The following is a 72,089-nucleotide window of genomic DNA, read 5'->3' as shown; positions in this document are numbered from 1 at the left end:
TAGAGTTGACAAAGTACAAGTGTACAACCACTACCTCCACTACTCTGTTTTCTGTCTACGCTACAAGACAAAACAACAGCCATGCCTGCAGAATTTGTACACTCAAGATGGGAATGAATTTGAAGTTTATTCTTCAAAGGACTACACCCAAATCAGGCAAAGGATCACTGGTGGATAATCAAAGGATTTCAAACGACTCTTTAGACGTGCTGATTATCTCAACGTCTCTTTCACACCTCTATATAAAGGAGTGAAGACTTGAAGATTCAATACAGAGATACATAAGTTTAAAAGCGCCAAAACTCTGTCAATTTGATTCTACAAAGCACACTGAATTTCTGCACTGATTTGATACATCTTAGAAATTCAAAGTCTAGAGTCTTTTCTGTATTGTATTGTGAACACCACTGATTGTATATCAAGTGTTCAATTCAAACTCAATTCTCTGTATTTTTGTTTGATTAGAAGTCTCTTGCCTGCGTGCTTGAGCATTAGAAGTCTCTTGCTTAGTGCTTGAGCATTGGAAGACTCTTGCGTGTGTGCTTGAGCATAGTTTTGTGAAGTCTCATACTTAGAAAGTATTGAGCAGTTGTAATCTTTGTGATTATAGTGAAATCTCCTTGGAAGTGCAAGGGGGACTGGACTACTTCCGTGTTGTGGAAGGAACCAGGATAACTGCTTGTGTCTTTGTCTTTCTTTTCTCTGCTCTGTTCTTTTCCGCTGCAATCTGACTCTGATCATTTCATCAGAAGCAATCAAACTGCTTCTGAAGTTTTATCAGAAGAAGTATTTTTTAAGAGAAAAAGAAAACACAATTCAACCCCCCCCCCTTCTTGTGTTTTTCACCTTCAATTGGTATCAGAGCTTGCTCTGTTATCACAGCACTTAACCGTGTTACAGTTCAAGATCTATTAGAAAAACATGTCTGGAGATGAGGAATCAGTTACTCCAAAATACACAAGTGTCAAGCATGACTATGATACTGCTGACAAGAAAACTGACTCTGGAAAAGCTCCAAAGTTTAATGGAGATCCAGAAGAGTTTTCATGGTGGAAAACTAATATGTACAGCTTTATCATGGGATTGGATGAAGAGCTATGGGATATACTGGAAGATGGAGTTGATGATCTGGATTTGGATGAAGAAGGAGCTGCTATAGACAGAAGAATACATACTCCTGCTCAGAAGAAGCTTTATAAGAAACACCACAAGATAAGAGGAATCATTGTGGCTTCTATACCTCGCACCGAATACATGAAAATGAGTGACAAATCTACTGCGAAAGCTATGTTTGCTTCTCTTTGTGCAAACTTTGAAGGCAGCAAGAAAGTAAAAGAGGCTAAAGCTTTGATGCTAGTTCATCAGTATGAACTTTTCAGAATGAAGGATGATGAGAGTATAGAAGAAATGTACTCAAGATTTCAAACTTTAGTTTCTGGATTGCAAATACTGAAGAAAAGCTATGTTTCTTCTGATCATGTTAGTAAGATTTTGAGAAGCCTACCTTCAAGATGGAGACCCAAAGTAACTGCTATTGAGGAAGCTAAGGATCTAAATACTTTAAGTGTTGAAGATCTTGTTAGCTCACTCAAAGTGCATGAAATGAGTTTAAATGAGCATGAAACCTCTAAGAAGAGTAAATCTATTGCTTTACCATCTAAAGGAAAGACCTCAAAATCTTCCAAAGCTTACAAAGCCAGTGAATCTGAAGAAGAATCACCTGATGGAGATTCTGATGAAGATCAATCTGTAAAGATGGCTATGCTGTCCAACAAGCTTGAGTATCTGGCAAGGAAGCAGAAGAAATTTTTGAGCAAGAGAGGTAGCTACAAGAACTTCAAGAAAGAAGAACAGAAGGGATGCTTCAACTGTAAGAAGCCTGGTCATTTCATTGCTGATTGCCCTGATCTTCAGAAGGAGAAGTTTAAAGGCAAATCCAAGAAATCAAGCTTCAACTCCAGTAAATTCAGAAAGCAAATCAAAAAGAGCTTGATGGCGACCTGGGAAGATTTGGATAGTGAATCTGGTTCTGATAAAGAAGAAGCTGATGATGATGCTAAGGCAGCCGTTGGGTTAGTGGCAACAGTATCATCAGAAGCAGTATCAGAAGCTGAATCAGATTCAGAAGATGAAAATGAGGTATATTCCAAAATTCCTAGACAAGAACTTGTTGATTCTCTAAAAGAACTTTTATCACTGTTTGAACACAGAACCAATGAGTTGACAGATTTAAAAGAAAAATATGTTGATTTGATGAAACAACAAAAATCAACTCTATTGGAACTGAAAGCTTCTGAAGAAGAACTCAAAGGGTTTAACCTCATATCAACAACATATGAAGATAGACTCAAGAGTCTTTGTCAGAAGCTACAAGAAAAATGTGATAAAGGTTCAGGCAATAAACATGAGATTGCCTTGGATGATTTTATTATGGCTGGAATAGACAGAAGCAAAGTTGCTTCTATGATCTACAGCACATACAAGAACAAAGGCAAAGGGATTGGATATTCTGAGGAGAAATCCAAAGAATACAGTCTCAAGAGCTACTGTGATTGTATCAAGGATGGATTGAAATCCACCTTTGTGCCTGAAGGTACAAATGCTAAAACTGCTGTTCAGTCAAAACCTGAAGCTTCTGGTTCACAGGCTAAGATCACATCAAAGCCAGAAAACCTTAAGATCAAGGTAATGACAAAATCTGTTCCTAAGAGTCAAAAGATTACAATTCTGAAAAGATCAGAAACTGTTCATCAGAATCTGATTAAACCAGAATCTAAAATCCCAAAACAAAAGGATCAGAAGAACAAAGCAGCTACTGCTTCTGAGAAAACAATACCAAAAGGTGTCAAACCTAAAGTATTGAATGATCAGAAGCCACTCAGCATTCACCCTAAGGTACAAGGGAGGAAAAGTAAAACCTCCAAAACTAACCCAAAAGGACCCATGAAGATATGGGTACCTAAATCTGAATTGTCCAAAAATGCAGGTGTGCTTAAGGGCAAGAGAGAAACAAAGGTCATGGTACCTAGACAGCGGATGTTCAAGGCACATGACTGGAGAGAAAGCTTTGTTCCTTACCCTTACAATGAAAGATGGAGGAGAAGTGAAGTTTGGTGGCAACCAAACTGGAAAGATCATTGGTACAGGTACTATTGGTAATTCCTCCATCTCAATTAATAATGTGTGGCTAGTAGATGGTCTGAAGCATAACCTATTGAGCATAAGTCAATTTTGTGACAATGGGTATGATGTAACGTTCAGTAAGACCAACTGCACACTAGTCAACAAGGATGACAAATCCATTACATTCAAGGGAAAGAGAGTTGAGAATGTCTATAAAATAAATTTCTCTGATCTGGCTGATCAGAAGGTAGTTTGCCTTCTGTCAATGAATGATAAAAAATGGGTATGGCATAAAAGGTTGGGACATGCTAATTGGAGATTAATTTCTAAAATTAGCAAGTTACAACTGGTCAAAGGATTGCCTAACATTGATTATCATTCAGATGCACTTTGTGGTGCATGTCAGAAAGGGAAAATTGTGAAAAGTTCGTTCAAATCTAAAGACATTGTATCAACCTCCAGACCCTTAGAATTACTCCATATTGATCTTTTTGGTCCAGTTAACACTGCATCCTTATATGGAAGTAAATATGGATTAGTCATTGTTGATGATTACAGCAGATGGACTTGGGTAAAATTCATTAAAAGTAAAGACTATGCATGTGAAGTGTTTAGCAGCTTCTGCACTCAAATACAATCTGAAAAAGAATTGAAAATTTTGAAAGTCAGAAGTGATCATGGTGGAGAATTTGAAAATGAGCCATTTGAACTTTTTTGTGAAAAACATAGGATTCTCCATGAGTTTTCTTCTCCTAGAACTCCACAACAAAATGGGGTTGTAGAAAGAAAGAACAGAACCTTACAAGAAATGGCCAGAACCATGATCCATGAAAACAACTTAGCTAAACATTTTTGGGCAGAAGCAGTCAATACTTCATGTTATATTCAAAATAGGATCTATATCAGACCTATGTTGGAGAAAACAGCATATGAACTCTTTAAAGGAAGAAGACCCAATATCTCTTACTTTCATCAGTTTGGATGTACTTGTTACATCTTAAACACTAAAGACTATCTGAAGAAATTTGATGCCAAGGCTCAAAGAGGAATCTTTTTAGGTTACTCTGAAAGGTCAAAGGCATACAGAGTGTATAATTCAGAAACACAATGTGTTGAAGAATCTATGCATGTAAAATTTGATGATAGAGAGCCTGGAAGTAAAACTTCAGAGCAAAGTGAAAGTAATGCAGGTACAACTGATTCTGAAGATGCATCAGAATCTGATCAACCTTCTGATTCTGAAAAGTATACAGAAGTTGAATCTTGTCCAGAAGCTGAAATCACTCCAGAAGCTGAGTCTAATTCAGAAGCAGAATCTAGCCCAAAAGTACAGAATGAAAGTGCTTCTGAGGACTTTCAAGATAACACTCAGCAGGTTATTCAACCTAAATTCAAGCACAAATCTTCACATCCTGAGGAGTTAATCATTGGAAGCAAAGATAGTCCTAGAAGAACAAGATCACATTTTAGACAAGAAGAGTCATTAATAGGACTGCTTTCAATAATTGAGCCTAAAACTGTTGAAGAAGCTCTCTCAGATGATGGATGGATATTAGCTATGCAAGAAGAGCTAAATCAATTCCAAAGGAATGATGTGTGGGATCTGGTACCCAAACCTTCTCAGAAGAACATTATTGGAACAAAATGGGTATTCAGAAACAAGCTGAATGAACAAGGAGAAGTAACCAGAAACAAAGCCAGACTTGTTGCTCAAGGCTACAGTCAACAAGAAGGCATTGATTACACTGAAACATTTGCTCCAGTTGCAAGATTGGAAGCAATCAGGTTACTTCTATCCTACGCAATTAATCATGGCATAATATTATATCAAATGGATGTCAAAAGTGCCTTTCTTAATGGAGTCATTGAAGAAGAAGTGTATGTTAAACAACCTCCTGGGTTTGAGGATCTTAAGCATCCTGACCATGTTTATAAACTTAAGAAATCACTATATGGCTTGAAACAAGCTCCCAGAGCTTGGTATGATAGACTAAGTAATTTCTTAATTAAAAATGATTTTGAAAGAGGACAAGTTGACACAACACTCTTCAGAAAGACTCTTAAGAAAGATATTTTGATTGTGCAAATATATGTTGATGATATAATATTTGGTTCTACTAATGCATCTCTTTGCAAAGAATTTTCTAAGTTAATGCAGGATGAATTTGAAATGAGTATGATGGGAGAATTGAAATTCTTTCTGGGAATTCAAATCAACCAAAGTAAAGAAGGAGTATATGTTCATCAAACAAAATATACAAAGGAGCTTCTGAAGAAGTTCAAGCTAGAAGATTGTAAAGTGATGAACACTCCAATGCATCCAACCTGCACCTTAAGCAAAGAAGATACTGGAACAGTAGTAGACCAGAAGCTATACAGAGGTATGATTGGTTCTCTGTTATACCTCACTGCATCTAGACCTGATATTTTATTCAGTGTATGCTTGTGTGCAAGATTTCAATCAGATCCTAGAGAATCTCATTTAACTGCAGTTAAGAGAATCTTCAGGTATCTGAAAGGAACAACTAATCTTGGACTCCTGTATAGGAAATCCCTAGATTATAAGTTGATTGGATTCTGTGATGCTGATTATGCTGGTGATAGGATTGAAAGAAAATCAACCAGTGGAAATTGTCAATTCCTGGGAGAGAATCTGATATCCTGGGCAAGCAAAAGACAAGCAACTATTGCTATGTCTACAGCAGAAGCAGAGTACATTTCAGCTGCAAGTTGTTGCACACAACTACTTTGGATGAAACATCAGTTGGAAGACTATCAGATCAATGCTAACAGTATTCCCATTTATTGTGATAATACTGCTGCTATTTGTTTGTCAAAGAATCCAATTCTACATTCAAGAGCCAAGCATATTGAAATCAAACACCATTTTATCAGAGACTATGTTCAAAAAGGAATTTTAGATATACAATTCATTGATACTGAACATCAATGGGCTGATATATTTACAAAACCTTTGTCTGTTGAAAGATTTGATTTTATTAAGAAAAATTTGAACATGCATTTTGTGTCTGATTGAAAAATTGCTTGCCTCTGAATAAGAAGTTTGGTTCTGAAGTTTATTCAGAAGCATTTTGGTTCATCAGAAGCTCTTAACTGAGGTTCTGAGGAAAATGTGCTTCTGAAGATGACGTCAGCACCAAAACTTCAGAAGTGTTATTCTTTGCTTCTGAATAGCTTGGCTAGTGGGAACGTTGGCAGTTACTTTATGTAACAGCTGTCCCATTACCCAAAAGGTAGTTTTCTGAAGAGTCTCTGACGTGGTCTATTTGTATTGGAGTATAACAAAAAGGGCAATGATGTTTTATTCGCTTTTTAACATACTTACACGCGCCCCCAATTTGTCATTAATGCTGTGTTTGTTTGTCCCTTCTGAATTACAAACGTTTTAATAAAAAACCACTAAGTCATTTCACACACTTCTCACTTCACAACAAACACTTTCTATTTTCTTCTCAACCCTCTGCGAACGTAAGCGCATTCTCTCATCCTCTCAAAACACCTTAGAACCCTAATTCTACTTCAAATCAATGGCATCTTCAAGTTCTGCCGGTGGTTCTTCATCGAATATGGATATAGATACTCCTGCTTATGAAATCAAAGGAAGAACTATGTCAATTGAGGAATGGGATCTAATCATTCAAGCGGAAAATCCAGTGGATTTCACTTCTCTAACTCATCATGGATGCGACTTGGTAAGATTCTACAAGAAGCAGAAGCTGATGAGTTACTTCAGTCTTCTCAACGGTCCTACTTATGAAGTGCTTGTCAGACAATTCTGGGTAAGAGCTTCAGTGTTTGACAAAGTTGCTGCTAAACAGGAAGAAGCTCAGATGATTCTGGTTAATCCTACTTTGGAAGGAAAAACCAGAGAAGAAATGGGTCTACTCGCCTTCACTGGGACTGAGATTAGATCAAACGTCATGGGGATTCCTGTAACAATCAATGAGCATGTGATTGCTCAAGCCATGAGAAGGGATGCTTCTGGGACATACGATGGAGAAGAGATTCCTAACCCCAGAACAAGCCCATGGAAGGAGATAGTAAACAACACTATCTACGGATCAAAGGATGCTAAGCCTTACAGCACCTTAAGCATGGAAAAGAAAATGCTGCTGAAGATCCAGAATGAAAACATTTTTCCCAAAGGTGGAGGAAATGATCAACCTTCACTTGGTCACAAAGTCTTTCTGCATCACACCATCTCTCAGGAAACAACAATGAACGTTCCCAAGTATATGTTTAAATACATGATCAAGGAACTCAAGAAGAGCCAGATGGAGAACAGGAAGTTTGTTCACTATGGAAGGCTGCTCTCCATAATCTTTCAAGAAGGAGGACTCCTAAGTGCCCTGAAAGACGTGGGTATTTATGATAATCAGAAGCTGGGAGCAGTCACAGGAAAAATAATCAATGGGGCAACCTTAGTCAAGATGAGGCTGATTTCAACATGCAGCAAACTAGATACAGATATGCATGAATCTGATGTCATATCTGATCTAGTCACTCATCACATCCCCATCTGCAAGAAAGATCCCCTGGATGTGCAGAGGGCCTACATCTTGGACTACTACAAGAGCTACAAAAAATCTCAATAATGAACTAGCCAACAAAAAAGCATATGCTTTGAATGAAGCATAATTATCAAAGACAAGAAATATGATGAAATTTGTATAAATAATCTGTTACTATAAATGAAGAAAACACAACTTAGTTATTCTATTTGTCAAGTTGTAGTTGAGAGATAACTCAATCTTGTGTGAAAAAATTGAATGTTTCATGATAGACACAAATTAGCCCTAGTGTGCCTAAAGTGCCTACATGGTTTACGATTTACGACTCTAATCACGATTATTAAAGGAGCCAATTCAATGGGTTAGCATAAAAATGTAGGAAACACATGTCAATGAGATGAAAGAAACTAATAGTAGAGACACATAACAATATTGATAGTTTTTTATTTTTATTTTTTTATTTTTAATAAAGCAATATTGATAACTCTATTCACTCACCCTATTGACAACTAATTAAGATGTGACATGGTTATTCACATACACTATTGATAACTCTCCATCATAGGGATGATTTTATGTTTTTTTTAACCTCTATTAATCTTATTTATCGTATATTATTTGTTAACTTTAGTAGTGATTTAATTAGATGTTGCTTTGTAGTTCTTGAATTAAGTGTTTATGCTCATAAATAGTTGTCGCTTTGCAATATTGCTTTATTTCAATAGTTCAGTTATAAAAAGGTTGGTCATTTGAGTATTTGTACTAAAGTTTTGAAGTTGTTGATGTAACTCCTAGTGATGAAAGAATCACACATATATATATATATATATATATATATATATATATATATATATATATATATATATATATATGAGTATGGGTGGGGATATTTTGACTCCAAGAGTAAGTGTAATATCTTACTCCAAATCTTGACCTTTAATTCTAATATTGGTTAATGGCTTAGATTAATTGATATGATAGGCTTTAATTTCATTTTCTATTGTAGTCAACACTTATCACCACAAAATAACAAAACAATAAATGTCTTTTAATTGCATGATATTTTTTCACACAAAAATATTTTTTGAGGGTTAAATTAAAATCCTTTCCTTGAAATAAAAATTTTAAGATTCACTCATTCTATTCTATTCCTTCAAAAAAATTGCATAAGAAAAAAAAATTTGCATATATTTTTTTACGTTAAAAGAATTTTTTTTCTTCTCCCTTTACTTTTTTTACGCTAAAAAAATTGCATATATTTTTTTTTAAAGAAAACAATTGTAAAATTCAAAGAATTGCATATTTATTCTTTCTCCCGTTACTATTTTTTATACGACATATTTTTTTTTATTTCTTCATTATAATCATGATCTTTTCTTATGTTTTTTTTTTTTGTAAACACACATTTTTGTACTAATCTGTCACGAAAAAAAAGATGATAGAGGAAGTAACCCTAGTCTTTTCTTATATCTAATTCATTTACAATAATTGCATAAAAAAAAATTGGGTATTTTCTTATATAAATATCGAAAAATTAAAATAATCATCTCCATCGTAATTAGTTTTTGTTGTCACTAACATACATAGATGTTGATGTTATTTGAGAAAGAGCTCAAGAATTCAACATAACATAAAAAAAAAAAAAAAAAAAACTAAAAACACGTGAATTCAACGTAACATAAGTAAAATTAGTTATTTTAATCATTAATTTAAATTAAATAATAAAGACAACATATACAAATGTAAGAACACTTACCTACACATGTATTAATCATGTTTAATTTTTATTTCAAGGAAAAGATTTTAATTTAACCCTCAAAAAATATTTTTGCGTGAAATAAAAAAAAACAATAGAAGAAGAAAAAAAATCATGTAATTAAAAGACATTTATTGTTTTATTATTTTGTAGTGATAAGTGTTAACTACAATAGAAAATGGAATTAAAGTCTATCATATCAATTAATCTAAGCCATTAACCAATATTAGAATTAAAAGTCAAGATTTGGAGTAAGATATTACTCTTACTCTTGGAGTCAAAATATCCCCACCCTATGAGTATATATATATATATATGAGTCATGCTCAAAAACAGTTTCCTTTTAAGGATACCAAAAAAGGAATTTATTACCATAAAAGGAAACTGTTTTTGAGATTTTATAAATTAATAGGTTAATATGTTTTTACCCCCTGTAAAAAAAAAAGTTTAGATTTCAACCCTATAATATAAAGATTCTCCACAAAACACCCATGTAATATGAAGATTTTCCACAAAACACCCCTGACCCCATCCAGACGCTGATGTGGTACGCCACTGTGTAATTATATTAATTTTTTTTTCAAATATGACACGTGTGTAATGGACACTGAAGTGGCACGTCACTGTGTAATTATTTTAATTTTAATTTTTTTTAAATCTGACATGTGTGTAATGGTTTAATATATTATTTTAAAAAAGATAAAAAAAACTGAAAATTAAATTTCAAAAATTTAAAATCAAGAAAAAAAATCAATTTTTTTAAAAAACGAAAAAAAAATTGGATTTTTTTTTCAAAAAATAAAAAATTTAACAAAAAAAATATTAATTTGGATTTTTTTCGAATATTTTTAAATTTTTTATTTAATTTTAATTTTTTTTAAATTTTTTGAAAGTTTCAAAATATAGTTAGTGTACGAATTCTTTTATATAATATTTTTGGAAATATATATATAAAGAAAACAACCCCTTTCAACTTTTGGGCTGGCTGTTTCTTTTAAAAAATGCCCACAATTTTTAATACAAAGAAACAGATTTTTTTATCCTCCATTTTTAAATATTAAAAAATATTCTCAAATCTGTAACACATCGTAATAAAAAGGCTTAATTGCACTTTTGGACCTCTATCTTTCAAAAAGTTGCGGTTATGGACCCCTAACTAATTTAAATACAAAACAGACCCCTATGTTTTGATTCTTTAGCAGTTTTGGACTCTCAGTCCATTGTTGACTCGATCAACGCTGACGTGACACCCTAAGTGAGGTACCACGTGTCAATTTTTTTTTTCCCTTTGGGGTCCAAAACTGCCAAAGAATCAAAACATAGGGGACTGTTTTGTATTTAAATTAGTTAGGGGTCCATAACCGCAACTTTTAGAAAGGTAGGGGTCCAAAAGTGCAATTAAGCCTAATAAAAATTTCTAAAGAAAATCTAAATTTTCCTAAATTTTTAAATAAATTTGTATCCAGATTTTTTTTTGTTGAGAAAATTTTAAAAACTTCTTTTTCGAAAAAAAATCTGTTTTAAACTTCAAAAAATATATATTCCAAATTTTCGAAAATAATTTGAATTTTTTTTTTTGAAATATATATTTCAACATTTTCGAAAATAATTTTAAAAAATTTTGAAATATATATTTTTCTTAAATTATAAATTTTGGAATTTTCGAAAAATATATATTTCAAAAAATATTTTTTGTAATAAAAAAATCATGATTTTTTTTTAAATTTATATATATATTTTTTAAAAAATTAATTATACAGTCAGCACGCCACATAATCAGATATGCACAGTCAGCATGCCACTCATCTCGCCACGTCAGCAATTATGCACAGTCACATGGGTCAGAGGCTAAAACCAAAGAATCTTATTTTACAGGGTTGGTATCTAAACTTTTTTTTTTTACAGGGGGAAACCAGAACTCGCCCAAATTACAGGTGGATAAAAACATATTAACCCTAAATTAATTACAGAATTTTAATACGTTAATTACTATATAGTTTCTATTTTAATATCATTAACCGGTGTCCCGGGGCACCGATTAGCATTTCCATATATATATATATATATATATATATATATATATATATATTGTGTTTGATCAATATTGTTATGGAATGCGTAAAAATGGATAAGCTCTCATTTCACATAGATGAATTAACAAGTACATGGAGTATTTATAATGGTATACAAAGCTCCTAATACATGCTAATCTCAATTATTAACTAAGTTAAACATAGTAAATTGTACATCAAGTAAACTCACTAGTCAACTCTTCTTTCTTTCCTTCATTCTCTAATAGTCCCCCACAAGTTGGGACATGGTAGATATCAAACATTATCATCTTGGATAAGAGTAGATTAAAAGGTTGAGGAAGAAGAGGCTTAGTAAAGAAATCTGCCAGTTGATCTTTAGATGAAATTGGAAGTAGGTTCATGATCCCTGCTTGCAATTTTTCCCTAATCAAATGACAATTAATCTCAAAATGCTTAGTCGTTTCATGGAAAACAGGATTAGCAGCTATGTGTAAGGCCCTCCGATTGTCACAATAAAGGACAAGAAGTTTGATAGGTGAAACATGGAGGTCTCTAAGTAGAAATAAAAGCCATTGGAGTTCACAAGTAGCAGCACCCAATGCTCTATATGTAGATTCTTATGAAGATCTAGAAACAGTCAATTGTTTCTTAGTTCTCCAAGAGATAAGTGATTTCCCAAGAAAGAAAAATTGACCAGAAATAGATCTTTTAGAATCTATACACCCTGCCCAGTCAGCAACTGAAAAGCCTGAAATATACAAAGGGGAAGCTATGGGGAAGAAGAGACCTTGACCAGGACATTTCTTCAAGTATCTTAAGATTCTAGTGGCTGCAGTGAAGTGTTTCTTAGTAGGGGAAGATAAAAACTGAATGAGTTACAAAAGTGATATCTGGCCTAGTGTTGGTGAAATAAATTAGCCTACCAATCAATCTTCTGTATGAAGGGACATCAGTATAAGGTGCACTAGAATCTTGGTGAAGTTTACATGATGGATCAGAAGGTGTAGATACTGGTTTAGAGGCTAAGTGTCCTGAATCAATAAGAAGAATGCAGTATTTCCTTTGACATAAGGAAATACCTTGAGAAGAATGTGCCACCTCTAATCCAAGAAAATATTTCAACTGACCAAGATCTTTAATCTTGAAGGAAGAATGCAGGATGGTTTTGATGTGTTGAAATTTAAGCAGAGAATTGCCATCAATTATCACATCATCAACATACACTAAGAGCACAATGAAAGAAGTAGTAGTGTGCTTGATAAATAGAGAATGATCTAATGTGGATTGTGTATATTGATGGTGAAGAAGAAGGGAAGTGATTTTTTCATACCACTTTCTGCTAGCTTGCTTTGGTCCATAAAGAGATTTCATGAGTTTGCAAACTTGATTAGGTTTGGAAGTAATGACACCTTGAGGTAAAATCATATACACGTATTCTTGTAAATCACCATGAAGGAATGCATTTTCACATCTAGTTGATGAATATACCAGTTGTTTATGGAATCTAAAGCAATGACAGTTCTCACAGTGGTAAGTTTAGCAACTGGTGAGTAAGTATCAAAATAATCCAATCCCTCAATTTGAGTGTAATCCTTAGCGACCAGTCTTGCTTTGTATCTCTCTATGGTTCCATATGCATAATGTTTGATTTTGTATATCCACCTACAACCTATATGTTTGATGTTAGGTGGTAAATCCACCAGTTTCCAAGTTCCAGTATTTTCAAGAGTTGTAAGCTCAGCTTGCATTGCCTGTTGCCAATAAGTGTGCTTGCTTGCTTCATCATTGGTTGTTGGCTCAACATTTATCTATGGATAGAGAATAAGCACAATGAGATGGGGACAAATTAGTATAGGATAGGGAATCTGAAATGGGATATTCAACATTGACAGATAAAGCAGGAAATGGTGAGGATACATGATTACATATATAGTATTGTAAATGTGATGGGGGATTTATTGTTCTGGGTGATTTTCTGATAATAGGTGCAGAAATAGGTTGTGTAGGTGATGCAGGTTCAATATATGGTGGGTCAGGATCTATAATAGGTGTAGAGGGAGTAGGTGAACTACCAAGTAAAGGATTACTTGTAGAGCAAGAATCAGAAGAAAAGTAGTTCCAAGTAGTGGTTATGGATGAAGGATTAGTTGGATAAGGTATAACGTGTTCCAGAAAGTTGACATGTCTGGATATATGAATCTCTCTAAAGTGAATATCTAAGAGAACTGAACCTTTAAAACCGACAGAGTAACCTAAAAACACAGATTTTCTAGCTCTAGTGGAAAGTTTGGATCTTTGTGCTTGAAGAGTAGTTGAATAGCATAAAGAACCAAAAACTTTAAAAGAATCAATATCAGGAAATTTGTTATGATGCAACTGATAATGTGATTTGTTGTGAAGATTAGGGGAAGTGCCTCTATTGATGATGAAAGTAGCATGCGAGAGAGCACATGACCAGTAAGAAGCAAGAAGTTTGGATTGATATACGAGAGCTCTACCTACATTGAGAATGCGTTTGTGTTTTCTTTCTACTCCACCATTCTGTTGGGGGGCCTCAACAACATGATCTATGATGCAAAATACCTTTGGAGGCATAAAATGAATGAAGTAAAAATTCAGGACCATTATCAGATCTAATAGCACTGGGAGTGATATGGAACTGAGTTTCAATATGAGAAATGAAGATTTTGACATGTAGAGAAACTTCAAACTTATATTTTAAGAGAACAATCCAAACAAATCTACTATAATTATCAAGTATGATAAGGAAATATCTATGATTATGTACAGAAGTAGTGGACAAAGGACCCCAAATATCAAACTGTAAAAGTTCAAATTTTCTATAAGCAACAGACATATGAGATAATAGAAGCAAAAGTAATACTAGGATAAATTTGAGACATATGAGATAATCTCTTATGAGATACATGACCTAACCTGAAGTGTCATAATGCAGAAGAAAGAATGGTTAAATTTGTATTGGTGGAAACATGATTGACAGGGAAATTATTGCATAAAGGAAGATTAAAGGAATCTAAAGCTAATCTATAAAGACCTTTAATCTGATCTCCCAAACCAATCATCTTCTGGGAGTGAAGATCTTGTAAGAAACATTTATTATCATGAAAAGTGGCATGACAATGTAAAGAATGACAAAGCTTGGAAATAGAAATCAAGTTCAAATTGAATAATGGAGAATACATAACATTGTCAAGGTGAATTTGAGGTGAAAATTGAATGGTACCAACATATTGAACAATAACAGAAGTACCATTAGGTAAATTCACAAGCTTAGGGTTGATTTTATGATAAGAAGTTAACCAGTGTGTGGAGGAAACAATGTGTTCATTAGCTCTTGAATCTAAAATCAAAATATCAGATCTAGATCGAATGGAACAAGAGAAAATGGATGATATACCTGATATAGAAGGTGAATTGATGTGATTGGCACTAACAGGAGGTGTTGATGATGAATGAAGCATATTCACTTGTTGAAGCAAACTAACAAGTTGATCATACTTCTCTTGTGAAATACTAGAACTTGGTGAAGATGCATCATTGCAACTTCCTGGTGTAGCTTCATTTGTTTCATTACTACTTGAAGCATTGATAGAGGGAGCTTGCTTCTGAAAATTAGGGTGACCATGCTTAACATAACAATAATCAACTGTGTGATTATATCTTCCACAAAAACTGCAATGCCTTGGAGGTTTAGGTCCAGTAGAATATCCTCTTCCTCTCCCTTGAGCCTTATTGAGTGAATAAGAAGCATTGATCAATGGAAGAAGCTACATAGTGATTATTGCTTTCTTACTGAATCACTAAGGTATTATCTTTGTTGATTGATGGACGAGGATCCACCATCAGAACTTGAGTTTTTATAACTGCAAATTGATCATTCAATCCACTGAGAAGACACGATCCTCAAATCTAAAATTACGAGCTTCTCTCATGGCGGCGCAACGACAAGGATAGGGACAAGTACAGTAAGACATATGTCGATGAGAATTCAATTCCTCCCACAGAGTACACATCTCAGTGAAGTAATCTAAAACATATTTTGAACCTTGTTTCAAGTTGTTGATTGTGGATCGAAGTGTAGCAATACATATTCTATCAACTTTAGAAAAACACTATTTGAGATCTAACCAAGCATCAATGGCGGATTCATGAAAAACCGATGTTTAAGAAATTTGCGATGAAACTGAATTGATAATGCATGACTAAATGAGATGATTGCATCGTTCCCAGGCACTACGGTTCAAATCATCTTCATCAGGAATCTCCATAGAACCATCAACAAATTTCAATTTGTTTTTCGCGCCAAAAGCACGAATCATTGAACGACTCCATGCGAGATAGTTTGGTCCAACCAAGAGAGGAGTAAGAAGAACTGAGTTTGGACCTTCACTTGGATGAATGTAGAACACTGATTCAATACTAGGTTGTGATTGACGAGGCATGGCGAAAATGGAAGCAAGAAGATGAAGCAAGAAGGTGAACAAGACGAGAAAATGCAACTCAGTGCAAGAAAAACAACGAAGATTCGAGGATAAACCATGAAATCTGCAAAAAAATCAATGAAGAAGCAAGAAGATTCACGAAGAATCAATGGCGAAAATATGAAGAAGATGAAGAAAGTTGTTGTAACTAACTTTTGTAACAAACTTTCTTCTTGAAGATGAGAGAGAGAGAGAGAGAGAGAGAGAGAGAGAGAGAGAGAGAGAGAGAGAGAGAGAGAGAGAGAGAGAGAGAGAGGCTCTAGATACCATATTATGAAATGTGTAAAATGGATAAGCTCTCATGTCTCACAGATGAATTAACAAGTACATGGAGTATTTATTAGTGTACAAAGCTCCTAATTACATGCTAATCTCAATTATTAACTAAGCTAAACATAGTAACTTGTACATCAAGTAATCTTACTAGTTAACTCTTCTTTCTTTCCTTCATTCTCTAAATGTCTATGAACTCGATTGGGTTTCGATCTCAAAATACCTTTTTTATTAAAAAAAAAAAATATCATTGTGAGGGTGCGGACAAAGCAAGGATACTCGAACCCTTCGAGGATGTGAATGAGGCACAATTTCTCATCCCCGTCAGTGATGGATAGGGTATGAGATTTGGGGATGAGGAAATGGAAGGTGAAATTGATCCCCACCCTGTCCCATCGCCATGTGTATATATATATATATATATATATATATACACACATGGCCTTTTTTTTTAATGACAAAATTTATCAATAATCAAGTCCATGCACAAGATGAACAGAGATCAGCCAACAAAAACTACAAGTCAAAGGCGCCGTGTATAGGAGAAACACCCAAAAGAAAATCATAACGACACCAAGACAAAGACTTAAGATGAGAAAAACACAAGAAAATGAAGAATTTGAATTGATTTTTACGCTTTTGCAACTTTTTCAAAACAACAAATAACAACAAAAATAATTAAAGAGCTAAGGGAAAGAGACAACACAAATAATTTTTCTTGATTCATCCTATAATTCGGAATTACATCCATCCCCTTACACTTTCAAAGGATTTTTTTTAATCAAATCATGATTACACCAACTGTACTAAGATAACCTTGCCCTAGATTTCATTGCCTCAATCTAGAGGACTTCCTAATCTCAATCCAGAAATATAAAACAACAAATTGTTTTTACAAAAAGGTAATGTTTACACAAACTCTATAAGTAGTAAAGAAATATGAAGCTCAATACACTTAAGAGTGTAACTTTACACATGTTTTATTTTTCTTTTGCTAGACAAGGTATATACTATAAACAAGTAGGTATAGAATTACAAGTATATATGAACAGGTTATTCAAAATTAATTCTGTTTATCTGAAGTAAATAATTATAAAAATATAATATTTTGAAAATATTTATCAAGATAAATTGAGCAACATCTTACATGATAAATTTTGTATGTATATTTTAATTAAAAAGTATGGTTATATAAATCATGTGAATAATGCACATTAAAAAAAATACAAGATGTATTTTAAAACGAAGTGATTAATTATTAAATTAATTAAAATGTTTGATAAAATCAACTGTTGAACTACATGAAAAATGTAAAATTAATAACCAACCTTATAGAAACGATCAATCATACTTATTACTTACCGGAGTACTATATATAATTTAGTACACTTTAAAGATTGTTATCAACTATTACCAAATTGAACCATCTACAAAACGAAAATATCAATTCACTGTATAATCAAGTAACCAAAAATTTCAACAACTCATTAAAAATACACTTAGTTGTTGATGTACAATTTGCCAGCTCTCCAATTTTCTCTATAATTTTCTGATGAAAGCAATCAAATAAATAGTACTGTAGCATTTACATAGTTGTTGGAGAAAGATTATCATCATCATTAAAACTATACAGGTTCATAAAATTTATTTAATCCATAAGTATACCTATCTAAATATGAGTATATAAATAACCGATGCTGAAACATAACTGCACATCTGCATGTCCTTGCCTCTTCATTTACAACCATTATCATCAATGGACTTGCTTTAAAAGCGATATTAATGTTTTATAACTTATAAGTCATTTTCAATACAGCAGAATAAATAATCTTATTCACTCATATATATAGGGATGACAATGGGAACATATGAGAAACTACTTCAATACTTGAATTCTTAGGTAACTAGTATTTGTACTTACTTTAACTAAATAAATTGATGAATAACAAATCAACATTTCTTGTAAAAAAAAATGTAATGCTTGTGACTCTATTTTTCAATTATTCAAATATTTGTACTAAATTGATATTAAGTACATTTCTTTGTAACATCCTCTATTCCCTTTGTTGAAGGAAAATATGTGGACTCACTATTAAAAAAAAGAGATATTAGGGGAGAAATTAGAGACAAAAAATGTGAGTTCTCTCTATAATTTGATCATTAAATGATGAGTAACCCTTTTCAATGACTGCGCTCTACCAACAAATAGGCACTTAATTTAGATTTGATTTTATCTGCAATAGGAATGAGATGAATAACCTTAGACTTGCCCTTAGAAATAAGAGAGAAAGTGATATATATAATTAAGGACCATCTTTCTTTATCAATTGAAAACAATTTAGAGACTAGACTTCAAAGATTAAGTTGTGTAGTATAAAACTTACATCGGTTAGAAAAGTGAAGGTTGATCACAAGTATAAGGGTCCATAAATCTTTTGTCTTAAAGTTTTAGATAAAAATATTGTGTCGCAATTACTTTTATGGTTGCTCTTGCCTAATGTGAGAAGTGGAAGTACCACATTTTTTTTGTGTTAACCCTCTCGTTCTCAAAAGGAGGGGACCTAATAGTTCGGAGTTCGGATGTGAGGTAAGTATAGTTTCACCGAAAATTGTTCTACATAGGAATTTAAACTCGGATTCTCCAAACTATTTGTAATTTAGTGGAGTTCATTAACCACTTGGGCTCAATTACTTGATTATTTGGTACAATTTTATGGCCACACTCAACTTAACTCCATTGGTTGGCTCAATTAGTTGTTGGCCCGACAAAATCTCTCCAAAGCAATATATTAATTAAAAATAAAAATGATTGTCGGTTCAATTGGTTGAACGTACACCCTCTGGTCACTATTATAAGCAAAAATCTACATTTTAGATTCATTTATTTAATGATGCACATGGTCTTTATTATAGACCATATACATCATTAAATGAATGAACCTAAAATGTAAATTTTTACTTATATTAGTGACTGGAGGATGTAGTTGGTTAATTTGTCAATTGGGGTTTTATAGAGTTTGGTTGAACCGATTAAACCATAATAAGGTAATCATATCTTTACTTTTTTACGGATTTTTTTATTTTATTTCATGTACTTCCTATGTTCTCAAATACAAACAAATATTTCATCCGTTTTAAAATGAGTGTCGCTTTAGCAAAAATAATTTGTTTCAAAATGAATGTCATTTTAAAAGCTCGTTGAATAATTGGTGTTTCCGATCTATGTTATAGACTAGATACATTAATTATTTAATGAGTACTCCTTTTGTCCTAAAACAATTGACCTTGTTTGATCTTGTGCACTATTCATATAAGATATTTTCACCAAATGATACCATATAAAATGTTGTTTGATTTGTCTAAAAGAATATTTTTAAAATGTCAACTTTATAATATTTAATAATACTTAACTAAAAAAATTTAAATATGCATTGACATGTGTGAAACAATCAACTAGATTAATTATTTTGGGACAGATGAAATATGAAAAATGAATCTTTACTTATTTTTAAAACCAGAGAAATTATGTTACTGTTGTTGTTGAAAAGAGATTAGTTGGCTGGTTGAAGATTTGCAGCTATTTTATGTGGTTCGGTTTCAAAAACCTAAAATGGTATATAATTGTTAACCTGAAAGGGTCTATTTGATTACAAACGTAATTACACTCATTCCATAATCTGAGTTCTAACGCATCTGATTGAAATTATTGTGGTTGGTGAGCTGACCTCTTCGCTTCTATGATGCTGCAAAGTTGTTGAGATCCGCATGATTGAAGGTGTCATGTTTGCCTTCACTTTGGTCCGGCTATTCATTTGTCTTAGTCTTTGTGACTGTTCGGAATGTTAATGATCGAAAGAGCTCTTATGCTTGTTGCTTTTTCAGGGAATTGTTGGCAAATGGATTTTGTTACCGTGTTGACAGTCGAACCATACAAATCCTTAACAGTTCTTTGCAGTTGTTCACTCTTCATCTTTTTTGTAATATGGTTTCGCGTCCATACGCAGGTTTGCTGAATTACACTCGTGATGAGTGATTATTTATTATGATTGATTATGGTTGATCTATTTGGTCTGATTTACCACAATATATTTCGGTTTGGGTTATACCTGATCTAATGTTCCGTAGTCTTTGTATCTCGTTTTTAAAAAATAAAATAAAAACAGATAAAAAATCTGATTTGATTTAGCCAAACCATAACCCAGAAGTTTCCCTATTAATTTCTGATCCGATTTTAAAAGATGGGTTTTCCTAAACCCTTAAATGATTACTTCAAAGAAAGTAACATCAAAGAGATTTAAGTGCATTCACGAAGCATTTGAATCATCGCACATGAAATGTTCTAGTCTATTTCTTAACTACTTGTGTCAACCTCATTGGCAATTACTCTAAGTACTAGTTAATTCATTGATTGAAACTAATTAAATTAGAATTTGTGTTTATATAATTGATTGCTCTATCTTTTTCTTTTTTTTTTGGTGATATGGTCTGTCTTTAAACATGATACTGTGCGATCAAACGATTTAATGGTAGAATATCATAAAACATAGAGTTTGATTAATATAATTGATCACAAATAACTTTTAATGAATAGACTATGATTGTCTTATTTCTATTTTTTTTTGTCAGGATTGTCTTAATTTTTATTTTGAGAGAGAATTGATTATGATTGTTATCATGATAAAAGTAAACTGATTTATGATAGAATATACTATCATAATATAGTATAATCTACATAATTGATCACAATTAATTAAGGAAAAGATATGATTTGTGTAAAAAAAAAACTCAAATGTCAAAAAATATTAATCCAGTTGAGAAGAAGTTGACTCATATCTCACAAAGATGTGAACTCAACTCTTGTAATCGACGTAAATAAATCAGTGGTGATAATATGTAAATACTTCTTTTAAAAATCCGACCGACTGAACTTAATATTATAAAAAAGAAGTTAAGATTCAAAGTATAAAATATTTCACATATCAACAACTATCAAAAAAGACTTTAATCCCCACAAAGGGTCATTTTCTTCTTTAAGAGAGAAAGAAGATTGGAGAGCAAACTCTGACTAGGAAGGTGAGAAGGCAGGTCGTGATCACCGTGTGCCTTAAACCACACTTCTTTAATTCCTGACCAAGTTAGATGGTCCTGCCAAGAAACTCTGCATTACATTTTTTTCATATTTGGTTTGAAATTATACATGAATTTTACTGTAGTTGAAAACAAAATAAAGGGGAAATAAGGATATATTTTCTCTTTATGAGTTGACTTTTATCAAATTTGCTTTAAACATACATAGAAACTTACTTAAGGGTAACTTTGTAACTTACTGATTTCACTGTATTGAATTTTATTGTTCTCTATATACCCTTCAAGGAAAAAAAATTCTCGTATAAAAATTAAGGATCTTTTTAACGAGTGTCTTAATGAGGACTTTTAAATCTATTAATCATAATAGATTTTAAGAAGTCATATTTTAAGTCGACTTCAAAATTGAGTTAACACAACTCAATATTTCTTAAGTAGCGTAGTGTTAAGCGGATGTGAGAACGACTTATGAAGTTATTTTTTAATTAAAGTAATTATGCACTAATTCTGCACTAATTCTGCACTATTGTTGGTTCAACAAGGTAATACATTTTATGATATGCGTACTATTTATTCTTGAAGTGATGCACTGACACAGAAAAGACGATAGTCGAAAGTATTCAAATGTTAATATTTATGATGATATTATACATCTCAATGTTGCTCATGACTGGGAAATATTAATATCGAAGAATTTGAAAGATAAAACCGACAGTGAAGAACCTTTTATAGAGGAGGCCTCTAAGGCTTGTTTGCGAGTTTGGAGGGGAAGGAATGAGATGGCTTGGAAAAAAAAAGGAATGAGCAAGTGGAAGAAATAGAAGAAAATGGGAGGGGATGGCTTTGAGGGGTTAGCTTTTCTTCATAATACAAAACTCTCCTCATTTGGAGAAACTATAAATTTGTATTGAGGAGGGTTTTTGGGAGGTTTATATGAATTCTTCAAATTTAATTTATGTTGTTATAATATTTTTAAAATTAACAATATAGTAATCATATGCATTAATTCATCATTGTACTCTTTTAAATTTTTTGAAAGATTTCTCTATTCCCTCATATTTTCCACCTTTCAAAGTTTTCCCTTCCCCTCCCCTCCAAACTCCCAAACAAAGCCTAAGGGAAAAAGAAAGATATTTCGCACGGAGGAAGTACAATTACATGGTACCCGTTCAAGAGTAGATTGTAATATGAGGAACTTTTTATTTTTATTTTACCGAGTTAGGTTTATGTCCCCCATTTTTTTTGTTTTATGTTTTAATTTTTATAATTTTACTGATCGAGTTAGGTCTATGTCCCCATCTTTTTTGTTTTATTTTGATTTTTATAATAAATTTTTGGCTATATATTAAAGAGGTAATCCTGCACTATTACTTACGTTGAATTTTAATCGTGAGTGGTTAGTATCACATCATATATGAATGAGTAAAATGTTTGATATATAAACTAAAGAGTTTATCCATATACCTGATGTCTTAGGGGAATTTGAATGGAAATGTGACATTTTTCTTGTGGTTGTGAAACATTGATCCATTGTTGCTTCCGGTGTTCCTTCGGTCTCTCCAACAAATGGTATCTTTGTATTGGCTTGGTGGGGGAGCATGAGTGAAATCTTGGCATATGGATCAAGTATATGAGGTGGAAGCTCTCACTTGAGAAGAAACTTGTTTCGTTTTCATTGTTTATGAATAGTAAAATGTTGAATTTATATGTCTAATTTTGAATTCATTTATCTAATGTCTAATTTTGAGAAAAGTCCTCTCTTTTGGTTCTTAAACACTGGCCCGTTTTCTTCAGACATCATTGTTTAAGGACATCACCAATGTTTTTCCTTCCAGTTTCAATGATGAATCAACAATAAATCCTAATTATATTATCTTCTGGTCCAATATATACCGAATGATTGAGTCATTAATTAGCCCCATGTTAATTTTATTCTTTCCTTCTTCTTTGTTTACAAATGATTAGATTCATGTTCATAATTTTTAGACATGGCCACTCAATATCATTTGGAATTCAAGAACATATATAAAGATATTAGATAATTGGAATATTCCGTAATAAATATATGAGCCAATGTGTCTTGTAAATAATAAATACTTCAACTAAAATAAAGGAACAAAAAAAACCAGTTCTCGTGAGCATCCTATTTGTCTCTTTTCTTTTACTACACTTTTTGTGTGTATACAAGTTCTCATCATTTTTTGGTACTATTAATGTACTATGAACTCTTTAAAGTCCAAACTCTTTTGCTTGTAGGTGCCCATCATCATTATTTCTTTTATTATCATAATCATGATGCATGGGAAGAAACATGTGTAGAGGAAGATGTTAATATAATATGATCAATTTTATGATGCATAAATGAGATAAGTCTTGCATCATATATATGTTTATTTTCATTATTGAATCAATAAGTCTTACCGTTGGATCAAAGCATGATATGATTTAGTGGTTTAATGGTGAAAAATAAATTTATATATTGTAAAAGAATAATTTATTTATACACATCAGACAAAAAATACATTTAATATTAACATTCATATTCCAAGGAAATTAAATTGATAATACTAATGATGAATTAGTGCGCTTTCTCCTCAAAAAACAAATAATGAATGTATTTAGACTGGTATGGAAGACCATACCACATGTATTCTCGAATATATGGACTATTCAACATGAACAACTCAACTTGATCATCCGGGTCACTTGAGCTCCACCTGCTTAGTCCATCTTGATCATTCAGGTCACGCGAGCTCCATTGTCAACATCACTAGCTCTCTCTTAAGTCGTTGTGAAAACAACGCTGTGGTCCTCCTCTTGAAAGTATCTCATAACATACCACAAGTCCTGCACAGACAAGTGACGTGAGCTGTGTACCCTTGACTCCACGCGTCTTGTATGAGCGAGTAGTGCAAAGAAACATGATAAACTCCAGGCGTCTGGTACAAATGAGCCATATGGACGTCAAAGGGTTAATGTACCTGGACATCCAAAGAGAGACCCATTAGGTCAAAAAACTGAGACCTATAAAAGGAGACACCTAGAGAGCAGCGAGGGGAGGGAATTCATTTATCTTAAACAATGTATTTTCATCTAAATCTTATTTATAGTGCACTTAAAGTTCCACCTAGGATATTTCACTCACCTGTTTTAATTAACTTATATGTTTAAATACATGAACAATATTTTAAAATTAATAATAAATGTATCTAAAAATGTACGAAGTGTGTATTATATTAACAGAATAAACAAAATTTTGAGTTTTATAATTAGAGACCCATAGAGTAAGACATAATTGAATCCATGCTAGTAGATCAACCGACAATATAGCTAATATGTAGTATATTAAATGGCTATGTTCATTGTGAACAAATTAGAAATGTTAGCTAGGTTGTGTTGTATTCCCCAACTGCATGCATGTTTCTGGTTATATATATATATATAATGTAATAATATATGCATGAAAAATGTTTCGAACGTACAAATTAAAGCACAATTTGTTGTCAAGAGCTATAACAGCTACTCCACAACTACCTTTTTATGTTGCACTGTAAACTGCAAGGTTGTAATACATCTGTGAGAATCAGAGTGAAGTCGACCAATTAATTGGTTGGATCACCAAAGCTAGGTTTTTGTAAAAGAACATTTTATGATAAATTGTAAAATGTTATTTTTTACCTTTAGTTCATTATTTTATTGAGATAAATTCCTGAACTTTAGTTTATATACTTGCTAAAAAGTTCTCATATTTATTGGATGAAAAATGATATTTGTACAACTGCTTTGTGACAACTTTCTCTATCATACTCATACTATCATCTTATTCTCTCTCTTCTTTTTTCTCTCTCCATTGTTTTTAACCAATGAAAAGAGAAAAAAAAAAAGTTGTCACCAAAAGTTGTATAAAATGGTTGTTCAAATAACATTACTCTTATTGGATACTAGCCAAAATATTGAAAATTATGAACGGTGTTTTTTTTATGAAATTTTAATTTTGATTAAAACTAAAAATATAAATATTAAACTAACCACGATTATCTATTTCAATGACACCAACAATATAACAAAAAAAATATAATATAACTTTTTTTAACAACACCAACAACAATCTTTATTATAGAAAAAAATTGTTTAAGGGTATAATTGGAACAATAAAAAAGTAAGTATAAACATACTCATTTAGTTTGTTACACTTTTTAAATGATAAAGGAAAAAACTCGACATATATGTATTCTTATCGTGTTTGTTACATTTGTTTTAATATTTAAGTTTATTCTTATCTATTTATTACATGTGTTATTTGTATTGAAAATTGTGAGTATTTTTGAAAGGAAAAGGCAGGGGAGGGGGAAGGAGAAAGAGATGTTTTTTTTTTTAGTCCATCTTTACTCCATTTACTTTTGCTCAATTTATCTCATTTATCATTATGGATGTGTGACATGTGGCCAAAATAAAACCAAGGGTCAGGATTAAAAGTTTTACAAAAAGCTGAAAAACATAGCACACAAACACACGTTTCTTCCTTCTCTACCATAAACTCACGCGCATCCCCTTCTTCTTCCTCTGTTCTTCCCCCTTTCACCACCTCCTGCTGCAATAACAACCTCATCTCTCCACTGCCGCAACTTCTGGTAAAAATGGTTATGGCAACAGTCACCGAAAGCTTCTTGATTCAATTTTACTTTTTCTATTGTCATTTTCATGTTTTTTTTTTTTTTAAATTGATTCGAGTTTGATCTTCTGTTATGGGCGATTTTAATCCAAATCCCTAACTCGATTGGGGGAAAACTTCATTGTGTTTGTATAACTCCAAGTTTGGTGAAGGGGAAGACAACATGTTGAGATTTCGGGAAAAGAAAAATGAAATCCACGACCAATCAAAATCAGAACACATGAACAGAGAAGCACGATAGTTGGAGGAGACGGCGGTGTCGCCGGAAGTGGCGGCGGTGGAGAGATGAGATTGTCGTTGCAGCAAGAGGTGGAAGGGGGAAGAACAGAGGAAGAAGAAGGGGTTGCGCGTGAGTTTTTGTGAGAAGGAAGAAATGTTTGTTTGTGCTATGTTTTTCAGCTTTTTGTAAAACTTTTAATCCTAGCCCTTGGTTTTATTTTGGCCACATGTTACACATTCATGTTGGTAAATGGAGCAAAGATAACTATCTATTTAACAGCATTATCTATTTAAAACAGCATGATGAAGATCCTTAGTATGCTGTCAAAAATATATAGATAGAGTTTGCTGCCGGAAACCATGGAAAATTTTGTCATTGTGCTGAGGATATATCTAATGCTGTCGCAAATAGATATCTCTCTATTTGACAACATTATATAAATCTTCAGCATGCTGTAAAAAATATATAGATAGTTAGATAAAAAGAGGTTGCTCTATATTTGAATATCCAGAGGTTGCTATGAGCTAGATCTTCATACATTGGCGATAGAAATATCTCAGCTGGCAAGGCAACAAGATCTAACTAAAAACAATCCTCTTGAAACACCTTATCTTTCATCATTATGTTGCAGATCTGATTCCGAAATGGTTTTTATGAACTCGATCCAGTTGGCCTTCCGATAGAAATATGTCAGTTGGCAGACCAACCATGGATTGAGTTCGAAATCACCTCTTCGAACACAATCCTCTCATATTATGTTTTTATGCCTTTATTTGATTATTTTCTATGTCATATTTCATGAAAACCCTTCAAAAAATACATTATACTGTTGTTTGGATTATATAATCCGAATTGTCTTAGTGGTTTTCGGATTATAGAATCCGAAAACCCTCAGTTTTTTTATGGTGATGTTTCACCAAAGGTTTGGACAGTTAGTAGAGTGTTTAATGCAATGTTGGACGGTTGGAAGGTGGAACGCATTTTATTTGATTGTAGTTATGATTTAGGACTGATTTTAGGCTATAAATAGGCTTGAATCTTCAACAATTTCCTTATTCTTCACTTCACCTCCTTTCTTACATTGTTGACCGTTTATATAACCTCTTGTAATTGCTTTGCAGCTTATACTGGGGTTATATAACGGTCAACAAAGACCTTTAACACAAAAGAAAACACAAAAAATCATAGGTCGAAACTGTTCTGATTTTGTAATCTAAAAAACTCTAACAATCTGATTTCGATTACATAATTCGGACTTGAGATATTTCTATCTTTTATGCAGGGCGTGCGAGAACATAGGAGGGTGGAAAAAGTAACAGTCTTACATAAAAAGTGATTTAAAGGGCTTCAAGCATGAACCCAGTGCACGAGATGTGATGTACCAAACTAGGCCTAGCAGAATTTAATAAGAAAACTACTTTTAGAACCCTAACACTATGTTTTCCAATTAAAATCCCCCAATTAATATCCATTTCTTTAACTCCTCCAATTTTTTTCAACCCTACCCAACCTTGATAATGAAAACATTTGTTGTCATCTAATTTGAAAGGATCGTCACCTGAAAAACAAACATAACGTGTTAAAACAGAACTAGACAAAATAGTTACTATTTTGAAACTTAAGAGCTTTGAGTTTTCTAGCTAGATAAAATTTATTATATCCATCATGTTTATCATAAATTTATGATTACTGACAAATTTTGATTATTGAAGTTTGATTTGAGTTTTCTCTTCTTGGTTCCCTTACCAAACATATCAAAATTTTATAAATTGAGCACCCACTTCTAACAAAATATTACAAACTACTAACATTTTCCATTTCTTTAAAAGCAAGGGTTTGTTTGTTTTAGTTTCCAAAAACTAATTTTAAATCAATTTTCAAAAACTGTTTTAAAGAAGAAACATTAAGAAAAATGTGTTTGGTCATTATTTTTTAAAAACTGTTTGAGATGATAATATGAGCACACTTGCATATTGCAATTTTTGAACTAAAACTCTTGTGCCCTATATTTGGAATTGCATCCTACAACATCGTTTTCTCGATGGTAAGTTTAGGAGATGAGCAATCCTAATAACTATATAGCATTTCTTGTTAATATTTGACAGCTTGTTATTTTACATGTCCAAATTGCAATGATTAGGAAATAAGTAACAAGTAACTTTTACAGAACATTGCCTCCAAAACCTTCAATACATAAGCAATAACTCAATATTCAATATTTGTCTCATGATTATGAAAAACAAACAAAATTCTATACCATATAAGTGTGTTTAATTATAAAGAGTAACAAATAGAAGTTTTAGGTGCAAGCACCAAAATGAAGTAAAGTACAACAACGATACAGATACAAATTTATACAGTCTTTAAGCACAAAATTAGGCTGATGGTTAGCTAAAACTTTCACCACCTACTTGTGACAGTTTCCTATGCCCTATATGTCATACATACAATTCTTAGTGCATCATAGCAACAGCTTCTTGCACAAGAGGCTGTGTAACATGCACAAAATGTTCAGCTTCCCTCTCCACTTGCTCCCAACACTTATTGGCACTTTTCCCTTCTTTCATCTTCTTCACAAATGCAACAAACTTTCTCCAATTATCAGGTTGAAACAAATCTTGGTTCATCCTAAGGTATGTGAATGCACACATCTCTGTCTCATCCGAGCTACCCTCGATATTCAACGCGGATGCCTTCAATATCTGTTCGTGTGCATGTTCATCGTACCGGGGCAATGCATTTTCACCGGCAAGATGAACTTGTGCCTTTTGTGTAGCCAAAGCCACTTGATTCACGAGCTTCTCGGGTAAACATTGTGCATCCTGAGGCTGCTCGTGATCACGCATCTCAATACACGTGAAATTGAAAATAGCATCGTGTCTTGCAAACATTTGAGCGATTGGAAGGTAGCCATCACGGTTACGGGTGTTGTAGTAACCTGCTGTTAACTCCGGAGCATGAGATCTTGTACCGTAGTGCCAATGAATACCGGCAACTTTCACTGATATCTTAACACCAGTGTTATCAAAGATTGATTTAGCTGATGTGAGAATCCTCTCACCATGGTTCAACAGCATTTGAGAATACCATGTGAGGAAAAATTCACCGTATTCGCTGTCCCAGCCTCCGCCTTCTTTGCGGAAAAAGTTAGTGTCTTCTGGCCAGTTGTTGTACTCGCCTGCATCGGTGGGTCCGGTGCTTCCCCATTCTGACTTATTTGCAGCATCAGCTGCAGCTTGTAAGCTACTCAACATATACTGCATTGAAGTAAAACTAAGAATATGAGAAACACCAAGCAATGTAACTCTCAAAAACAACTAAAAAAGAAAGGGTTCAAAAGGGTTAGGGAAAAATGTAGATGTATAAATGTATATACCTTATCATAGCATTGGAAAGCACCAATTCCTGGGAATTTCCATGTTCCATTTTGCTCTGGGTACGATGGGTAACGTAACTCACCAGCTGGTCCCATTCCAACTTGTATTTCCTGAATTGCGACAGCGATCAAAGATCAAGTAAGAAACAATACATAGTATAAGTTGATTTCAAACTTGAACCTAACTTGAAGTTAGGATTCGTAGCTTTTGACTCTAGATGCGATTTAAGTGTGTGTTTAAAATCACGTTGAGTTTAATGAAATCACGATGGCAAAGTCATTTTATTGAAACTCAAAAATACTGCTTTTGTGCAAATCTTGTTGCCAAACATGCACTAATTCACTATTAGCAAAATTGTTTTCACATATTTCATTTTCTAAATCTAAATAAAATACAAAAATCGCATGTTTTACGTTGTTTTCTATTTCAAAATTTGCATGTTAATAAATGGTAAAAACAATGTATAATAGTAACATGAATTGGAGTAAATATTTACCACAATGGTGTCACCAAGAAGGTGCTTGAAATTGTCTCTAAAAGCACGCATGAAATCAGCATAACATTGAACTGGACTTCTGCCTTTGAGTACTGGCAAAGTATCACATCCAAGTGACAAATATTCAAAATTTCTTCTTCCCCATTGATCAGTATATGCAAGATCAGGATCTTTCTCCATCTCTTCTACAGCCCATTTAGGCAAAGGAATACTGTCACAGATAATAATAATTGGTCAGCCCATAAGCAATATACATCCAAGTAAATCGAGCATATAATGGCATGTGTGTGGTAAAAGCTTAATTTTGTAACCTCAAAGTATAGAGTTTAAATCAATATGGACTGACATAAAATGTTCATTGAAGTTAATGTTACTTTAGTTCATAAAATTCTATCTTCTCCATTTTTTTATAATTGATTTTATTTTCATAAACTAATTCAAATTCAAACACTCAGGCATGCAGATGTTATGATGTACAGATGGATAGGAGGAAAACATGCATGTGTGGATTTGACTGAGGTTTCACCACTTGTGGGATTAGAGGTCAGGACTTTTACGGTAAGACAGGCAGCCTTAAAAGTCGCGTCAAGCAAAGTGGCCAAACATGAGAAATCGTGTTTTGAAAATCACTATGCTCTTATACTATTTGATTTTGACACTTTCAGCTTCCTAGCATTAGAGTCCAAAAGGTCATGTAAAACAATGTTATGTTTCCTAGGTCCATAAATATTATGTTTAAGAGGATTGGTTTTGCCATCTGAAAAGATCTAGCGGCGCAACTAATTGTCCGCTTGCCTTCTATTCATGCGTAAGTAATTAGTATTAAGATATAACATTTCAATTTTCTATAGTTTAAATTTGAATTTTCAGAGTTCAAACATAAGTCATAAAGTCTAACTGCAAAAATCACAAAATAAGTTGACATATTGGGTCCACAAATCTCTACGTAGTTAGTCCATTTATGTGGCGATGTTGATGTGATTCATGTGAATTGGTTTTGGTCTAACCTTACGTAAAGGGCCTACTTTTCCATCACGAAACCAAACTCTTTCACTACATACCACAAATAAAAATAGACTCATTGCATACTTTACACGCCTCTTTTTTTCTTCTTTTGATAAAAATAACACGTTTCTTTAACAACAATTTAGAGAAATTTTTACGTAAATAATAAATAGACAAAATAATAAATAACCATTGAAATTCAATCATACACACAAGCGGAGGGGAGGGCGAGGGGTCAAGATTCGAATCTTGATCATACTATTCAGCCTAACAATTTTAATATTTTGTCAATTGAGTTAGGATATTGAAAATAATTTTATCACTAGTTTAAAAAGAATGTCAAAATACTACAATAAAGAAAAATCGTGAAATGAAATGTAATTAACATTTATATAATATTTCAAAATACAGCAATTTTCAAGATTCAATTCCAAGTTCCAACTACTTTTTCCCAGTGAAGTCTTTTCCCTTCTAAAGAAAAGCAAAACCAAGTTTAGAAGCAAAAAAAAAATAAAATACAAAGTCCAACCCCGAAACACATGGCAAGCTCATCTTCACACAAAACCACACACTTTAAATTCATTCATTTTTAGCTTTAAACTCACATCAGATTCGACTAATGTATGAAAAATTATACACCCTCCGTCTTTAAATATAAGCAAAATTGACTTTTAAACCACATACATCATTAAATGAATGAACCTTAAAAGTCAATTTTACTTATATTTAAAAAACGGAGGGAGCATTAGCATAACTAAGAATTATAAAAATCATCATCAAAGGCCGTGTAATAATATCCGTATATTCCATTCAACAAGTTGATTATTTATCTACCAAAACACTTTCTCGGACTGGTATACCACATCAAATATGTTTTCATTGAAACTTTTTTCTTGCTACAACTATAATATGTTTTCATTGAAACTTTTTTCTTGCTACAACTATAATCTAATTTGAGATATCTCAAAAACTAAAAAACAAGGCAAATGTTAAATAGTGCCTTCAGGGCATTGGTTAAGAGAACAATAATAAAAATATTGTGTTGGAAAGTAGTAAAAAGTGATGAATTCAACTTTTTAAAAGTTTGAAAATTGTAGTTTTCAATGTAAAATTACTATTTTTTGTTTCCTTAACCATTGCCTGAAGGCATTGGTTAGCAAGACCCAAAAAACAATTGGGTGGTACTCCCTCCGTCTCTGAATAAGTGACTTATTTGTAAAAAATATTTATCCCACAATACTTGACCTTCTCAGATTTCTAGGCAAAATTTGACAGATTTACCCCTTATAAATACTTTTTGTGGTCCCCATGTTAAAGTTTGTAGTGGAACAAAAAAAATAATCATTACTTAAAAGTGAAAAAGTTTCAAAATAATGACAAGGGCAACCCAGTAAAAGTATCACTCTCTTTCTTTCATCTTTACACTTTTCTTAATCTGTGTAAAATGGTCAAATAGGTCACTTATTTAGGGACGGAGGGAGTACTAAATTTCCTTCTAATTAAGTGTATGATTAGTTTAATGAGAAATGCTAATAACACTCTCCTTCTAAAACTCTTTAAACATTAACTTTTATGTAAAAAATTATGTAAGTCTCACCTCTTTATGTGAGATCCATTTTCAAAATATAAGATCCACATAAATTTCACCTAATAAAAAATAAAAGAGTGCTAAAACGAGAACGTCTATAACACTATTTTTTTTCTTTTTCAATTTTTTCCGAAATTGGTTGTAGAAATTGTAAATTGATCTTATAATATTTGGCTATTTCTAGAGGTTGTGCTAAATAAATTCTTATCATATGTGGCTAACTCTAGAGGTTTGACTAAATGAATTGTTATCAACGTAGAACCGAACATATTCAGACACTAAAATTAATTTTAAAAAATAAAATTCTAAACATTTAGTTTTGAATTTTTAATTAGGACTTTGTAAAGGCACACTTTATTTTATTTTGATAAACAAAATGGGTGTAAATTTTTTACATGATCCACAAATCATAATCACAATTCAAATTAATACCTTAAATCAAATTAGTGCGATTTTATAATCAATTATTGCTAAAGTCAAACAACAATTTTATATGTAATTATGATTAAAGTCAAATATTTTCAATGTTACTTTGGTTATAATTGAGTGACAATATAAAATTCTCATTAATGTCTAAAATAAATTAATGCCTTAAAATTAAAAATAATAAATCAAATGAAAATACATTAATTAGTACTAAATTATTGCAAAAAAAAAAATTGTACTAAAAACAAATTTTATACAAAAGTTTTCAAATTCCAAATTTCATAAAAAAATTAACACATTATTGTCACAAAACATGTAAGGTGGACTATGTTATATTTGTTTCTAAAATATTTTCATGATAAAATAGAATTAAGTGGAGTGTTCTCTCCTATATTCTCTTAACATGGTTGCTATCCTCATCCTAGCCATTATCAATTAAACTAAAAATTTAAATATAATTATCATCTACTGGCATAGTTAGCAAATATTAATTAAATTAAATAACAACAATTATTTTTATTCTAAAAGAGGATGAAGAAAGAGACTCACGTGACGGAATCACCGACGTTACCACCACATTGATGAAAAGACATAACCGCCTGAACTTTAAGCCCATGTTTCTTCGCCATTTCCATAAGCTCCATATACCCACCCCAATTATACTCTCCTGGCTTCTCCCTCTCCACCAATCCCCACCACACATCCATCATCACTCCTTCCACTCCAGCACTCTTCAACGCCGCCATCGCCGCATTCACCGCCTTCTTCCTATTCACACCATTCCCCATCGTCACACTATCTAACGGCATCATCACATACACCGGGACTCCACTCTTCTCTTTCTTCGTCTTCCCTCCCGATACATATTCGTTCTCCACCTCAGTGGTAAATGCTTGAGCAGCCGATGTCAGATCTGGTCTGATTCCGGTACCGCTTAGTACCGGTGATCTACATGGACTCATAGGTGGTGATAATCCGTTTTCTATAACTTCTGATCGAGTTACTTGACAACGTAGATTCGTTGCTGGTGTTTTCCATACTGCTGCTGCGTTCATGGAAGCTGTTGTTGGCTCTGTTGATGTTGATTCAATCGGTATCGGTGTTCCGACGAGACTGCCAATCTGAGTCATGTTCAAGGCCATCAAACTTGAAAGAATTGGAAGAAAATGTATAGCAGAAATTTGAAAAAGTGTATGAAAAATTGTCTTGTGTTTTACTTTGCTGGACACGGGTATTAGAAATGGAAAGAAAGAAGCAGAGATGAGAGTTTATAAGGAAAGGGAGGGGGGTTGAAGATAAGATAAAAAAAATTAATATTTTTGATATGACCGTTGGTTAAGTGACACGCGTAAGAGTGTTGCGTGGAGGAATGATGGACGGTAGAGTACAGGAACGGTGGAGATGGTGTGATTGGTTGAAGAAATGAACGGTGAGATATGTGTTACGCGTGAAGATACCAGAAAATGCGATGCTGAAAGATTGGTGAATATGTGAAAGGATGACACGTGTTGGAAAGTGATGGATCACGTGTCGTGACGGTGGTTTTGGATTGTGTATGAGAGAGATAAGGGAAGAGAGAGAAAGATTGAGCGAAGATTCATGTGAGATTGAGGAATTTGCACGTGTACTGATGAACCAGTGGAAATAGAAGGAAGGGAAGATGAACGTTTTTGTTCATTTGACATACTTGGATTTTTTTGGAAGAAAAAACATGATTGGATTTTTCTTTTGATTCACTTATATGTCGACACACAATTTTGATATCTTGTGTCCGAAATTTTTTTTATCTATTTTTTTAGATAAATATAAATATATCATTTAAATGATGAGATATTTTATGATTTGTATAGGATTGTAATAAGCTATTTAATACTCCCTCCGTCACATTTTAAATGAATTTCTTTTTTCGTTTCATATATATTAAAAAAATGTATAATTGAAAGAGAAAGAAAAATAATTTTGAATGTCTTATTAAGTATTAGTGCAATCTTCCTTATTATAAATGCAAAGTAGAATATATTAAATTAAAAGTGATGAAAGTGGTATTAATTAGAGTTATAATTGAAAAAAAAAATTATTATTGTATTGAAAAATAAAATGGGTCAATTTAATTAGATAATACTCCATCCGTTCCTTCTTAAGTGTCACATTTGCTAAAAAAATTGTTCCTGCTTAAGTATCACTTTTAGAGTTTAAGATTGTAATATGTCAATTATACCCTTAACCTCTCAATTACTAAATCAGACACATATATTGCACAGTATCATTTAGCCTAATCCAATTCCTCTACTCCATCAGACACATTTTTATCGAGACTACAAAAATTCTTTCAGCTAATAAATGCAATAAACCCACTCTTCATTGTTCCAATACATAGAGCTCCACAACTATTTCACTTTTAATATGTACAGTACACTAACCATGCTTATGTTATTCCAAGAAAAAAAAACACCCAACGTATGAACATGAAAAAGGAAATATCCATGAAACAAGAAATTGCTTTGATAAGCAATGAAGAAAAAAAGTGGAAGGTTCATTGTACAACAATGAAAGAAAAACAGAGGAAGGATCATTGAACTAAAGAAAATAACTCGAGAGTACACGTACATGAACAAATAAGCTAAAGAGAATACTCCATGATTTGGACAATAAATGAACAAATAATAAGGAAGGAGTAAATAGTCAATTATCCCCTGAAATTGTAAGTTTCGTCAATTATTCCCTTGAAATTAACAAAACTTCAATTACCCCCCCTGAAATTGCACAACGTTGATCAATTTACCCCCTCCGTCAAATTTTTCTGTTAGTTAACATGACGTTTTGCAAATACCCCCCCTGAAGTTTTGTACTTATGTGCAAAATGTCCTCTGAACTTGAAAAATTATATATTTTTTTCCTATCCTTAAAAGTGACTGCATTATCACTAAATTGTGGAGCATATTAGCTAAGTTTTGACGGTATACAACCATATATGTTCCTTTAAACGATCAAACATTAACCATGTAATAATATTATATTATGTATATTTCATTATGTTTTTTTTAAGAGAATAAAAAAAACATGATAGCCACCATCCTTTTGATCTCTGATGGGGTTAAGGACAACTTGAAAAAGAAAAAACATCTGATGTTGGAACAAAGAAATATTTTTATGTTTGTTTTGTAAATATTCTTGAGTTTTGAACATTATTGTAGGATTTATCAAATACTGCTAATTTATTCTACAATACTGTCAATATATGGTTGTATATCGTCAAAACTTAGCTAATATGCTCCAAAATTCAGTGATAATACAATCACTTTTAAGGATAAGAAAACAAAATATAAATTTTCAAGTTTAGGGGGCATTTTGCACATAAGTGCAAAACTTCAGGGGGAGTATTTGCAAAACGTTATGTTGACTAACAGAAAAATTTGACATAGGGGTAAATTGATTAACGTTGTGCAATTTCAGGGGGGTAATTTAAGTTTTGTTAATTTCAAGGGGGTAATTGACGAAACTTATAATTTCGGGGGGTAACTGACTATTTACTCTAAGGAAGAAATCATGACTAAAGACTTTGTCTCAGCATTCATACACGTTAAAGAAAAATGAAGAATAAGAAAACTTTAGTAGTGTAACAAAGGTGACAAAGCTAAATGCACATAAATGAACAAATACAATACCAATATCATTGCTGAACTCTTCAGCCTCTTCATGAGAAAAGATTACTTCTGCATCAAAATTAAGATCTAACAAAGGTGTAAATTCAACATTTAAATCTATATCACATAATGAAAATATACTAATGTTTGATGCCATATTTGATGAGTTATAAAATCTGCAAATTGCCATATATATACTTCAACTATTGGTGATTTTACTTTTTATTTGGTGGGAGGGATAAATTTTGATTAAAAAAGTTGGAGGGAAGTTCAAACAAAAAATTAAGTTGGAGACAAGGTTGATTTGTTACTCCTTTTAAAAATTCAGAAACAAAAGAAGAAAAAAAATTGAAGTACGTGTGATTACTTTTATTGATAGTTTGTTTTGGGATTTGGCTTTTGGGCTTCCCATGCGTTTGTCAAAAAAATGTGAGCCATGCATTTAAGTTGAACGGTTGATTGATAAAAGCAATGCATTTCGAGTAACATCTCTGTTGAACGTGGAGTACCAAGGAAAAGTTACACTAATGATAGTATTAAGGGTAGAAAGGGAAAAAGAGAGCTAGTTATGCCCTGCCTTGGTTGTAGCAAATTGGGCAAAAGCGACACATATAAAGGAACAGAGGGAGTTAACCTCTATTCTCTTTGCTTAAGTATCTAAGCTATTAGGTGTGAGTAACCTAAAGCCTTAAACCTAAGAGAAATGATACATATACATCCTTAGGTGGCAATACTTGTCTAATCATTTTAATTATCTTAAACTCTATTCTCTTTGCTTAAGTATCTAAGCTATTAGGCGTGAGTAACCTAAAGCCTTAAACCTAAGAAAAATGATACATAAACATCCTTAGGTGGCAATACAACCCTTGACACCCACACAAAAATCTGACACGGTCATGTGGACCCCACACAAGCACACTTTCTCTTTTATCTTCTCTTCCCTCTTCCTACTGCATGGGGTGTACAAGGGTGTATGAAAATAAATGATGTCGATGTAACATTTTTCTAAACCTAATTGTTTAGAGATTGTTTGCTTTTCATACGCAATATGTAATTTTGTTAGATATGGAAGATATATACAACGAGTAGTTCTTGGATATTTGTAAGTAGATTTTCTTTGGAATAGAAACAAACTTAATTTATCCCCATGAGCTTAGCTCATTTGGCAAGGGAAAATATACAATATGTGCAGGGGCCGGTGTTTGAATCTCGGACACTTCACTTATTCATCTTTACGGTGAATTTATTTAACCACTAGACTACTTGACAAAAAGAAAAAAACAAACTTAATTTTGAGACAAATTCCTAAAAGAAAAGAAGAATGTAGCATTTATATACAAAAAAAAGGTAAAATACTTAACAAATTACAATTTTTTAAGTTGATTAAATAATTGATTTGAAAAAACAAATTTCTTCACTGAGAGTCGCAACGATATGTGATTAGATTCTTGAAAAAACAAAGATTTTTTGATTTTATTTTTTTATGATCATTCTCAATAAAAATAATGAACAAAACAATAATTAAAACATAATAATTTTATTGAAAGTATTTAAAAATAAAAAAAGTTCAAGGACTAATATCAAAGTGCAGGGACTAATATAAAAAAATGTTGAAAGTGCAGGGACTAATGATATTTTTAAGTAAAAAAATAATGAATAAAATAATAATTAAAAATTGATTTTTTTTGTTTTTTAGTGTGCCACGTGGCGTGTCATGATTGGGCCACGTGGCACACCGTTAGTTTTGGTTTTTTTTTTTAACGGAAAGTTAACGGAAGGACTAAAACCAAAAGTTTTAGAAAGTGCAGGGACCAATGCCAAACAAAAAAAAGCGCAGGGACCAATGCCAAAACTGGACGAAAGTGCAGGGACTAAACACACATTTAGTAATACATTTTAGGTCACGTTTAGCATGGGAAAGCTACTTTTTTTTCCACCATAGGAAAGTTAGTTTTTGACCATTAGATCAAACCAAGAACACATCCTTATCATACTTCCTCATCATTATATTTTCTTCTTTTGTCTTCAACCTCACAGTCAATGTTGGCTTCCATTTTTTTTCTTCTAAGAATGAGCCACAACATATTTACTAATTGAAAGCAAAAAAAAATTGTATTTTTGGGTAGAATTAACGCTTTTAATTAAATATTTTTTGGTAGAATAACACTTTTTTTGGTCAGGTGGTAGAATAACTCTTTTATATTAGAAAATAAACTGAGGAAAAATAAACTGGTTTTTCAAATTTAATAAAATTCCATTCAAACCAAAAAATTAAAAAGAAACCGACACAGTTATATACATATAAAATAATGGGTAGAAAAAAATAACGATTCTTTTCCAATTTCTTCCTCAGCTAATAGAAGAAGAATCACTTCATGAAATTTTCTCCAACCATCTCCACAATGATACCATCCAAACAAATATAAATGCATGTGAATCTGTTTTGCATTCATGGAAAGATTATTATTCCCAAATATCTACATCTTCTTCGCACAAAGGTAAGGGAAGGTTGGTGGTGGAAGATGATGTGGAAAAAATTGAGTGTTGAGAGACTATGGTAAAATTTTGTTCCCTATTTAATCCAATAGTTAAAAACTAACCTTCCCATGGTGAGAAAAACTAACATTTTCCATACTAAACTCCACCTACATTTTATATCAAATCTAAAAAACAGACTACATTTGAAACTCAACCATGTAAAACCAGAAAGCTTGTGCCTAGTGGCCATCGAGCACTCGGCTCGAGCACCTAGCTAGTCTTTGTTTTTTTTGCTTTTCTTGTATTTCAATTTTCCGTTGTATAATCAATTTTGAGGTATCCAATACATCTCATATGAATCCATTATTTTGAAAAGCACTCACATTTTATTTGTTCACAAGCAAACATTAGAGTACAACTGTTAACAAAATGTAGCTACTAGCTAATCATATATTATAATATAGTACAACTATAACTTCAATGTTGGATTTGATAACTTTTGACGTTTCTTGCAATATCTCCATGCAACCTGAATTCGGGTTGCTGCTAGGGATCTCCAATAAGGTGATTCATACCTAACATAGTTAAATTATCATATGATTATGATTATATCAGATATCCATGGATTTCAAAACACAAATTGGAATAAGAGAAAATATGATACTTATGGACACATTTTAATGACCACCAACATTTTTAATCCAAGTAGTGTAGCACTCTAGATGAAAGAACAATTCATTTTCATTATGCTTAAATGCACTTTTGACTCTTAATTTTTAAAAACTTGCGATTTTGGATTCCAAAACAAAAAGCAATTTCCTAACTTTACAACAGCGTTGAGAAAATGCCACGTGTCTAAAATAAGGGGATAAAAACTACTATATTTTTAAAGATAAAAGGACCAGAATTGCAATTTTTTTTGCAATGTTTTGTATAATAAAGTGGCCAATATTGTTTTTTTTTTTAGGGGCCGAAATCGCAAGTTTTAAAAGTTAGGGGGCGTAAATTGCATTTAAGTTTTTTCCAAAAGTCATCAAATGGTTAAGACTATTATGTCCAAACAAGCAGGGGATACAACAAAACAAGGAAGTGAATTACCTTAAAGGTCCTTGAACAAGAAAACTCCTAAAGGATCTTGTGAAAATGGTTGTGACTTCTTCAAGATCAGCAGCTTTTAGTGAAAATGCCTCCACATTTGTTAAGCACTTTACTGTCCTGTTGCTAATTAATCTCTGTCCTGGAAGCCTTACTTTTTTACCATCTGCAAAAGAGAAAATATATTAATGAACATCTTGTTTCTTATATGGTACTAATAGAAATTAATTCCTCATATTTAGACGAAGTTATCATGAAAACCATAAAGTTGTTAGACGAAACAACAAATATCTACTGAAGTTCATACATACAAGTGGAGGGATCGGGGTTCGAACCTCGGTCACGAGGTCCATGCCTAACAATTTCGGCATTTTTGCCAATTGAACTAGGACTTATGGACGAAACAAAATCGATTCTATTCAGAATATGTTAAAATCAATTCTATACCTCTGGAATCAATTTTGCCTTCACCAAAATATACCAAACATACAATAAGAAGCTATTTTAAACCATAAAAGTTTATCTTATACCTTTGCTTACTGAAGATTGTTCAAGATACCATGTAAGAAGTTCTTCACCACAAGCATCTCCTTCAGATAAAGAAACTCCAATTCCATTTTCTCCAATGCTCTCCAATTTTCCTCGCACTACAAACACCATCTTTCCAACTACACCACCCTTACTCATAATTTTACTTCCATTTATGTATGTTTTTTGTCTTAGTCTCTCACAAATTGCATCTAAAATAGGCTCATCCATCAATGAGAAAATTCTAATCTGCACACATATAATTAGATTCTCAACATTTATATAATGCAAAAGAGATACGTCAGAAGCAAATTATTGGTTTACTATGCATCGATTGATGGTCTAAAATAAGTGACACAAACGAGTTTTAAGAAGGTTTATAGTTCAAACTCTAAAATCGGACCTAACCCGTAACTTACTAACATTTTTCTATCCAAATTGATGCTCAGATTAATCATACGAGTAAAAAACATATTTTAGCGCATACTTTCTTAATAAAATTGAAGAGATGACGCCTTATGTCAATTTGGAGATCTTCCGGAAAATTCTCAAGAAGTGTTTCTTCATTCACTCCTCTTGTTGCCGCCCAATTATACCGCTCAGCCTGTTGTACTCTCCTGCATGAAATTCATATTTATCACTTGCACAATGGTTCTGTTTGGATAAAATGCGTAATCAAACGTTTATAGCATAAAAACTTATTAATAATCATTGACTTGCAGAAATTGACAGATAGACTAATTCACAATTCATGTGTGATTCGTCAGAAGAATTAGAGCATTTAATTTCATACCTTTTGAGATCTTCAGGTAACCGACGATGCCTCATCCATTGCTCAACATCGCGACTTCTAAGTAGCATTTCTAGCCTCCTGCAAACAACATGGAAGAAAATATATCATTTACATTGTTACCCTAAGAAGTAAACCTATCAAAGATTCACTACAGAGTTCAATAAAAAATTAAACTTGCAGAATCAAATAAATGTGATAGTATCACATAATAGAATATGGAAGCTACTTAGAGAGAATGTATTCCCGAAATATTGAAAATAATGTTTAATATTTTTTCAGAATTTTAAAAACATTCAATATATTTTTTAAAGTACATTTTCAAAAACTTTCGCGCTACCTTCTTTTATGTTTATTTTATCAGATGAATTGAAATTTGAAATGGAAACAGAAAACATAGAGTCGTAACTTAGTAAGTTCTACCTTCTTCCAAGACCTTGGAGAAAGTTCTGTATGTTTCCAATGAGAAGTGCAAAAAGCAAGAGTCCCAATCCTATGATTGCAATTGTAAAAAGAACTTCCCATACAAAATAGCTTGGTGTTAGACCCCCAGCTAGAGTACTGATTTGCTGCAATAAGGATCACAAAGCGATGATTGTTAACTGTTACGAGATTTCAAACCATTCATATGCTATTATTGAAGAACTTAAGTTAGTGTTGGTTCAAGACAGGCCTTGATATGATACTAGAGCATTTATTTACGGTCCTAAAAACAACGATAGAAATAGGCCATGCCGGTCGTTGGAGAGGGGATGACCTAGTTTACACCTTCCCTAAATCAGACTAAGTTTTTTTACTTAGGTCCTGTTTGGACAAATAGTTTCATTAAGCGCTTATCATAAAAGTGCTCTTGTATAAGTTATTTATATAACAAAAGATAAAATAAAGTCAAATAAACCAATCCAACTTGACCCTAAATAACTAGGCCAAGACTTTTCTAGAATTCAACCATGTACTTTTTATCTTTCCTAAGGTATCTCCACGTGCAAATGTAATGACTAATCTCTTCAAGGATCTAAGGCACATTTAGGGCTGTCTTTTCCAAATTGTGAATTTTCATACGCACAAACCAGGGATCGAATATATGACCAGATGCTCAAGGAATCCGAACTACTTACTACTTGGACCACACCATTTGGGTGGAACAAAATGATCTTAGTTACTACAAAAGGAACTAAACAATGAAGAAAAATGAAATGCTAACCTGCAATCCCCAAAAATGAGAATATACATATTTGTTGACCACGTTAGTTTCAAAGGTAAGCGGTACAGCAGTGACATAGATTCCATAACGAAAACCATTCGGAGAAGGATTCAAACAAGCAATGGCATCTGAATTGTTGTTCCACATAACTGATGTTTGGTCTGATAACTGGTAAGTTCCATTACGACCATGGCCGCAGTCAATGATATCAATGCATCCTTTGATGTTTGACTTATTGCAAGCATCTCTCAAACATTGATTTACCCTCTAAAATAAGAAAGAAGGAAAAAAAAAAGGAGAAAGCTAATAATTAAGAATATTTTTTTCATAACCGTATTACAAGTACGCAATCATAGAACCTATTATACACGAGTCAGTAACTAATTTTTCTAACTAAATAGTCTTGGTATTTTCACACGGACCTGTAGACCAAAGAGGTACCAGGAGGATCCAACAACATGGCTTGCAAGCATAAACATGAGAAGATTTATGATGAAATTAGCCCTTGCCGACTCAAATATGAATCCAGTTGGAGACCTTCCATTTAGCAGAGACAAAATTCTAAATAATCTTGGAATATATTGCACAAGAATCACCGCACGTAGAAGATTCTTAGCATAATTTGCTCCTGATAAACCCAAGTGCCTCGGTAACACAGTTAGTATCATTATCTGCATTCACATATTTCACTATAAATATCACATGGCAATGAGTTTATTGTGCATGTCAACTTAATATCAATAGTTGATTTATTCAACAGGAGTTGAATATACTCACAATTTCTAAACTTAGGATTCACGATAAGTTTAACAAAATCACGGTGGCACCGTGAATACTGTTAAAGTTTCAAAGTGTAGATTTTTTCGAAATTAAGGTGACACGCTGTAATTTCTCTAAACTTACCGTGAATCCAAACATGTTAACAAGCCTTACAAAATGAGTTTTTCGGCATTAACAGTAAAGGAAATGGAGAAGAAATTAACTTGAGGAAGAGGCAAGACAACAAATAAGTCAAGAAGAAAATAACTCTGCAGGTAGCGGACTGCAATTTTCTTGGGATCATCAACTAAATCTCCGGCACCAACCACCCTTGACTCTGGAGAAACATAGGCCAACCTAAACTGCAAAATGGAAATTAGATGAAAATTTTAAACTTTATATTATGAAATACAGTCAAACAACACTTAAAAACTCAACATATTCAAGATTCATTGTGCATGAACTTTTCTCTTTATTTTCATTTGTGCCTCAACTTATAAAGAAATTATATATATATATATATATATATATTTTATAAAAATAAAGAAAAAATAGAATTATGCAAGAAACAATAGACCATTAATAATTAATGTAAGAAACCAGCCTATAATTATAAATTAATCATTTCATTTTTATGTTTTCTTCAAATGTAGTTTATACGGATATATGGAATAGCACACTTTAAAAATAAGGGGAGATAGCTATCGAACTCGATAGCACCAATACTTTTGATCGAAGGTGTGTTAAGATATTTCTGATGTTGACCTGTTAGTATTATCTGGTGGTCATGCATGTGTCGGTGCTTCATAGCTAGATATTGAGAAATTACCTGGAGAAGAATGTTTAAGAAATATACAAAATCATTCATGCTTCTAAGCAAAACAAGTGTTTCTGTCATTCTCCAGTCAATAGCAATACAATTAAAGTCCTGCACACAATGAATGGGAAATGGTGAGTAAATTATAACAACAAAAGAAAGTAGCAGGAGAGTACTGGCATTTTCATATTGAAATATTTTTCGATTAAATAAAAGGAAAAGAATCATACCTTCTGCACATATATTAAGAATAAAAATAATGGATCCACAAAAATTGCCAGCATGCAAAAAATGGCCAGAAATTTGTTCCATTGTTGAACAAGTTTAGTGTGAGGGTTTATAACTCCAGGAACACATGAAGAGCAGAAAGAGAAAAAATCTCTCCCAAAACCCTTGGCATCTCCATAAAGTGCATTTTGGAACTGTAAACATTCAAGACATGGACAAAACTATACTTGGTTATGTGAAAAAGGAAATGGAAAATGTCACAACTAGATCAAGTATAATATGTGTAGTATATTGAACTAATTTTATTTCAATTAAAAATCATATATTGAACAATGGTAAGAATAAAGATGTATTGAACAAAATGTACTGTTAGATGAGTATTTTAGTTTACCATCTCATATTATAATTTTTTATTACATACTAAGCGCATGTTCGGATTAGAGGTGAGTTTGATGAAATCACTGTGACATCAAAACTTGGTCGGTGCTCTATATTGTCGTTTTTATCAAAATCGTGGTTCCATACTGGATTATGTCAAACTCACCGTCAATCCTCACAAGTATGAAGTGAACTTCAAAATGTAGAAGGAAATGCTTCCTAAAATTAAGTAAAAATAATGGTATATAGTACATATTTTAGGAAGAAACATACCTTGGGATTAAATTCATTTGAATATTTTGGATTTGTGTGTTGAGAAGCCTTGAAGTAAGTAGGACAAGTAGTACAATAAGGATCATCACACATTCCTAATAGCCCAGATTTCTCTAAATGTTCATTTTCTCCATCATGGTTATTATTCCAATGTTTTTCACCTTTGACATTGAAAGGAGAAACTTTTTCTGTCTTGAAATTATCTACTTTGTTTTCTATCACAACTACACTACATAGTGCACCATCATGTCCATTTTTTAGACTAGTTTGTGTCTTCTGTGACTCCATAGAGATCAAGTGAATAGATATTTTTCACTTTCTGTCCTTGATATATGCATATGAGAAATATAATTTATAAGTTTGTGTATGTCTTTGTGACAGCACTGACAATAAGTTGAAAGATGAAAGGGAAGAAAGTATATTATAAAACAGTAAATATTACTAAATAATCAATGTAATATAAAAATTGAAAGGCCAAAAAATATGCATTTAGTTTTAATAATGCATCCTATGAAGCACTGACACGACATTGGACATGACACTGACTCTCTTCAATAAAAAATGATCACCATCTTCAATCTAGTATCAAAAGTATATAAAAGTAATACGTAGTTCATGTAGAGTATGAAATCCGTCACTTTAACCTAGTTGTTAAGATGAAAATTGATATAGACTACCAAGATAAATTTTCATATATTTTAGGGACTAAAATCACCGAGTTAAACTACACTAGGGCACTCTAACTCAACTCCACAAAATCAGCTTGTAAAGTAAGAGTTTACCTCCTATTTATAACAACTATTCAGGTCATATCGCTATCCAATGTGAGATTCACATTAGTGTACAAAACCAATTATTTATAAACACCATTTATGATCATTTTTCATTATTTAAATTGAGCTATATTCAATGTGCATGAACAATTAGTTATAGTTAAGAAAGACAAAAAAGAAAATAAACTTAGAATAAAAGAGTAAGACCTGGTTGAAGAGAAAATTCCCTACTCAAGTTAAAGCATGCATTCTTTGGAGCTTGTTGATCATTGTAAGAGTGGAGAAGAGTGTATAAATAAAAATCATAAATATAAACAATGTGAGAAAGAGAGATTTGTTAAGGTGAAGAAATAGACAAAGACAGCTGTGACTTTGTTATTATGCAGTGTACAATGAAAGAGCAACAAAGATTGTTTGATATCATCATGTGTGTTATATTAAAATATTGATAATGCCTGCTTACTTTGTTTTTAACGGTACGGCAAATTCAAAGCATATTGTGTTAAAATGTAACACAATAGATATGTTACACGTTAATGACTTAATTTTGACTATGCCATATTTCCATGTGTCATTTTCTGAGTTTTTAGAGAGAAGATAGTATTTTGATAGTGATGGTTAAGTTTTTCATTAGACTACCTGGTCATTATATAAGCATGGCACAAGGGAGAATATTCTAATAAACAAGGAAGTAAAATTTGCCATCTCAGCATCGACATGAAAGAAAAATTACCATATTAAAGTGGCATAGTATGTAATATCGTTATTACCAATTACAATAAATAAATACTATAACAGAGTATTTAGGGCCCGTTTGATGCACATGAGAGGGAGACAAAGTATGATAAAATATGCCTTACATGACAAGATGATGGGTTCTATTGGATAACAGTGTAAAATTACTTTACACCATCAATTTGCATAGTCATTAAACTTCTGTAATACAAATATGCCTTCATGAGAGATCACTTGGATTGGATTATACAAACTCAAATAATGATTTTTTTTTTTCCTTTGTAAAAGCAAAAATGTTAACTGTGTTGATATCTCCGATTAGGCTATGAGCAAAGACATAAATGATTTGAGCGCAACATCTTCACTTCAAAACCCTAAGACAATGAGTATATGGATCGCCTCACTTTGTTGTTCAACACTTACATATTTATTTAATGCGAGACTTCTAACTCACTTCTATTTTCCAACACTTTCACCAGAACTTGAGCTGCAACAACTAATGGATCATGCTTGGATAAGTAATGAGGTATTTAGGTAGTTTGCACAGTATCATTCAAGGTATGAAGCAAAAATAATCCTCTTGATGCTTCTGTTACTTATATAAGTAACATAAATTTAGTTTAGCATGATAAATTACACTGAGATGTAAAATATCGAGAAATATTCATGCATCAAAGAAACAAAACCTGATTCATTAGCATGCTTCTACATGACGAAGTCAACGATTTGCAATTTAATGGAGACAACCATTTTAGATTTAGAGAGACCCTCTAACTTCTCGAAGATGCTTGCAATTATCCAATACAGTTTCTTGGAAGTATTGTGAAATCATTCCGAGACAGCTCTAAATAACTTACATTAGCAAAATTGTGAGAAGTGTCGGAAGAAATCCATCTTACAAGTTATAGTTGGAGAGTTCAAGACGATCAATGTTTGAAGACACAATGATACTTAGATTATTATCCTATTTTTGCAATAGGCAACCTGTGGCATCAATACCTGACAACTGGCGCAGTCAATAAACAACCCCAATGGTGACGAGCCAAGGAACCCAAATCTTGTTTAACCTGGCTCAGATTGGACAAAATCTGGTGCGATCGAATTCACGATCCAAGCAATTTTCACAATTTTTCGGTGATCACACTGTCCTGTTCTTATGTGCATCATGATTGGTTGTTGATGGATTGCTGGACCGTGCAATTCTACACGGTAGCTTGCATTCTTACAAACATTGGAGCGAACCATAGAGAAGACAAGTAACACTATAATATGACAACATTTTTTTGACTCAATCATCAAGAGATAGTAATGCATGTAATGAAAACAATAATTCATAAGTATCACATCATGCAACATCATAAATGTACATATGATTAACAAGATGAATACCAGATCCAAAACAAATTATTATACAGCAGAGATAATTTTTTCAACGAATATCAGGACAAAATGTTTCAATGTTTGCACCAGCGAATGGGTGGTCTTGTGGTTGGCCTGTACTACTGTGAATGGTGGTCGTCTTCATCATCAAGAACATCATCATCATCAAGAACATTTTCAACATCATAAAAGACATCATCATCATCATCATCATGAAGAATATCATCAGCATCAATAAAAACATCATCATCATCATCAACAACGACATCATTATCATTTGATTTTATCTTTTCATAAGGATTGGTGAATTGAATATCATCCATGTTATTTTTCTGTTTGAAAAAATGGATTCCAATTTCTGTTATTGGTTCCACTAACTGATGTTCACATATAATCTCTGCATGATTCCAGTCATTTTCTAAAAAATATTCATTGTCCATGTCTAAAAAAGATTCCAGCTGCATATCATACAAACATGTATCATGATGCATCATTCCACCAACCTGATTCCTCAGAACTGGAATACAACAATTATTGCCATTGATGATTAAAGTGGGTATTATCTCATACATAATGGCTTTAGCAACTAATTTATTAGAAAAACAGAGAGCAATGGAAGGGAGGTTGTTACGAAACCAAAAAGAAATTGTATGTCCCATGTTTTGGTGATCAAACCACTCTGGAATCCTTGCAAATCCTGGCAAACAAAACCTGGTTCCTCCAGCCTCATGCAGTTCCTGTTAGCCATAAATAAATCATAGAGTAAACAATCTTATAAAATATTAAGTCAAATACAAGGGGAAAAAAAAAAACCTGATTCAATAGCATGTTTCTGGCCGAGGAAGTCAAGGATTTGCAGCCTATTGCAGACAAGTATGCTAAATTTGGCGGCATCCCTCTAATTTCTCTAAGGCACTTGCAATCATCCAATATAAGAGCATATAAAAACTGAAAATCTTTGATGCATTCTGGAAGAATTGTGAAATTATTTCCTGATAGGTCTAATATTTTCACATTAGCAGACCACATGACAAGTATTGGAAGAAAATCATCTGACAAGTTGCATTTTTTCAGTTTGATATATTTTGGGCATGTAAACACCATGGAACTAAATTTATCATCCAGTTTGGACAATATGCACCCGTTAGCAATAATGTCTGACAAATTTGGCATCCTAAAAATGCTACTAGGTAATCTAAGCATTCCTTTTCCTTCTATGTCTAAGAGAATAAGCCCAGTGAGATTTTGAAATGAAACTGGCAATTTTTCAATGGAAGTGTTTGTCAATGTAATATAAATTATATTCTTCACCTCTCCTAATATTTCTGGAAAAGTCTTGAGACTCTCACAATATGAAAGCATCAGTTCTTGAAGAGAGGTTGTCTTCAGTGGTGGGAAACTCATAAGCTTGCTGCAACCTCTAGCATCCAAGACTTGAAGTTTATTTAGGAACCCAACAGATTTGTGAATCTCAATTAAATTTTCACAACTTCGAAATGAAAATATTTCTAAATTTGGGAGGTTGGAGACGTCATGTATCCGTGTTAAAAATTGACAATTGTCTAGATTTAACTCTTTCATATTCACAAACCTCTGCAAAATATACGGCAAAAGAAAAAGAATTAATGAATGAATGAATATTCTTATATTGTATAAGACGAGGAACATGTCCGTTCATTGAATTTGTATGACTTAGGCAAAGAATAACATGGTACCCCTATACGAAAATTCAACAAAAAATATTGAAGGATAAAAGAAATGAATCGGAAGATTATTGCACATTTTCATTTGACATTATGCAAAAACTAAAAACATGAGTTCGACCTTTGAAATGTGAATCAAGTGGCTCTAAACTAGGATCCATGCTCCAAAGTCTACATTCGACACTTGAGAATTTAGTAATTAAAGAGAGCATGTTTTACACAATAGCACACATAGATCATAATTCAATGTTTATATTCATAACCCACTATAAAGAGACTTCTTCTTTCTCTTCCTCTAAGAAATCGTTTGAATTTTTACTATTATATCTATAAGGAAAAGAATTGTATGACTATATAATAAATCAATAGATAGTTTGGAACCTACTTTTAGGAGACTATTATATCTATACTACATTGACATTTATGCTTTTGGAGTTTGTCGAAAGTCAATGACTTGTGTTCTTTTGTTAACACAATTGAGTTTAGAGATTGGAGATTGAGAATTAGAAAGAAAGGATACACATAAACTCAGGTAAAATAATATGATTTTTGACTCTTAATATATAAGAGTTGAAAGTACTCTTAAATCTTTAATACTCTATATCATTATTCTAATTTTAGTTTCCCAATTGTGGATGAAATTAATTGATTTTATTCAATATTTTATTTAATCACATGCATTTATTAATTTTGACCTTTTTTTAAAGATTAATTTTGATTTTATAATGCCCTATAATTTTGTTAGCAAATATTTTACATAATTTAAATAATATAAAACTCTTATTTAATATATATATATATATATATATATATATATATATATATATATATATATATATATATATATATATATATATATATGGGGTTTGCTGCAATAGACCCATTCTATTTTGTGAAGGTCTATTTTAGCAAGATGCACCTTTTACTTTAGACAAGAAATACCCCTACATTGTTTTTTGAAAAAGACATGTATGAAGGATAAAAGTGTAAATTGCTGTTTAAATATTTATTTTTATTTCTTAATTTCTGCTTTTGGGTCCCACTCTCTCTTCTCTCTTACCTTTCTTCTTCCAATTTTTTCTACTCGCATGAACTTGTTCAAATTCAAAGAAGACACACAGTAGATATTTAAAGAAGATCCAAATCCAAATTTGAGTGTAATTAGTTCCTCTAATTAGTACGCTTCATTGAAGAATTAAGTTGATCCCTTCAATTTTCGTCATCTTTCACGAGGCTTCCATTCAAGCACGCACAGCGGTGATGGCACACAAAGAAGAAGATGAAGTTTGAATATTTTGAACTCTTTCTTTTTTATTTATTTTCATTTCATCACATTTTGTTAAGGATCAACCACATAACTCACCAATACTAATTTCTCCACGTATAGAAGGAAAATGTAGAGAAACAAGCTTTAGACATAAATCAATTGTGGTTGTAGCTGGGAAGACAATCACAAAAGGTGAAAGAGAAACAGGACGTGGGGGAGTGGAAGAGACAAGAAAAAAAATTAGAAAATAAAAAAAAAAATTAACCTTTAAAGGGAAATGACTTTTGTATCCTTTAAATTTGATTCTCTCAAAAACCAAAGATGTGGGTTTTTTGTCCAAGTCAAAAGGTGCATCCTGCTAAAATAGAGCTTCACAAAATAGAGTGGGTCTATTGTAGCAAACCCATATATATATATATATATATATATATATATCAGGACATATACTATGAGAATGCCATTTTTGTATGAGAATGATGAGAATGAATAAAAGCCATCACATTTTTAAGGAATGGTTGAGATTAAAACATTCCTAAAGTGAGTCATTTATCATTGATATCATTATATAATTGTTATTTTTATTGTATCAATATTATTCCTTTTTAAAAGGGTGTCATTATTATTCATTTATTACTAGTCAACATCTCTCTCCATTGAAAAATTTCTAATTTCCATTTCAACAGATTAATACTTCATTGGTTCCTTCAGAATTTGGATCTTATCACACCATAAAAATACATATTCCTATTACATTTTATGTTTTAGCTTTACTATTAGAGATAACTTGTGGAGCAAGTTATCCAGTAGAGTAGCAATTCTCTAGTTTCTAGTTCACAGTACTTAGCATACTTTCCCTCATTTGTATAAATATCATTGTACTGCACTCTTTTCATCTAATGAGAATTAAGAGTTTCATTCATTTCTCATAATATGGTATCAGATTTCTCTCTCATGAGAGAGAAGTTCCGATCCTAACTGTTTTCTGTTACGGTTGTTTCCGCCGCATTCTTCATCTTCTACCTCTTTGCTTCTCTACTTCCTTTTTCTTGTTTCAATCGGTGATTTTCATCTCTTTTCTTCTCTTTCTACTCCTTGAATTTTGTGTTTTTACGCATTGATTTTTTTGATTCCTCAATTGAATCATGCCTCCTTGTCAAGCTCCTATCATCATTTAAGCTGCACCGCAACAAGATGTAGAATTGGTTTTCAACGTTCATCCGAGCGAAGGACCAAATTCTATTAAGATCATTCCCAAGCTCAATGGCTCAAATTACTTAGCTTGGAGTCGGTCGATGAATCGCGCGTTGGAAGTGAAGAACAAACTCGCCTTCATCAATGACGCTATTCAACAACCTGAAGCTTTGGATTTGAACAGAGCAGGTGGGAACGGTGCAACCATCTAATTCATTCATGGATTATCAATTCAGTTTCTGAATCCATTGCTTAAACTATTGTTTTTCACGATTACGCTTTAGATGTTTGGGAGGACCTGAAAGAGAGATTTTCAAAAGCTGATAGAATCAGAATTTCTAGTCTTCGTTCTTGCATCAACAATCTAAAGCAAGGAGGTAAAAATACTTCATTGAAATGCGCTCACTTTGGGAAGAACTTAATTTACATAGACCTCTTCCTAATTGTTCTTGCATTCATCAATGTCGTTGCTAAGCTTCAACTCTTGCTCACGTTTATCGTGTTGAAGACCAAATCATGCAATTCCTCATTGGATTGAATGATCAATTTTCAGTTGTCAAGACTCAGATCTTGCTTATGGATCCTCTTCCATCCTTGAACAAGGTGTATTCTTTGGTGATTCAAGAAGAGAGTAATCATACACCTATCCTTTCTCTTCCTACTGATGAATCCAATATTTTGGTTAATGCCGCTGATTCCAAGAAATCCTATAGGCGTGGTAAAGGATATTATGGCAATCAAAAAAATTCATCTTGACACTGTACTTTTTGTAAGCGCACAAATCACACTATTGATACTTGTTACCTGAAGCATGGATTTCCCAATGCTAACAGACCAGGAAATTCCACTGCCTCCACTCAAGGATCCACTAATAGTGTTACAGCTGAATCTGGAAATGTTAGTAACACTGAGCATGGGAATGGTGTATCAGGTTTCAGTATTTCTCAAGACAGATATGAGCACCTTGTGAACTTGCTTCAACAAGCAACCCTGTTATCCTCAGCTGTGTCTCCTTCTGTTTCTACTTCAAATCAACTCACCACTTCACCATCCATGCCTATTGTTCCTTATCAGCCAGGTATACAAAGGGCTTTCTCATGCTCTTTTCATGTCAATTCTTTGCCTATTTGGATCATAGATTCAGGCGCTAATGATCATGTCTGTTTTTCAAAATCTCATTTCACTACTTTTTACAAAATCTCATTTCACTAATTTTTACAAAATTAAACATGTGCTTGTTACTCTTCCCAATGGTAATTCCATATATGTTCATTATGCTAGTAATCTATATTTTACTCCTCATTTGTACCTGAATCATGTTTTGTATTCTCTTGAATTCAAAGTCAACTTAGTTTCTGTTTCCAAAATGTGTGATTCCTTATCTTGTAGTGTCAATTTTGTTTCTAATAAATGTGTTATACATGATGTGACATCACAAAAGATGATTGGTTTGGGTGATAAATCAAATGGTCTCTATACATTGTCTATGCAGTTTCATAATCAAAAGATGCATCTTCATAGCAGTCTTAAGTCTTTACCAAATAAAAGGGCACATAGTGCTTGTACTATTTCTGATTCTAGTTTTACTCAGTCTCAAACTGTGTTTGATAGTTCTAGAATACCTGAATCTACATTGTGGCACTTCAGGCTTGGTCATTTGTCTAATCATAGATTGTCCTCTATGACTCATTTGTATCCCTCTATTATTGTTGATAATAAAGCTGCATGTGATGTTTGTCATTTTGCCAGACATAAGAAATTGCCCTTTCCCCATAGTTCTTCTCATGCTAGCAGTAAATTTCAGTTACTTCATTTTGATATTTGGGGACCACTTGCTATTAATTCAATTCATGGGCACAAATATTTTCTCACCATAGTTGATGATCACACTTGATTTTTGTGGATCATATTGCTTAAAACCAAAGCAGAAGTTCCTATGCATATTAAAAACATCATTGTCATGATTGAGAATCAATTTCATGTTACACCAAAAATCATCAGAACAAATAATGGTTCTGAATTTCTCCTCCATGATTTTCATGCCTCTAAAGGTATTTTGCACCAAAGGTCTTGTGTTGAAACCCCCCAACAAAATGGGAGAGTGGAAAGAAAGCATCAACACATACTCAACATAGGCAGAGCTTTATTATATCAGTCAAAATTACCTTTATCTTTTTGGTCATATGCTTTCTTACATGCTGTCTTTCTCATCAATAGAGTACCTACTCCTGTTCTTCACAATTTTTCTCCTTACTATTTACTATATGACAGTCCACCAGATATCACTACTTTTAAGGTCTTTGGTTGTCTTTGCTATGCTTCATCCCTTCAAAGTCACAAAACTAAACTTGAAACTAGAGCCACAAAGTCAGTTTTCTTAGGATACAAGTTAGGTTTCAAAGGCTATGTTTTATATGATTTACATACCATAGAGATCTTCATAACTAGACATGTTGTTTTTCATGAATGTGTTTTACCATATAAATCAAATTCATCATCTCAAAGTCATGATTGGGAGTACTTCACTTCCATTTCATCCCCTCCTGTCATTTGTTCTGTTTCTGATATCTCTCATTCTCCACCAACTACTGAATTTGTTCCTCACACTCAGCCTACAACTACTACTACACCCACTAATGACCCTTCTCCTCCTCCACCCATTAGATGTTCTTCTAGAAATAAAATCTCTCCTTCTTATTTGAAGGATTATATTTGTCCTCATAAATCATCTACATTTGTCAATAACTTGTACTCTATTTCCAATTATGTTTCTTATCATAATATCTCTAATCCCCACTCTCATTTCATTTTGTCTCTTCATGCTCATAATGAACCCAAAACCTACACTGAGGCAAACAAGTTTGAATGTTGGAGGCAAGCTATGCAAGTTGAGCTCACTGCTCTTGAAAATACTGGAACTTGGTAGATAATTGATTCACCTCCTAATGCTAAACCTATAGGCTGTAGGTGGATTTACAAGATTAAGCATCATGCAGATGGCACTATTGAAAGATAAAAGGCCAGACTTGTTGCTAAAGGCTACAATCAAGTAGAGGGGTTGGACTACTTTGACACATATTCCCCTGTAGCCAAACACACCACCATCAGATTGGTTTTAACACTTGCTTCATTAAATAATTGGCATCTTCACCAACTAGATGTCAATAATGCTTTTCTGCATGAGGATCTTCAAGAAGATGTGTACATGGACATCCCTTCAGGTGTTTCCACCACTAAGCCTAATCAATGTTGCAAGCTTCTCAAATCATTATATGGACTCAAACAGGCCAGCAGGAAATGGTATGAAAAATTGGCATCTCTGTTAGTTAGTCATGGGTATAAACAAGCTTCAGTAGATCACTCTTTTTTCATCAAACATAGTACCACTCAATTCACTACTCTCTTAGTCTATGTTGATGACATAATCTTAGTTGGTAATTCTTTGGATGAATTAACTTTTATTAAGAATATTCTTCACAATTCCTTCAAAATCTAAGATTTGGGCCAGCTTAAATATTTCCTAGGTTTGGAGATTGCTCATTCAAAACTAGGCATTTCTCTATGCTAAAGGAAGTATTGCTTGGATTTGTTGTCTGATACAGGTTTTTTAGATTCAAAACTTGTAGCCACCCCTCAGATCCGTCAATCAAGCTATATCATGATGATTCACCTCCATACATAGACATTCTTGCTTACAGAAGACTTGTTGGGAGATTATTGTATTTGAATGCAACTAGACCAGACATTACCTTCATTAGTCAACAATTGAACCAATTCTTATCTAAGCCAACTCAAACACACTACAACGCAGCTTTAAGAGTGCTTAGATATCTCAAAACTTGTCCTGGCAAAGGTATTCATTTTCCCAGATCTTCACTTCCTTATATCCAAGGTTACTCAGATGCTGACTGGGTAGGTTGTAGAGACACCAGAAGATCCATTTCTGGGCAATGTTTCTTTCTTGGTGATTCATTGATCTCATAGAGGACCAAGAAACAACTCACTGTCTCTAGGTCTTCTTCTGAAGCTGAATATAGAGCATTGGGAGCAGCTACCTGTGAGCTTCAAAGGTTGTTGTATCTTTTGAAAGATTTGCAGATTATATGCACTAGAGTTCCTGTGTTGTAGATTTGCAGATTATATGCACTAGAGTTCCTGTGATAATCAGAGTGCTCTTCACATCTCAGCTAATCCAGTGTTCCATGAAAGAACTAAACATTTGGAAATTGACTGTCACATTGTCAGAGAAAAAATTGCAGCAGGAATCATGAAACTTCTTCCCATTTCCTCTCAAAATCAATTTGCAGATTTTTTTATTAAGTCCCTTCTTTCTCGACCTTTCAATTCTCTGCTGTTCAAGCTGGGTTTAGTTGATATATACAAACCTCCAACTTGAGGGGGACTATTACATTTTATGTTTTAGCTTTACTATTAGAGATAACTTGTGGAGCAAGTTATCTAGTAGAGTAGCAATTCTCTAGTTGCTAGTTCACAGTACTTAGCATACTTTCCCTCTATTGTATAAATATCATTGTACTACACTCTTTTCATCTTTTTTTTTTTTTGGTCAAGTAGCCAAGTGGCTAGTCATAATAATTCCTCCCTTTGATTTAAATTTTTTCTTCTAAATTGTTATCTTTTGTTCCCATATTTTATATTTTGTCGTGATCCCAGATCCACAAGGAAGAAACTTGATACTCATTTCATTGTTCTAAGTTTTTCTTTAAAAAAGAAGATATGTTCTAAGAAGCGTTTTTTTTCCTGAGCAAATGTTCTACGAATCTTGATCCACGAGGAATTCAAAATTCTACTTTTTTTTGTTACAAAATAAAGAAGAAAATCAAAATTCTATTTTAGTAGTGTTCAAAAAAGGAATACTAATAACATGATACAATTATGATATTAATGACAAATGACTCACTTTAGGAATGTTTTAATCTCAACCATTCATTAAAAATTTGATGGCTAGCTCTTATTCATTCTCATCATTCTCATATAAAAATAGCTCCATGATATTCATACGTGGTCAGTGCTATTTCGATTTCTATGAGTGTGAGAGTGGATTTTGAAAAATTGATACAGCACCATGATATTAGACGAAGAAGATGAGACGAGGCTTCTATCGGATTAACAAATGAATTTGGGGAAAATATCAACCATTCACGTGACTATAATAAGGGTTTTAATTTAAGCCATTAATTTTTGATCTAGTGGCTCAAAATTATTCCTACTATTCTCACCTAAAATACTCATTCTCACTTGATATGTCCCCTATATATATATATATAGAGAGAGAGAGAGAGAGAGTGTTTTGCTAGAAGACATCTTTTATGAAGGTGTCTTTTTTTAACAAAGTTATAACCAAAAAGTGGATATCACACCTTGAGGTGTGGCTTGCTAAAAGACACTTGTAAAATGTGACTTCTAGCAAAACCCATGTGTGTGTGTACACACACAAAATATTGGCGCCTCTAAAAATATAGTGTCCTCGACTGCTGTCCCCTTAGCCCATACTCGGGGCCAAGAGGGAAAAAAAATCATTACATTTACACATACCTTCATTGTGCCATGCAACCCAAATGAAATAAAGTCACTTTGCTGTAGCTTGCATATAGAAAGTTTCTTTGGGCAAAAATCAGATGGTATGATCCGTGAAGGATATTTAGGCCATTCCAATACTCTCAAACTGTTAGGAAGATATTTAGGACCTTTGGAAAAGCTACCATTCTTAACAATAAGTGTTTTGAGGTTTTGCATCTTCTTGAGCTCATCTCCCTTCCATTCTATCACCTCTTCCTCAGATAACGGGAATTCCAAATATATAATTTCAATTTGACTTGATCCCTTAAAGCGCAAAAAAAAAAAAAAAAAAACACAAATCAACCAAGATAACAAATAAACATAGGAACAAAATTGATATTAAAAGAATTAGTTAAAAAGAACAAAATGAAGATTAAAGATAACAAAAAACCCATTCATAGATATCAGTATTCACCTTATTTTCTTCTAAGACATGAATTATGTCTTTATGGAACCACAACCTACTACGTCTTCCTGGCTCTTTTGGAGATTTTTCATGCACAATTTCTTTACCCATTTTCTCTATCAAGGCATGTAATGTCACAACATAATTCCCCAGGTACCAGTAGATCTTTATGAGAGATTTGTCATGCAACACTCTGATTTGATAATTCATGCAGTTACCATAATGAGCATGAAGTATATTTTCAAGTTCTTTCAATTCATATCCTTTGAAGCAGCAAGCGATGTCAAGAAAAACATTTTTCTCATCTTCCTCCAAAGCATCAAAGCTTACTTTAAGTATCTCTTGGATCTTTCTAATGGGTCTCCTTTCATACTGACTTAATGCAGATTTCCATTCTCTTATATTCTTTCCAAACAAGTTGGAACCCACTACTTCTAAAGCCAATGGAAGGCCAGAAGCATAAGTTACAGCCTGGTGTAAAATGTCGTCAAAATTTGTATCGACTTTGTTATTTTTGAAAGCATTCCATCTCAACAATTCAAGAGCTTCTTTGTCATTTAACTTATGTATTTCATATGCTCTTTCAATCCCATGACCATCTAGCAATTTTTTTTCTTGAGTGGTAATGATCACTTTACTTCCAAGACCAAACCAATCAAGTCGTCCAGCCAAAACTTGCAATTGCTTCAGTTCATGAACATCATCTAGAATCAACAAAACCTTCTTTCGGTGAAGCCTTTGCTTTATGATTGGAATTCCCTCGTTGACATCTCCTAACTTAACGTCCAATTCAACTAATTTGGAAAGGAGCTTTTCCTGTAGATGCTCTAAACCATATTTAGCTGAATTTTCCCTTACATTGTGAAGAAAACACAAACCATCAAATTGATCGGCTATGGAATTATAAACTGCTCTGGCAAGTGTTGTCTTTCCCATCCCTCCAGTCCCATAGATCCCTAGCATCTGAACTTCACCATTAGATCTGAGATCCAGAAATGAATTTACTTTTAGGACCCTAGACTGGAGACCAACGGGGTAATCGGCAACATATAAAGGAACACGATTGATCTTGCTGGATACGTATTTGACTATCTTCTCAATAAACTCATATTCATATCCATTCCTATCCAATCAAATAAGTTTGAGTAAATGCATCACAAATATACAATAAGATCCATGTATGGTTGTATGAATACAAATCAAATATTGTTTTGACATAAAATAACTTTCACTTGTTAAGAATAGAAATAATATTTTCTATTTAAACAATATGATGAAACGGTTGGAAAATAGAATATTTAAGAATGCAAAACATGAGTGAAGTGGGGTACCTAGGATTGAAATGGTGGCCAGAGAAGTTAGCAGTTTGAGTAAGAGCACTCTTCCATTTCTGCAACCTCTCCATGTTATTCTTGTTATTTTGGAACTTCTCTATATGATCATCCAGTGCTTTAGCATAACTTCCATGTTGATGTCGCACATGAGAAGGTTCCACATCATAAAAAATCGGCAAAACTAGACGGCTACTTTCCTTGAAGCAGTGAATGATGTGGACAAGTTCGTCCAAGCAAAATGAAGAAGAAGCATAATTGGTAGATAAGACAGGAATGAAAATCCTAGTCTCTTCAATGTGCTTGAAAAGTGATGGTGTTATTTCGTCACCTCCTTTAAGCTCTCTGTCATCAATGAAGGTGCGAATTCCCTTCCTACAAAGATCTTTGTGGAGATTTCCAATAAAACTGTAGCGTGTGTCACTACCTCTAAAACTTAGGAAAACGTCATGAGTGAATCCATAGGAGAAGGAAGAGGAGGAAGAGATGGATGATTGAGTATGAGAAGGAAGAGCCATGAGAATAGTGAATAATGGGAAGCAAGAAGAGTATGAGAAGGAAGAATACAGATGATTGTGTGTGTGTTATAGTCACAAAGATTGGAACACATGAATGGGAACGCAGTTTCCCTTTTGCAATTGTCAAACTTCTTTTTCCTTTTCCTGTCTTTTCTGTTTGCCAATACACAATAATATAATGTAATAAGGAAAAGGACAAGTGTAAAATCATACAATAGTGTAATCATTATTTTTTCTTTTGAGACATTTATATGGTATTCAAATATATTAGTGTATTAATTTGACCTGCTTTAGGACAATATTCAATTTAAAGTTCAGATTAGATAATTTTTCATGTAATAGAAAATGAAATTTCCTATCTGCCGTGTGGGTCAGCCAATACACCATGATAATAATCATCATTTCACTATTGTTATTCCATGTATAATAGAAAAAGTAAAGGTTGTGTCACAAAACAAAAGAATATAGTGGTAGTGGTGCTGATTTCTCATAACTTTTCTTCGCCGAAAGTTTTCTCCTCAAGATTGTTTTCACGTTCAAATTAAATATAATAAATATTTTATCCTTCGAAAAAAATGCATAAAGTTTTGTCTTCAAATTTGTTTTCGCATTCAAGTTCTACTGGATCTAGAAAGTTATAGGTAGACGCATAGGGGGAAAAAGGACACCCAGATGAATGCTACCAAGCCTTCGAATATGCTAAATGACTAATATTTCAGACACATAATTACATTCAATTATTTCTACTTTCTTAAATAATAATCAAGGTCTATAATTATACATGTCGGTGTGTTGGTGTCGTGTCCGGTGTCAATGTTTTATACCTAGTAAATCACCAATTAGGCATCTGAAATTGTATTAACAAAAACAAATCTATCATACTAAAACAACTACTTTTTTTTTTTTGAATCAAGAGAGCAAGGAAGGCATCAAGGAGAAGCTACACATATAAATTAGGTTGACACCCCGAAGTTGCTCCCATCATCTACCACCTGCTCTGAAATTTTATTAAAAAATAAAAAATTGTACAAGAGGGGAGGAGTAAAAATTGTACAACAAAAGTGGTAACAAAGGGAATTAAAATTCGGAAGACATCCCTTTCAAAATCCTGCTTAACAGTACAAGCATCAAAGCCTCTAAAATTCCAATAGAAGACCTTCATTGAGTAGGAGGAGTAATTACACCCTTAGATCAGGTTTTTTAGGAAACTCGATAGAGTTCTTTTTTCCGCTTCATACTAAAATAAGGTGTAAATTGTTTTGTAGGCTCCTCCACCTCTGGATCCAAAAATTGCCGTAACAAATTGATATCCTTCTGCAAAACTGGGTATATGGGCGGTTGCTGCATGTTTTGAGTATCTGGAACAGTTTCATGTGAGGATGTGGTTGTGGAACTCCCAGGAAATGTCGCAGCCGTTGTTGCACTTAGAGGCTGAACCGATTCAACTTTCAAGTATAGGACAGTTCTCTAACTGTTGAACCTTTTCCTCGGTGTTTCGTTCAACAATATCAATGACATTCTCCAATGGGAAATGAAATGAGGTACCTGACTTCGTTAGTGCACCTTCCTTCACAATTTCATTCTCATCTATATTCACAGTGGCCTCATGTTGTTCATTTGTGGCATGCGTATGTTGTTCCTTCTTTGTCTCAACTATGTTCTCAGGCGTGTCATGTTGTTCAGTTGCGGCATGTGTATGTTTTTTATATTTTGTGTGTTGATGTTTCTATAGTGATAGCATCCTCTTGCTCCATTACATTTTCCACATTAATTATCTTAGTCTCAGCTATGGAAGCACCTGCAACCGAGGTACCATTGTGTTCATCTCTTCTGCATTCTACCCATTGTTTTCTACCCTTTTTCGGTGCCTCCACCTCATGGTGATTTGTCCCAACAACATGTTCCTCCACTCTAGGATGCAGCCATTTGTAATTAGAAACATTGTGCACAATGATACGACAATGGGAGAAAAACATAGGCAGCCTCTCATACACCACGTCCACCTAACAGGTGAAATATTTGGAGAAGAAGGAAAATACTCCCAATTGGAGGTAAAAGGAGGTAAAGAAGAAGTATAGGGTAAAATTAATTCATGAAAGATGACATTTTTGGAAATGAGTATTTCTTTTGTGTTAAGATCATAAATAACATATCCTTTGAAACCTAACTTGTATCCTAAGAAAACATACTTTATAGCTCTATGCTGTAATTTAGTTCCATGAGCTTGAAGAGTTGAATAATAACATAAACAACCAAAAACTTTGAAAGATTGAAGGTCAGGTAATGAGTCATACAAACTTGAATAAGAACCCTATTTATAAGGAAAACAGCATACAAGACAGCATATAAACATATTGGAAAGTTTAGATTGATATGACAAAGCTCTAGATACCTTCAGGATATGTTGGTGTTTTTTTTTCTACCCTGCCTTTTTTTGAGGTCTCTCAACACAAGATTTTTGGTGAATGATCCCTTTTGATGCATAAAAGTCAGAAAGAAGAAATTCCGGTCCATTATCAGACCTCATGAACTTAGGAGTTATATGATGATGGGTATGAATGAGTTGAATAAAACTTTTGACATGAGAAGATACCTGAAATTTGTTTTTTAGTAAAATGATCCATAAAAATCTACTAAAATCATCAATAATAGTAAGAAAATACTTGTGATTATGAACTGAAATTTTGGCTATGGGACCCAAATATCAAAGTGCAATAGTTCAAATTTAGAAGAAGCGATAGAGGTACTCAAAGAATACGGCAATTTTCTTTGTTTGACAAAATGACAAATATCACAAGTAGTTTTATTATTAGTAGATACAGTAGAGTACATATGATGCATTTGAGACAATCTTTGATTAGACAAATGTCTTAATCTAAAGGTCCGTATATCATTAGAAGGACTTTGAGAATAATTAACAGTACAAGAAACTTAATTACAAGACTTGTGTGAATTTTGATGCTTGAATATGCTTGTAGTATTGATTCACACTTAGATCTAGCTTTTCTTTCTTATCTCTGTTTCTTTGAATATGTTTGTAGTGTTGCTTCACACTTCGATCTAGGTATGTTTATTGTTCTTGTTGTTTTTGTTGTTGTTTCTTGAGACTACTCTGCCCATTGATTACTACCTTTTCTCCACACATCTAAGTTTATTGATGTGATTTTTTATTGTTTGAATTCACAACAATTGACGCCCAACATGGGATAAAGGGGTAAATTGGTGAAGTGTGTATCATGGGTTGAAAGCGGGACATCGAGAAGTTCACCAGATTTAATGATTTCTGGTGATGGAAGCTACTTAAGATGCAAATAGTTTTGACACACAAAATGTGTTGAAGTATAAAGGGTGAAGCTGCAATGTCAGCTACCTTGACACAAGTGGAGAAACTTGAGATGATATACAAGGCAAAGAGTGCATTGTTTTTTTTCTTCTTCCTGGAAATGAGGTTTTGAGTTATGTCGCGAGGGAATTTATCGCGGCACCAATGTTGGCTAAGTTGGAGTCATTATACATGATTAAATCTTTGGCTAATAGGACACTATTGAAACAACATCTCTAGTCATTCAAGATGCTGGAGTCTAAACCTATCATGCATGCAGCAATGAACGAAATTCAATATGATTTTTGATGACTTGGTGAACATTGAAGTGAAGGTGGACGATGAAGACAAAGTTTTGTTGTTACTATGTTCTTTACCGAAGTCTTTTGAGCATTTTATGGATGCCATCCTTTACAAAAAGGAAACACGACTACTTTGGTGAAAATCTAAACCGCTTAGGCTTTGTTTGCGAGTTTTCAGGGGAAGGAAAGGAAAGGCTAAGGAGGGGAAGGGAAGGAAAGGGAGGGAAGGGAGAGAGGAGGGAAAACCTTCCCCTTGTTTGGGAGTTAAAAAGCCAATAAGGAAAGGAGATGGAGGACTTATGTTATAATTTTACTATTTTACCCTTTTTCCTCTTAAAATCAATACATTGTTATACAAACCGTCCCTGTGGCCAAAAATGTTGCCACATCACCAGCGAAGTGGGGCCAGAGACGTTTTTAAAACAAATTTTTTTTTACAGGGATGTAATTAAATTTTTTTTTTTTACAAGGACGAAAATCAAAATCAGCCCAAATTACAGGGACGGTTTGCATATTTAAGCCTCTAATTTATTCAAAACAACTTATCTCATGAAAAACAAATTATTACGATCTATTTTTAAAAAACAACTTATTTATATATAAAAAAAAAAAAAACTTATTGCAATCACTTTTTAAAAACAACTTATTTATACAAAACAACTTATTACGGCCTCTTTTTAAAAAATAGCTTATCTTATGAAAAACAAATTATAATGATCTTTTTTTTAAAAAACAACTTATTCAAAACAGCTTATTTATACAAAACAGCTTATTATGACCTCTTTTTTAAAAAAAAAACAGCTTATTCAAAACAGCTTAATACGATCTCTTTTTCAAAAACAACTTATCCAAAACATCTTATGTATACAAAACAGCTTATTACGACCTCTTTTCAAAAAATAACTTATTCAAAACAGCTTATTTATACAAAATACCTTATTACAATATCTTTTTCAAAAACAACTTATTCAAAACAGCTTATTTATGCAAAACAATTTAATACGATCTCTTTTTCAAAAACAACTTATTCAAAACAGCTTATTACGACCTCATTTTCAAAAACCGCTTATTCAAAACAACTTATTTATACAAAACAACTTATTACGACCTCATTTTCAAAAATCGCTTATTCAAAACAATTTATTTATACAAAACAGCTTAATAGGACCTCAATTTCAAAAACAGCTTATTCAAAACAACTTATTTATGCAAAACAGCTTAATACGATCTCTTTTTCAAAAACAGCTTATTCAAAACAGCTTATTTATATAAAACAGCTTATTACAACCTCATTTTCAAAAACCGCTTATTCAAAACAGCTTACTTGTACAAAACAGCTTATTATGACCTCTTTTTCAAAAACAGCATATTCAAAAAAGCTTAATTCGATCTCTTTTTCAAATATAGTTTATTCAAAACAGCTTATTTATACAAAACAGCTTAATACGATCTCTTTTTCAAAAACAGCTCATTCAAAACGGCTTATTTATACAAAACAGCTTAAGACGACCTCATTTTAAAAAACCGCTTATTCAAAACAACTTATTTATACAAAACAGCTTATCACGACCTCATTTTCAAAAATCGCTTATTCAAAACAACTTGTTGAAAAAGAGATCGTATTAAGTTGTTTTGCATAAATAAGTTGTTTTGAATAAGCTTTTTTTGAAAATGAGGTCGTAATAAGCTGTTTTGTATAAATAATTTGTTTTGAATAAGCAGTTTTTGAAAATGAGGTCGTAATAAGCTATTTTATATAAATAAGCTGTTTTTGAAAAAGAGATCGTATTAAACTGTTTTGCATAAATAAGTTGTTTTGAATATGCGGTTTTTGAAAATGAGGTCGTAATAAGTTGTTTTGTATAAATAAGTTGTTTTTAATAAGCGGTTTTTGAAAATTAGGTCGTAATAAACTGCTTTGTATAAATAAGATGTTTTGAATAAGCTGTTTTTGAAAAAAGAGATTGTATTAAATTGTTTTGCATAAATAAGTTGTTTTGAATAAGCTGTTTTTGAAAATGAGGTCGTAATAAGCTGTTTTATATAAATAAGTTGTTTTGAATAATCGGTTTTTGAAAATGAGGTCGTAATAAGCTGTTTTGTATAAATAAGTTGTTTTGAATAAGCTGTTTTTGAAAATGAGGTCGTAATAAGCTGTTTTGTATAAATAAGCTGGTTTGAATAAGCTGTTTTTGAAAAAGAGATCGTATTAAGCTGTTTTTCATAAATAAGTTGTTTTGAATATGCGGTTTTTGAAAATGAGGTCGTAATAAGTTGTTTTTAATAAGCGGTTTTTGAAAATTAGGTCGTAATAAGCTGCTTTGTATAAATAAGATGTTTTGAATAAGCTGTTTTTGAAAAAAGAGATTGTATTAAATTGTTTTGCATAAATAAGTTGTTTTGAATAAGCTGTTTTTGAAAATGAGGTCGTAATAAGCTGTTTTATATAAATAAGTTGTTTTGAATAATCGGTTTTTGAAAATGAGGTCGTAATAAGCTGTTTTGTATAAATAAGTTGTTTTGAATAAGCTGTTTTTGAAAATTAGGTCGTAATAAGCTGCTTTGTATAAATAAGCTGGTTTGAATAAGCTGTTTTTGAAAAAGAGATCGTATTAAGCTGTTTTTCATAAATAAGTTGTTTTGAATATGCGGTTTTTGAAAATGAGGTCGTAATAAGTTGTTTTGTATAAATAAGTTGTTTTTAATAAGCGGTTTTTGAAAATTAGGTCGTATTAAGCTGCTTTGTATAAATAAGATGTTTTGAATAAGCTGTTTTTGAAAAAAGAGATTGTATTAAATTGTTTTGCATAAATAAGTTGTTTTGAATAAGCTGTTTTTGAAAATGAGGTCGTAATAAGCTGTTTTATATAAATAAGTTGTTTTGAATAATCGGTTTTTGAAAATGAGGTCGTAATAAGCTGTTTTGTATAAATAAGTTGTTTTGAATAAGCTGTTTTTGAAAATTAGATCGTAATAAGCTGCTTTGTATAAATAAGTTGTTTTTAAAAAAGATTGTAATAATTTTAGTAATGTCTAAAATTGGAATTTTGAATTATTAAGAGGGCAAAATTTTCAATTTGTATGTTTAACCCCCCAATTTGGGGGAACTTTAAAATTGGACAAATGAAGCCCTTCAAACCCCCCCCCCTATGCCTTGTTTTTTTAAAACTCGCAAACAAGGGTTACCACTCCATAAGCCTTTCCTTCCCTTCCCCTCCCCTCCAAAACCCAACTCGCAAACAAAGCCACGGAGAACAAAGGAATTAACCAAATTCAAAGATACTAAGGTTGAGAATAGTGGTTAAGGCTTGAATGTTACAAGGGGTTTGATGAATTTATAAAGCTTTTGTAACACAAGCAATTGATCATAGTTTTGCCAGTTATGTCTTCATCTTCAACAGTATAATAGTAGCTGCTGTGATTTTTTATTATTCAATATTAAGGTGACACATTACAACTTGAGATTAAAATTTATAAGTTTACTTTTGAACACTACGCTCGCGAGTGACTGCACACTTATTGATAAATATGAGTCAGACTTAAGAAAAACTTTTTACTAATTATAAATAATTAGCATCCATAAGTATCAAAAACCATGCAGTTAAATCTTCCATAAACATCGAACTAGCCAATGGTTCAGATTAAGACTGTATATGAAGTAAAATCTTTTAGGAATATATCACCAATCCTTCACCAGCCATATATATCATTGGTAGCACTCATAATATGATTTGCAGAATTGGCTCCAATATTTGTAACTTTAAGTGGAGAGAGCAATCATTTGAAGAACATAAATAAGCACACAGAATTGGAATTACATATTTACATATCTGTGTCGACACGGTGGTCATTGAATTCATCATTCACAATATCATCCAATGAATGCATTGTTGACGTTGGAAGAAATGAAAATCGCACATGACCATTTATACACCAACGGGTGGTCTTGTGATTGGCCGGAACTATTGTGAATGGTGAATTCAATATCCTCCATCATCATCAAGAACATCATCAGCATCATAAAAAACATCATCTTCATCATCATCAATGACATCATTATCATTTAACTTTATCTTTTCATAAGGATCGGTGAATTTAATGTCCTCCATGTTATTTTTCTGTTTGAAAAAATGGATTCCAAATTCTGTTAGTGGTTCAACCCCCCGATGTTCCCATCTAACCTCTGCATGAATCCATTCATTTACTAAAAAAATTCCGCCCATGTTGTAGTTTGGCTTAAATTCCAGCTTCATATCATACAAATATGTATGATGAGTCCACATTTTACCAAACTTAGTCAGGAGAATATAAAGATCATATTTGTTGCCATGGATGATCAGAGTGGGACTTGTCTTATGTAAATCAAAATCATTACTGGTTGTATCAACTGATTTAGTAGAAATACAGAGAGCCATGGAAGGATGCTTGTTACGAAACCAAAAAGAAATTGTATTTCCCATATTTTGGTGCTCAAACCACTCTGGAATTTTTGCAAATCCTGAAAAACAAAATTTTGTATCTCCAGCCTCGTGCAGTTCCTGTTAACCATATAGAATTGATAGAGTAAACAATCTTATAAAATATTAAGTCAAATACAAGGAATAAAAACACAAAACCTGATTCAATAGCATGTTTTTGCACGAGGAAGTCAATGATTTGCAGCATTTTGCAGACAAATATTTTAAATTTGGTGGAATCCCTCTAATTTCTCGAAGGCACTTGCAATCATCCAATGTAAGCTTCGACAAAAAGCGACAATCTTTGATGCATTCTGGAAGAATTGTGAAACTATTTCCTGATAGGTCTAATATTTCCACATTAGCAGACCACATGACAAGTATTGGAAGAAATTCATCTGACAAGTTGCATTTCTTCAGTTTGATATCATTTGGGCATGTAAACACCATGGAACTAAATTTATCATCCAGTTTGGACAATATGCACCCGTTAGCAGTAATGTCTGACAAATTTGGCATCCTAAAAATGCTACTAGGTAATCTAAGCATTCCTTTTCCCTTTATTTTTAAGTTACTAAGCCCAGTGAGATTTTGAAATGAAACTGGCAATTTTTCAATGGAAGTGTCTGTCAATGTAATATAAGTTATATTCTTCACCTCTCCTAATATTTCTGGAAAAGTCTTGAGACTCTCACAATATGAAAGCATCAGCTCTCGAAGAGACATCGACTTCATTGGTGGGAATCTCATAAGCTTGCTGCAACCAGTAGCGTTCAAGATTTCAAGTTTATTTAGGAACCCAAACGATCTGTGAATTTCAATTAAATTCTTACAACCTTGAAATGAAAATATTTCTAAATTTGGGAGATTGGAGACGTCGTGTATCCGTGTTAAAAATTGACATTTGTCTAGATTTAACTCTCTCATATTCACAAACATCTGCAAAATATAAGACAAAAGAAAAATAATTAACGAATGAATGAATATTCTTATAAGACGAGGGTAAAAAATCATTACATTTACACATATACCTTCATTGTGCCACACAACTCATATGATGAAAAGTCACTTTCCTGTAGCTTGCATACAGAACGTTTCTTTGGGAAAATATCAGACGGTACGAACCGTGAAGGATATTTATGCCATTCCAATACTCTAATACTATCAGGAAAATATTTAGGACCTTTGGAAAAGCTACCATTCTTAACAATAAGTGTTTTAAGGTTTTGCATCTTCTTGAGTTCATCTCCCTTCCAATCTACCACCTTTTGCTCAGATGACGGGAATTCCAAATATATAATTTCAATTTTACTTGATCCCTTAAAGCGCAAGAAAAAAAAACACAAATCAACCATGATTCATAATATATGTGTATATGTTACAAATTGAACACACTAATTAAGATAAATTTACATATTATAAGGGAATAAAAAAGTGTAGCATAAACATTAATAGGATTAGTAAAAAAAGAGCAAACTGAAGATAACAATAAACCATTCATGAATATCAGTATATTCACCTTACTTTCTTCTAAGACATGAATTATATCTTTATGAAACCACAACCTACTACATTTTCCAGGTTCTTTTAGGGATTCTTGTCGAACAATTTCTTTACCTATTTGCTCCATTAAGGCATGTAATGTAAGATAACTAGTCTCCCAGAACTGGTTGATCTTGATGAGAGATTTTTCAAGCAACACACTGATTTGATACTTCATGGAGTTACCATAATGAGCATGAAGTATATCTTCAAGTTCTTTCAATTCATATCCATTGAAGCAGCAAGCAATGTCGAGAAAAACATTCTGCTCATCTTCATCCAAAGCATCAAAGCTTACTTTAAGTATCGCTTGGATCTTTTTAATGGGAATCCTTTCATACTGATATAATGCAGATTTACATTCTACTATATTCTTTCCAAACAAGTTGGAACCCACTACTTCTAAAGCCAATGGAAGGCCAGAAGCATAAGTTACTGCACAGTATAAAATGCCGTCAAAATTTGAATCGACTTTGTTATTTTTGAAAGTATTCCACCTCAACAATTCAAGAGCTTCTCTCTTAATTAACTTAGGAATTTCATATGCTCTTTCAATCCCGTGACTTTTTAGCAAATGTTTGTCTCGAGTGGTAACGATCACTCTACTGCCAGGACCGAACCAATCAAGTCCTCCAGCCAAAACCTGCAATTGCTTCAGTTCGTGAACATCATCGAGAATCAACAGAACCTTCTTTCGGTGAAGCCTTTGCTTTATGATTGGAACTCCATCATTGACATCTCCTAACTTAACGTACAATTCAACTAATTTGGAAAGGAGCTTTTCCTGTAGATGCTCTAAACCATATTTAGCTGAATTTGCACTTATTTCGTTAAGAAAACACAAACCATCAAATTGATCGGCTATGGAATTATAAACTGCTCTTGCAAGTGTTGTCTTTCCCATTCCACCAGTCCCATAGATCCCTAGCATCTGAACTTTACCATTAGATCCAACATCTATAAGTGAATTTACTTCTAGGATCCTAGACTCGAGACCTACAGGGTAATCCGCAACATATAAAGGAACACAACTGATCTTCCTGAATACGTATTTGACTATCTTCTCAATAAACTCGTATTCATAGCCATTCCTACCCAATCAAATAAGTTTGAGTAAATGCATCGCAAATTCACAATAACATCAATGTGTTGATAACTGTTGTATGAATACAATTCAAATATTGTTTTGACATACAAGTAACTTACACTTGTTAAGAATAAAATTAATATTTCCAATTTCAACTGTAAGATGAATCGGTTAGAAAATAGAAAATTAAAGAAATATATATGTAAGAACACAAAACATTAGTTAAGTAGGTTACCCAGGACTGAAATGGTGGCCTGAGAAGTTAGCAGTTTGAGTAAGAGCCATCTTCCATTTCTGCAACCTCTCCATGCTATCCGTGCTATTAACCTCTCAATATGCTCGGCCAGTGCTTTACCATAACTGCCCTTGTGATGTCGCACGTGAGAAGGTTCCACATCGTAGAAAACTGGCTAAACTAGGCGCCCATTTTCTTTGAAGCAGTGAATAATGTGGACAAGTTCATCCAAGCAAAAGGAAGAAGAAGCATAATTGATAGACAAAATAGGAATGAAAATCCTAGACTCTTCAATGGCCTTGAAAAGTGACGGTGTTATTTCGTCACCTCGTTGAAGGTCTTTGTCATCAATGAAGGTACGAATTCTCTTCCTACAAAGATCTTTGTAGAGATTTCCAGTAAAACCATAACGAGTGTCACTACCTCTAAAACTAAGGAACACGTCATAGGTGAATCCATAGGAAAAGGAAGAGGAGGAAGAGATGGATGATTGAAGTAGAGCCATGAGAGTAGTGAATAAAGAGGAAATGAGAAGAGTATGAGAAGGAAGAATACGGATGAGTATGTGTGTTATAGTAGCATAAATAAAACAAGATTGGTACGTGTGGTTTCAAACTTCTTGTCATTTTCCTGTCTTTTGTGTTAGCCAATACACAATAATGTAATGTATTAGTAAAACCATACAATAGTGTAACCACTAACCATTATTTTTGCTTATAAGACATTTATATTGTTCCAATATCTATATCTATAACTATATCTATATTATATACAATTGCAAAAGTTATACATTGACCTTTATTAAATGCTGCTTTTCTAATAGGCTCTCCACATATGCATTGTGCCACTTGGCAAATGATGATTAAATTTCCCAATTTTTATTACACTATATATAAGGCAATGTTAATTGGCAAGGTTAAATTTTCCATTCGCCTTTTCTCTGTCCTCATTTAAATTTGTTAATTAATTTTTTTTATT

At 32.8% G+C, this 72,089-nt stretch overlaps 3 protein-coding genes and 1 pseudogene across 3 annotated transcripts; all 4 read right to left on the bottom strand.

The window, feature by feature from the left end:
• Nucleotides 1-28,426: 28,426 nt before the first annotated feature.
• On the bottom strand, nucleotides 28,427-34,230 carry LOC25497342 (beta-amylase 1, chloroplastic). The gene is made up of 4 exons (XM_024786063.1): nucleotides 33,638-34,230; nucleotides 30,070-30,280; nucleotides 29,573-29,683; nucleotides 28,427-29,453 (listed from the first exon to the last, which is right to left on the bottom strand). The coding sequence occupies exons 1-4, from the start codon at nucleotides 34,228-34,230 to the stop codon at nucleotides 28,650-28,652; spliced, it is 1,719 nt and encodes a 572-aa protein (XP_024641831.1). The 3' UTR covers nucleotides 28,427-28,649.
• Nucleotides 34,231-39,679: 5,449 nt separating this feature from the next.
• LOC25497340 (probable cyclic nucleotide-gated ion channel 20, chloroplastic) lies at nucleotides 39,680-45,570 on the bottom strand. Its single transcript, XM_013597359.3, has 12 exons — nucleotides 45,283-45,570; nucleotides 44,634-44,825; nucleotides 44,416-44,514; nucleotides 43,811-43,948; nucleotides 43,250-43,498; nucleotides 42,828-43,094; nucleotides 42,047-42,192; nucleotides 41,627-41,704; nucleotides 41,321-41,450; nucleotides 40,836-41,082; nucleotides 40,309-40,471; nucleotides 39,680-39,785 (listed from the first exon to the last, which is right to left on the bottom strand). Exons 1-12 carry the CDS (start codon nucleotides 45,568-45,570, stop codon nucleotides 39,680-39,682), a joined length of 2,103 nt encoding a protein of 700 aa, XP_013452813.1.
• A 2,483-nt stretch (nucleotides 45,571-48,053) lies between these two features.
• Nucleotides 48,054-60,234, bottom strand: LOC25497337 (TMV resistance protein N). Its single transcript, XM_024786061.2, has 5 exons — nucleotides 59,649-60,234; nucleotides 58,327-59,440; nucleotides 57,888-58,175; nucleotides 48,984-49,763; nucleotides 48,054-48,907 (listed from the first exon to the last, which is right to left on the bottom strand). Exons 1-5 carry the CDS (start codon nucleotides 60,164-60,166, stop codon nucleotides 48,290-48,292), a joined length of 3,318 nt encoding a protein of 1,105 aa, XP_024641829.1. The 5' UTR covers nucleotides 60,167-60,234; the 3' UTR covers nucleotides 48,054-48,289.
• Nucleotides 60,235-67,547: 7,313 nt separating this feature from the next.
• LOC11408984 (TMV resistance protein N-like) lies at nucleotides 67,548-71,644 on the bottom strand (annotated as a pseudogene).
• Between the last annotated feature and the right edge of the window lie 445 nt (nucleotides 71,645-72,089).

This window comes from Medicago truncatula, chromosome 6 (assembly GCF_003473485.1).
Source record: "Medicago truncatula cultivar Jemalong A17 chromosome 6, MtrunA17r5.0-ANR, whole genome shotgun sequence".
NCBI lineage: Eukaryota > Viridiplantae > Streptophyta > Magnoliopsida > Fabales > Fabaceae > Medicago > Medicago truncatula.
Note: the sequence above shows the minus strand (reverse complement) of the source record. Positions and strands in the feature narration are given on the sequence as shown.

What these genes read in the sequence shown, in the direction of transcription:
- LOC25497342 (XM_024786063.1), bottom strand. Translation starts at nt 34,230, where the DNA reads ATGGCCTTGAACATGACTCAGATTGGCAGTCTCGTCGGAACACCGATA. An exon ending in TTCTTGGTGACACCATTGTG is followed by an intron (nt 29,684 to 30,069) that starts GTAAATATTTAC and finishes GTCGCAATTCAG; the next exon opens with GAAATACAAGTTGGAATGGG. An exon ending in CTTTCCAATGCTATGATAAG is followed by an intron (nt 29,454 to 29,572) that starts GTATATACATTT and finishes ACTTCAATGCAG; the next exon opens with TATATGTTGAGTAGCTTACA.
- LOC25497340 (XM_013597359.3), bottom strand. Translation starts at nt 45,570, where the DNA reads ATGGAGTCACAGAAGACACAAACTAGTCTAAAAAATGGACATGATGGT. An exon ending in CAAATGAATTTAATCCCAAG is followed by an intron (nt 44,826 to 45,282) that starts GTATGTTTCTTC and finishes GAATGTTTACAG; the next exon opens with TTCCAAAATGCACTTTATGG. An exon ending in CTCCAAGGTCTTGGAAGAAG is followed by an intron (nt 41,705 to 42,046) that starts GTAGAACTTACT and finishes TGTTGTTTGCAG; the next exon opens with GAGGCTAGAAATGCTACTTA.
- LOC25497337 (XM_024786061.2), bottom strand. Translation starts at nt 60,166, where the DNA reads ATGGCTCTTCCTTCTCATACTCAATCATCCATCTCTTCCTCCTCTTCC. An exon ending in GGCCACCATTTCAATCCTAG is followed by an intron (nt 59,441 to 59,648) that starts GTACCCCACTTC and finishes TTGATTGGATAG; the next exon opens with GAATGGATATGAATATGAGT. An exon ending in ATGTCTTAGAAGAAAATAAG is followed by an intron (nt 58,176 to 58,326) that starts GTGAATACTGAT and finishes TTGCGCTTTAAG; the next exon opens with GGATCAAGTCAAATTGAAAT.